The sequence below is a fragment of the Rhinolophus sinicus genome, chromosome 2 (assembly GCF_057876585.1).
Source record: "Rhinolophus sinicus isolate RSI-liver-muscle chromosome 2, RSI-T2T, whole genome shotgun sequence".
NCBI lineage: Eukaryota > Metazoa > Chordata > Mammalia > Chiroptera > Rhinolophidae > Rhinolophus > Rhinolophus sinicus.
The window spans coordinates 12,389,582-12,461,670 of NC_142502.1; the positions used below are offsets into that span (position 1 = coordinate 12,389,582).

General features: G+C 35.7%; 2 protein-coding genes across 3 annotated transcripts in view; both read right to left on the reverse strand.

Annotated features, from left to right (window-relative positions):
- The window catches only part of LOC109456786 (VIP peptides-like), a 5,914-nt gene extending 4,600 nt beyond the window's left edge, over positions 1–1,314 (reverse strand). The window contains exon 1 of one of the 2 annotated variants that reach the window (XM_088794051.1): positions 1,203–1,314. The gene's annotated coding sequence lies outside the window, so the exon portion shown is untranslated. The remainder of the gene's footprint in view (positions 1–1,202) is intronic. The other variant, XM_088794053.1, reaches the window with a different exon arrangement.
- A 17,882-nt stretch (positions 1,315–19,196) lies between these two features.
- LOC148758741 (VIP peptides-like) lies at positions 19,197–25,997 on the reverse strand. The gene is made up of 5 exons (XM_088794800.1): positions 25,894–25,997; positions 24,993–25,082; positions 23,914–24,018; positions 23,078–23,176; positions 19,197–19,335 (listed from the first exon to the last, which is right to left on the reverse strand). The coding sequence occupies exons 1-5, from the start codon at positions 25,995–25,997 to the stop codon at positions 19,197–19,199; spliced, it is 537 nt and encodes a 178-aa protein (XP_088650926.1).
- Positions 25,998–72,089: the final 46,092 nt, after the last annotated feature.

Sequence of the window (72,089 nt, forward strand, 5' to 3'; positions counted from 1 at the left end):
GAGCATGATACTCTCAGGATCCGTGTATGTTGTCCAAAATGGCGCTATTTCAACATTTTTTATGACAGAGTAGTATTTCACTGTGCCTATGTACCAATAGTTTTTTATCCAGTCAAGTCTCCGAGGACACTTAAGTCATTTGCATGTGCTGGCCACCATTAATAATGCTGCAATGAACTTACGGGTAAATATATCTTTACAAATAATGTTTTCAATTTATTTTTTGGTAGATACACAGTAATCTTGAGTGTCTAGTAGAAGTTTCTAAAGCTTCTTGCATAGTTTGGAAAACAATTTTCGTCTTATAGAAAGAGTTAAAGGCACTATGATTCCTTTTTAAATCAAGAGGATTTCCTTTGCTGACAAGTGCTTGAATAAAAATTGAGATCCCTTTCAACTGCTGCCGTTCTCTCACCAGGCACGTAGTTGGCCCACATATATTGAATGCCATATTCATATGGTTCTAGAAGTAATCCTGGGTACAATATTCTTATTACAGAGTTGAGACATTCAAGTTTACTATCTTTGCTAAGAGTTTCAAAAAACTGATTGTTCTTCTACTAAGTGTTGCATCTGGTAATGTAAAACTCGGTATGTCTATTAGCACAAAAATTCTATTTTATATACATTTTTTCATGTTTTTTTATAGATATTACTGGAAACTTGTTTACTTACATATGGGCTTGAACAATTTAACTCAATTAATAATGAAAATTAATACGAAAAAAATCAGTGAAAAACATATTACCATAGAAATAAATTTTGTCACAAATAGAGAACTATATCTAAAATAGAACGTGTTTTTACACCTAATCCACATACACATTATATTTCCAAGTAGTTTCTAGTTAGGTACTTAAAAGTTCAAGATCTCTTTTTCTCTGTCTATAAAAATCATAGCATTTCAACTTAAAATAAAGTAAAAAAAAAATATTCCCTAGGTTCACATAATCAACTATTTACATGGAAAGAACAGCACTTAAAAATGAATTGAAAACTTCAAAAATATGTGTACCCAAGGATCCCTTCAGTCAAAAATTTGTATTCAAGCGAAAAAGAAAAAAAAACAAAAACCTACATGTAATCATTAATTTAAAAAAAAGTTAGTATTGAGTAAAAGAGCAAGCAGGGAAAGCGTCTGTCAACAAAAATAATTTTAAAAAGCCCTTCACGTTTCAGGGTTGAAACATTTCTGTACTTACTCTCTGACCTGGGAAGCTTGTCTTTGGCTCCACCAGTTCTCTGCCCTCAGAGCTGAACCAGAACCTCGTCCTGGCTAAGGGTTGGTATTATTGCCAGCAGCTGCTTTGCACTCTACCCAGACCAGCATTTCAAGGCCCTTCATTTTATAGGGTTGTGCTTAGGGCTGAGCAATCACAAAGCTCTCTGAACTACGTCACAGCTGTGCTTCCACGGGATGAATAGGACTGGAGGTTCTTGTTCAATTGTCCTTATATCTGATTTATATATTTATGGTGAGTGACTTAAGATGTAACAGATAAAGCAGAGAGTTTCTCTTCTTTAAATAACAAAAGGTACTAAGTTTCATGTGAAATGTTTTCATCTTTAATCAGCAATAATGATACAGGAGAATGAATAGTGTTATAGCCACACACTGGGCTTCCTTCAGAAAATAAGAACGTTATGTAAAGGAATAGATTTACAAAGCAACAAACACCTATGTCCATGATGCTTACAAGTATAGAATTCTTCTTTATTATGAAACATGAAATATCCTTATGCCTTTTTTATTTTTATGCCGTTCGTTTAGATCCTGATTCATGTCATGGTTCTTGAGATCTATCCTAATTTGAGAATCCTCTAGAAGGATTTTTCCATCTTTCTGTCCTTAATTCCTCTATGTGGAAACTAACCCAGTATGAGTTTCAAAGAGTCTGGGAGCTCGTGCAACATGACGCGGATGTCAAAAGCAGGAGGAGCACGAGTTAGAATATCACCTTTCCCGATACACAGTCACACGCACAATCTCCATGACTCAAAAGGAAATTGCCAGACTTCTACCTCAAGGGGATTGGAAGCATATTCCTATTTAGAGTTTATACCCATCATTGTTGTAAGTCCTTGTACTGCGCAGTGATTTAGTTTCTCCCCCACTGCAGAACACACGCCCACACCCACAACTACAGCAACTTTGAACGTTTCCAGCTCAGTCAGCTGACACGTGGTCACAAAGAATAGTTGGAAAGCATTTATGGACTACTGAACTTTGATAAAAACTTAATTTCTATTGGTGGGCTTTTTGTTTTTTTTCACTTTGGCATGTTTCATTTTTCTTTCTTTAGTTTTTTATTCGTTTCCAAAGAATGTCAAAACAATGTCATAGTTAGACATTTACATGCCTCTCAAAGTGATAACCACCCTTGTTAAATTGACTACTCTTCCTATATCGTACATTTCTGTTACACTGCCATTGATTCTATGTCCTATGCTGTGCTCTACATCTTGTGACTATATAACTGGGGGGCCAAAAAAATGTATACTGATAACTTGTATTCATCTTTTGTTTGTGGTATATTTTGAGTATTACAATTTAATTAGTCTTTTTTTCTTTGGCACCGTGTGTGTATATATGTGGGTCAGTGTGTCTGTGTGTGTATTTTTAAAATATGTATATATATATTTTAAAAATACACACACAGACACATATAAATATATATATATATATATATATATATATATATATATATATATATATTTGATGTTTCATGTTATTCACCTTCAGCCTCAGGTGTACAGTGCAGTGGTCAGGCATCTACACCGTCCATGAAGTCTTGTCTCTAATAAGACAAGTGCCCATGTGACTCCCTATAAAATCTTTACAACATTATTGATTATATTCCCCAAACTGTCTTTCATATCCCCGTGGCTATATTGTGATTAAAATTTGTACTTTCTAAATCCATACCTTCTTCCCCATACCCACCCCCCTCCCACCTAGCAACCCTCAGTTTGTTTTTTCCTATATCTCTGAGTTTATTTCTGTTTTCTTTGTTAATTTACTCTTTCTGTAGATTCCACATATAAGTGACATCATATGGTATTTGTCTTTCTCCATCTGACTTATTCAACTTAGCATGATATACTCTAGGTCCATCCATGTCATTGCAAATGGTAATATTTCATTCTTCTTTATGACTGAGTCATACTCCATTGTATAAAGATACCAGAGTTTCTTTATCCAATTGTCTATTGATGGGCATTTTGGTTGTTTCTATATCTTGGCTATTTTGAATATTGCTGCAATAAACATAGGGGTGCATAAATTTTTTGAGTTAGTGTTTTGGATTTTTTTGGATATATAACCAGGAGTGGAATTGCTGGGTTATAAGGTAGTTCCATTTACAATTTTTTGAGAGACCTCCAGACAGTTTTCCATAATGGCTGCACCAATGTGCAATTCCACCAACAGTGCACAAGAGTTCCTTTTCTCCACAACCTCGCCAGCACTTGTTTATAGATTATTGATGATAGCCATTTTGACTGGGGTTAGGTGGTATCTCATTGTGGTTTTATTTGAATTTCTCTAATGATTAGTGAGGTTGAGCATTTCTTCATATGTCCATTGGCCATCTGTATGTCCTCTTTAGAGAAATGTCTCTTCATGTCTTCATGTCTCTTTGAGTCCCCTGCCTATATTTAATTGGGTTGTTGGTTTTTGTGGTATTAAGTTGCATTAGGTCTTTATAGATATTGGATATGAACCCCTTATCTGATGTATGGTTGGCAAATATCTTCTCCCATTTCGTATGATACCTTTTTATTTTATTGATGGTTTCCTTTGCTGTGAAAAACTTGTTTAGTTTGATGTAATCCCCCACGTTTATTTTTTCTTTTGCTTCCCTTGCCCAAGGGGACATATCAGTAGAAATATTACTACCGGTAATGTCTGCAAATTTACTTGCTATATTTTATTCTAAGAGTTTTCTGTTTTCAAGTCTTACATTTAAGACTTTGATACCAATTTGAATTTATTTTTGTATATGATGGTGTAAGAAGATAGTCCAGTTTCCATTTTTTTTCATGTGTGTCCAATTTTTACAGCACCATTTATTAAATAGAATGTCTTTACCCCAGCGTAATTTCTTGCTTCCATTATCGTAGATTAAATGACCATATAGGCATGGATTTATTTCTGGGCTCTCTATTCTGATCTATTGATCTATGTGTCTGTTTTTATGCCAATACCATGCTGTTTTGATTACTATAGTCTTGTAGTATGATTTGATGTCCCGTAGTGTGACACATCCCACTTTGTTCTTATTTCTCAAGATTGCCATGGCTATTTGGGGTCTTTTATGGTTCTGTATAAATTTTAAGATTATAATTCCTAGTTCTTTGAAAACTGTCATTGGTCATTTAATAGGGATTGCATTGAATATATACATTGCCTTGGGTAGTACGACTATTTTAACTATATTAATTCTTCCTATGCATGAGCATGGTATATGTTTACATTTATTTGTATCGTCTTTAATTTCTCTCTTTATACACCACAACTGAGTGGGATTCATTTCTGATATGCAACGTTAGTTCAATATCCACAAACCACATTAACATAAAAAAAATAAATATCTCATGGTCATATCAATAGACACAGAAAAAATATTTGACAAAATCCAGCATCCATTTATGATAAAAACTCTGAGCAAAGTGGGAATAGAGGGATCATATCTCAACATAATACATGCCATATATGATAAACTCACATCATGCTCAATGGGGAATAGATAAAAGCATTCCCCTTAAGATCAGGAACAAGGCAAGGTTACCCACTTTCACCACTTTTATTCAACGTAGTTCTGGAAGTTATAACCACAGGAATCAGACAAGAAAAAGAAATAAAAGGCATCCATATTGGAAAGGAGGAAGTAAAATTCTCTTTGTATGCAGATGACATGATGCTATATATATATAGAATCCCAGACTCCACCAAAAAGCTATTAGAACTGATAAGTGAATTTGGTACAGTAGCAGGATACAAAATTAATATTCAGATATAGTTGCATTTGTATACGTCTCTTGGTGGACTTTTAACTCAAAGCAGTTTACTTAGCATACATTTATCCAGAGTTTAACCTGCAAACGCAGCCGCATGGAAAACTCTATGGACAACAAAGTGAAATGCCAGGTTTCCATTTATTTATTTATTGTTTAATTTCTAATGCATGTATTCTAATTTTGTTTTTAAGTTCCTTAAGGGACAACACATCTAAAGCTCCTTTTTTTCTTCTTGCACTTTTATCATCTATGTGGTTCATTCAAAGTCAGACTGATCCAGTAAAAGTATATGCTACTAGGTTTAGTCATACTTTCTAATCCCGTTACAAAAAAATAAAAAATTAAATGAATTAAATTTCAAAATGTCTGGAAATGTGTTATCCAATTGAAAGCTCTGATTGTCAGACTTCCTGTGGCTTAATTCCTGGAACTTTTTTTTTTTTTTTTTTTAACCTAAATATTACAAACTTGAATTTGAAATGGTTTTCATATGGAATTTCTTTTTATCCTTAGCTCTTTGTCACCCAGTTGTCAGTGAAACAATTTTCTTTAAGAAAGCAACGCAGAGTGAGGTTGTCGATAGTAGCAGAAATTTGTAAATTTGTATTTGTAAATGATAAGCAGAAATACCCCAAAGAAAAAAACATAAAGCTGATGATTATTTGGTGTAAACAAGCACTTAGTATTCCCCAAAACTAACTACAGTAGATTTTTCCAATGATAAAGACAGTTTCTCCCGTAATAACAGTAAAACACAAAAGTAAAGAAAAATAATTCATTTTTTGTGAATTAATTAAAAAAAATAAAGAACTATAATTTTCCTATGAACTTAAACTAGAGAGCAAAACTGCATTATAAAATGGGATTATAGCACCATGTGAAATCAAAATCTTAATTCACAGAATTAAAAAAAATGTGTTTCCTTTTTTTCTTTCAAGGAAATTGATGTAAATCAGAAGTTCTTTAATCAAATAAAGTCAGGATGATTCAAGAAAATCAAACCAGGGAAAACTGAATACTTTAGTGTATAACTCATTAAATATAAAAACGTGAATTTCCTCTTTAAACAGGCTTTTTTCCTACTTTGACATGTCTTTCAATAATTTCCCCTATTATTAGCAAAACATATTTTCTACCTAAGGCTCTCAGTCAAGTGATGTTTATACAAACTATCATACATTCATAAAGTAAGACTAGGGTTTCCGGGCGGGAATTTCGGCCTGTCCTCAGGATTTTTTTTTCCGCTTTCTCAGATATAAACTGTTTTCTGTTCTCCATGATAAATCATTTCCACAAAGTGACGGCCGATGCTACCAACGATCTGGGTTCAGGGAGCCTATTTTCCTGATTTCCCGATCACTTTTCTCGGGATTCATGAGTGGGAAACCGAAAAAAATTTCTGAGAATGGGCGGGAATTCCCGCCTGGAAAACCTAGGAACAACTATCCAAGAGCCTTCTTATAGGTAAGTTAGTAGATGTTCAGAGAACTGATGTAATATTTGTAATGTCAGGCTAGTGGTTAATTACAAATATAGTACTGAAAGATACGTATTCTCATATTAGGTTAGCTTTCTTTCTATTAAGAACTAGTGATATTCTGTGACTGTTGCTATCACCACTGTTGACCTCACAGGTCAGATAAGGAAAACAAAAGTGCATAAAATTCTAGCACCTTTCTGTTCCCTTTCTTACCATCAGGGCCAACGGCAGAGAAAGAAAACTGGAATTCTAGACTAAAACATACTGAATATAGGGAAATCAGATGTAAGGCATTTTGAGCTCAGGATATAAACAGAAACCCAGATTCACCCTGTTCTCCTCAGTGCAAAGTGCAAAGAGAGAGAGACCCTGTTGCTATTATAGATTTAATGATGCAGAGGTGCTCTCCTGACTCCTTGTGTGGCAGCGTTGTCACCTTACTCAGCCTAACTCACACTCAGCCTATCCTTGATGCCAGGCTCAACCTGAGGGGCCAGGTGTAGATCAAAGGTCTGCAAACTGCTGGCTTGAGCCACATCCGGCTCAACTCTCTGGTTTTTACATGTCTCAAAGCTAAGAAGGGAGTCTACATTTTTTTAAAGACTGAAAAACATTAGAAGAGAACTAATATTTTATGACATGTGAAAATGATATGAAAGTTAAATGTCAGTGTCCATAGATAAAGTTTTATTGAAACATGGAAATGCTTACCAGATACATATCGTCTATGGCTGCTTTTGTGCTTCAGTGGCCAAGTTGAGTAGTTGCGCAGGGATTACAGCTCACAAAGCCTAAAATACTTCCTTTATTAGTTGGTCCCTCAGAGAAATGCTTTGTCAGTGTCTGGTCTAAGGCCTCCCATTTGGGAAGGTACTTAAGAAGTCATGTTTACCCTAAGATTCTTAAGTTCTATAGCTTTGAGAAACTCATATTAGGAATAATATCCATGTTTATATACATTTTAAACATACTCCATTTATAAATGATACAGTGTAAGTTTATATTTGTAATATACCCAATGTACGTATCCTATTAATATGGAAAGTATATGTATACCTCTGATTGCATCTCTGTCATATTTGCATTATATATAAAGAGAAATTAGAAGCATATATATTGCAATGATATATTTTTAATCCCTTTAGCTTAGAAAATTTAGATTTCTATCCAGGATTCTTGTATTCTTTTAGCAGAGATTAGATGAAGATAATATAACTAACGTCAATTTTCCATTTGAAGTTACCTACTAAATTCATTCTACACTCTGAAAATATGGCAGTGAATATAAACAATTGGACACATAATTATTTAAATGAATTGACAGAAAGCAATTTATCCTTTATTTCCAGAACCACATTGTCTATCTCAATTAATGATGCCGAAATTCAATAGAAAATTATTACTTTACTTTGTTTCAGAATTTTCTGTTTTAAACCAACATACATATACAAAGAATAAAGTATTAAATGGTGTGAATCATTAATACCTTATCTTAGGGTGGGATTTGTCAGATAATTTTATAAAAATCGATTTTGGAAGGAAGGCTGAAGAGAAGTCACAAGAGCATTTATTGCTGAGATACAAGAATTTGAAAATAATCTGTGAAACAGTACTACAAGGCTGCAGTGATCAAAGCAGCATGTTAATGGCATAAAAACAGACAGATAGATCAATGGAACAGAATAGAGAGCCCAGAAATAATCCCACACTACCTGGTTATTTCATCTATGACAAAGGAGGCAAAAACATACAATTGGGTAGACAAACTATTCAATAAACGGTGTTGGGAAAACTGGGCAGAAACATGCAAAAAAAAAAAAAGAAAGAAAAAAAAAGTAAAAAGAAACTAGACCACCTTCGTACACCATGAACAAGAATAAACTAAAACTGGATTAAAGACTTAAATGTAAGCTCTAAAACAATAAAACCCCTAGAAGAAAACATAGGTAAAAAGATGTCAGTATACTCCCTGACATCTCTTAGTGATATTGTTTCTTACATGTCTCCTTGGGAAGAGAAACAAAAGAAAAAATAAACAAATGGGATGATATCAAACTAAAAGTTTTTTGCACAACAAAGGAAACCGTTAACATAATGAAAATAAACCCTACTGAATGGGAGAAGTTATTTGCCAATGATACATCTGGTAAGGATTTAATATCCAAGATTTATAAATAACCCATACAACTCAACACTGAGAGAAAAAAAATAATTCAATTAAACAATGTGCAGAAGACCTGAATAGACATTTCTTCAAAGAGGACATATGCCTGGCCAATAGACATATGAGAAGATGCTCAATGTCACTGGTCATCAGGGGAATACAAATAAAACAACAATGAGATATCACTTCACACCTATCAGAATGGCCACCATCAATAAATCAACAAACAAATGTTAGGGAAGATATGGATAAAAGGGAACTCTCATACCCTGTTGGTGGGATTGTTAATTGGTGCAGCTACTATGGAAAACGGTTTGGAGGTTCCTCATAAAATAAAAACTAGAACTATCATATGGCCCAGCAATCCCACTTCTGGATAATTATCTGAAGAAATCCAAAACACTAATTTGAAAAGATATATGCACCCCTACATTCATTGCAGGACTATTTACAATAGTCAAGATGTATAAGAACCCAAGTGCCTGTCAACAGATGATTGGATAAAGAAGAGGTGATATATATACACAATGGAATATTATGTAGCTATGAAAAGGAAAGAAATCTTACCATTTGCGACACCATGGTTGGACATAGAGGATACTATGCTAAGTGAAATAAGTCAGACTGAGAAAGAGAAATACCCTATGATCTCACTTATATGTGGAATCTAAAGAGTACTTTCATTCTTTTGCACGTGGCTTTGCAATTTTCCCAGCTCCATTTATTGAAGAGGTTGTCTTTTCTACATTGTATGTTTTTGGCTTTTTTGTCAAAAATTACCTGTCCATATTTAAGTGGGTTCATTTCTGGGTTCTCAATACTATTCCATTGGTCTGTGTGTCTGTTTTTCTGCCAATACCATGCTGTTTTGATTATTGTTGCCCTGTAGTACAAGCTGAAGTCAGGGAGTGTACTGGATCCATCCACTGCTACCACATGGCAGAAAGAAAGGTCAACGTGCTGCTAGCAGCCAAACATCAAATCCTGACAGAGGTCTTTGCAGGGAGTAGCAGAACAGACCTGGGGAAGGAGAGCTGGGCAACCATGGCCTCCACATCTCCAGGTCTCCTGGTGCCGCATTCTCAGAAAAGAAAACCTCCTTTTCTAGGAAATAAGAGCTGTGGCTATTTGATGAGATCTGTTTTTTTCTTAGTCATCATTCTAATATCTTGCATCTGTATTCACTTCACTGTCCTTCCTAATATGAGAGACTAATGTCTTATCTGATTCATAAAAACCATGATTTTAGCTGGAAATAACATAAGATAATTTAGTCCTACTTCTTCGTTTGGAGACATTATACCAACTCATTGTCCTACAAGACAAGTGACTTCTTATGAGTAGCAGAGCTGAGTTTGGGACCCTTCTTTCCTCTCTCCAAATTCACTGACATTTTGCTGGATTGTAAAGCTAGCGAATCCATGATGCACAGAATGGAGAGTGTGTTGTAAATGACAAGAAGCAGAGAGGATGAGGGTGTGAACACCTGGCTGCTGTGATCTTGTGGGGTTCCCACAGACACTTGAGTATGTGTATTGATGGTATTAACAGACGGTGACGTCCAGTGATTTCCATTTGTTTGGAAGTAGTCCTTATGCCAAATAACAATGAAATGAAACTGCATGGAGTCACATGAGAATTGCTTTCTATGCCTCCATTGGTTTCTTTATGGCACTAGGGCCTCTAGATTGCCACAAGGAAACAACAGGCTGAGAGAGAGAGAGCAATCCAATCCCTGCCAGTTCTTTTATAATAATAGTTCTGAACTAAAGTGTTAGAAACGGCACACAGTCCTTTTCTGCATCCGTAAGAAGAGCTGTTCTTAGCATTTTTCTTGAGAAGGGAAACACAATTATACAGTTTGGATTTATCTGTGTTTCTAGGCACAGATAGCAATACTCTCTGACATTTATGGGTATATACATAGAAGTTCTAATCATTTAAGGATGAAAAAAAAGCCAGATGTGAGATTTGAGGTTCTCAGATAACAAACTGAGGAGTCACTGAAGAAGGCAAGGTCTCCATTTTCCTTCTCTTGTACTGTTTTTTTTTGCAATCCTAGTCCATACTGCACTCACCCCATCCAACCATAATCATTCTCAAGCCATGCTGAAAAACTGTCAGTTCCTCAGAAGTACAGTATTCTCTGTTACCTGTGGTTTCTCACTCACACCGTTTCCTCCTCTCAGGAGAACCCATTCCAATCACTCTTTTTCTTCAAGTCTCAGCTAAGAGGATACTTTTCTGGTAAGATCGCAAACAAATCTCCTCTTAAAACCAGGCCTAGTGGCCAGTCTGGGGCTCCCATTTGACTCTGCATTTCCCCAACATAACATGGAGCGCACTCTGTGATTAGAGCATGTTACATTGGACACGTCCTCAGTGACAACATGTGCATGTACAGTGCCTGACACATCCCAGGGGCTCAGGAGCTGTGTCAGGTAAGTGGGTGCATGAGACTGGGGTGGTGCTCATTTCAACTCTATTTGCTTTGGACCTCAAATCTTTCTACATTTAAAAAATTTCTTTTTGTCCAATGTCCAATACTTCTTTCCCATCTTCAAATCTAACTTAGTTTTGGTATAGGATGCTTTTCCCAAGTTTTACCAATTTTATCTTTAAAAAATTTTCTTAGCTATGTCCATTTTTCTTTTTCTAGAGTTATGTCTCAATAAACAATAAATAAGCTGCCTTTTACTCCCTAAAAGAAATAGTAGGTATACATTAGCCCTCTGGTTAGTGTTTGATTAAGGAGTGGCGTCTATTTTAACCTGGTTAAACATTGATCCAAGCCAGTAAAATTCTTATAAAAATATGTTTTCACAAAGAAATAAGGAATGTTTTCTAAAAAGTAAATGATTCATTACTCTTTTAGAATGTCTTCTCTCATCCTTCTAGCCTGGTGTTTGTAGCACTCTTTCTGTATTTTTCTCTCGCAGTATTTACCATACTGCAATCAAATGATCAGTTGATTTAACTGTGTCTGTTACTGGAACTGACTCTTATGCATCATTATATCCCAACACCAGGTACATTATAAGTTCCTCTTCATGCTCGCTGATCAGAATGAAATGAATAATTTATATGGGAAAAGGGAAAGATTTTTATTTTTCTTTCATTTGATTTTATTTAAGCTTATTGTTGAAACCTGTGTTTCTGAGGCTGAAGCAAAAAAAAAAAAAAGAAAAATATCTGGAATAGTCTTACATAAAAGAGTCCCAATTATTGCTTTCAATTTATAAAGACTCTAGAGTTGTATTTATTGAATTCACAGGATAAGGTGTTTCCAGACTTTGAAGAGAGCTATCTCTTCAATTTTGTGGTTAAATTTCAACTCTGCATCAAGGTTTGGCAAACTACAGCCTGTGAACCAAATCCAGTCTATCACCTGTCTCATATGTTCTGAAAGATAAGAATGGTTTTTATAGTTTAACTGGTTGTAGAAAAACAAAAGAAAAATATTTTTTTCACACAAAAATGGTACCGTGCTTCCCGAAAATAAGACCTAGCCAAACAATCAGCTCTAATGCGTCCTTTGGAGCAAAAATTAATATGACCTGGTCTATAATATAATGTAATATAATTAATATGATTAATATAACATAATATAATATAACATAATACTGGGAATAACATAATATAATACTGGGTATAATATAATACAGTATAATATAAGGCTGGGTCTTATATAATATAAGACTGGGTATAACATAATATAGTATAATATAATATAGTATAATATAGCATAATATAGTATAATATAGTATAATATACTATAATATACTATAATATACTATAATATACTATAATATACTGTAATATACTGTAATATACTAGAATATACTATACTATAATATAATATAGCATAATACTGGGTCTACATAATATAAGACCAGGTCTTATATTAATTTTTGCTCTAAAAGATGCATTACAGCTGATTGTCTGGCTAGGTCTTGTTTTGGGGGAAACAGGGAATTAAATTTAAATTTTAGAATCTGTAAATAAAGTTCCGTTTAAGCTCAGCCATGCCTAATCATTTAAACATTGCCTATGGTTGCTCTTGTGCTGCATAGCAGAGTAGAATCACTGTGACAGAGACGCAATGATCCTCAAAGCCGCAAATATGTACTATCTGGGCCTTTACAAGAAAAGCTTGCCAAAGCTGCTCTATTTCGACCAAAAGGTTTTTAACATCTATTACTGTTTCTGAGGAGAAATCCTGAAGTTAGTTATGCAGTGTACTGCATTTACTGAAATTGTCTCTTGGACAGTAACTGTGAAATACTTTTCAGTCCTCTCGCTTTAAATTTTTTCCATGCACTCCATCTTTGAAGCATTCAAAGAGAGGCCAGATTGATCAGACTATACTTGAATTTTTAATACCATCTAACTGTGTTTCATTAATGGTTTACATTTCAAAATATCTTTTTCTAAAGAATAAGTGAATAAATAAAATGAAAATCACATGTATTTGGTACGTAAATTCTTTATAAAACTATTACCTGTTGCTTCAGACTTACAAGAAATATAATTCTTTCATTTCATTTTTTACTTCATTACAAATACAGATTTGAAAGGCCAAACACTGTCTCAGTACTAAAAACAATGAAAACTGCAGGCTTTGAATAAGTGATTATAAAGTGGGATGACTTAGGAAATGCTACAATGTATCATGAAAGCTGGAGGAGGTATTTCTGAGGAAGGTATATCAAAGCTGATTTCATTGAACAGGTGAACTTTGGCTTAAAAACTGTAAAGGAGGAAAGAGGGAAGAACATCCAATTACAACAATAACAACAAAAATTGTTTCAGAGAACCTGGAGGTGTGGCATAAAGGAGAAATTGACAGGGGTCCTTACCCTAAGGGAATGGAAGCCAGGAAGCAGGGACATGAGGTGAGCTGGTATCTGTTTTTAAAATATCATTCTGGCTGCTATACGGAGTACAGGTGAAGTACTGTGTGCAGAAAGACAGTATATTAATGTGATAAAGACTAGCATTCTATTCCAGAGGACACGAAAGCAGATTTTCTCCATCAGGATGAGGACTTTGACAAATTAGGTAGGACAATTAAGTTTGCAAACTCATCCTAGTAATAGGGCCACATAACTCATTGCTGAGTGTCACTATGGTCACCTTCCAAGTACTCCCCCTGGGAAGCCATGCACCATTGCCAGCTCCTAGTCCACCCTTCAAAGAAATTTTGGAGCTCTTTTTCTGGAATGGCCATCAGAGCTGTCTTCTTATTACCCTTCATGTCCTGAATGTTGTCAAAATGTCTTTCTTTCAATATTTTCATTATCTTTCAGTAAAGAAAGAAGTAATTGGGAGCCAGAGCAGGTGAGTAGGGAGGGTGTTCCAACATAGTGATTTGTTTACTGCTAAAAACTCCCTCACTAACAGTGCCGTGTGAGCTGGTGCATTGTTGTGATGCAAGAGTCATGAATTGTTGGCGCAAAGTGCAGGTTGATTTCGTATTTTTCACGCAGCCTTTCCAGCACTTCCAAGTAGCAAACTTGGTTAACTGTTTGTCCAGTTGGAACAAATTCATAATGAATAATCCCTCTGATATTAACAAAGCTTAGTAACATTGTTTTGACTCTTGATATGCATGGATGTAACTTTTTTGGTCATGGAGAATTGACTGACTTCCATTGTGCACTTTGACATTTTGTTTGAGGGTTGTATTGGTACACCCATGTTTCATCAGCAGTGATAACACGGCCCCAAACCTCATCTTACCTCTCCAAAAGGTCTCGGCAATCTTGAACTCTCCTTTGCTCTTGTTCATCTGTGAGCTCTTTCAGGACCATTTTTGCACACATCGTTCTCACGCCAAAATTTTCAGTTAAAATTTCCCTGTCTCTCTATCGATGTTTACTTGGTCTGCTGTGCTTCTCACAGTCAGCTGACGGTTTTGAAGCACAATCCGATGAAGTTTTGCAATGTTTTCGTCAGGTTGGCTCATTACTGGCCGCCCTGACCTCTCTTCATCGGTGACCCGTTCTCTCCCCTCAGAAAAACATTTAATCCATTTGTACACTGCCGTTTTCTTCATGGCATTATCCCCATTAACTTGGGCTAACAAGTGCTTGATTTCACCTCTACTCTTGCCAAAGTTAACAAGAAATTTAATCTTTGTCCTTTGCTCTAATTCAAGCTCAGACCTAATAGAAGAAAATTGAAGAGACAAAAAGAAATCTGAGGACACAGACACGTATAGGAATTTTCTGTCACTGGAACAAATGAGGTTAACATGTGGGTAAGAAAAGGGGCAGAGAGACATGCCCTGGCGCGTGAAGCCACAAGTCTATAGGCAACAGAAGAGCCGGAGAGAAAAAAGCAAAATTGTGACACAAAGCAAGTGTCCAAGAAAAACAAAAAGAAAGAGCACATTTGTGTGGGGTAAAAATGAGAAAAGTTGAAGTGTGAAAGGAGATGCATCTGGCTGGAGACTTACATTACATGAGGCAAAAGAGAAGGAATAAGGAAGTGTTTTCTCTCTGATAGTGGAGGAGAGAAATCTGTCAACAGAGGGTTGTGAAAAGGCAGATGCTTTTCATGTGTCTTTTCCCCTCTCTGGCTTTTCAAACAATTTCATCTGCTCTGTTAACCAGAAAGGGTACAGTATGAGATGGAGCCCTAAAGAAGAACAGGCAAATAAATAATTAGAGTGTATTTTTCTAAAGTCTAGATCTAACAAAATGTGTGGCTCCAAGGGTCTCAGGAATTCACAGATATTATTGTACAATTGTTATTTTCTATGTTTGTGATATCCTGTAAAATAGTTTCTGTATCTGAAAACTGGAAACAGTGTGGCGTGTGTTCGTTTAATATTAAGGCAACGTATGGTCATGTATAGTTTTTATTTACATAAACACAGAAGAAAATATGTAACTCTGCTTATTAGATTGCATAGATTCAATGTAATTCTTGCAGAGATGTTAGAAAACTAAGTGTTGGAATTTATCACCCCCAGAAGCTGTAAATATGAAAATGGTTAGAATGTCTAGAGACATTTTAAGAGTTAGTTTGCCACTTTTGCAACCAATTGTCACGGACCATTTTGTGCCTTTCACCAAAGAATGTTGTCTCAAACTGACAAATTCAACAAACTAATTAGATATTCTGGGACAGTTCATATACTGTAGAATGTGCATTTATTGGGGAGTGAAATAGGCATGTGGTCGGATGTCACGAGAAGTATAATGTAGGGAAGGTAAAAATGACTTTTCTGATATTTCTTTATGTTCTCCCATCAATGTTCTCCTTTCTTTTATTCTAAAACTTCCGTTTATGAGATAGAAGACTTCTGGTTTTGATTATCAGTGACTCATTTTTTTAATTTCTAATTAATCTCTAATATTATAGGCAATTTGCTTGACTTGACAGACAGCACTTCTGTTAAATATTATTTTAATATAGTCAATTTTACAGTGTAAGAGCATTTTCATCTCAGTTCCTGCATCAAGTCCTTGTTTTGTTTATACAATGTTTTCATATTACCTTCTAGACTTTGTTTTTTATTGTCTGACATTTCTTTTCAGTCATATTCATTCCTTTTTTTTTTTTTTTTTTCAAGTTGGCCCTTTCCTTCTTCAGGTTTTCCTCAAACACCTGGAGGTCCTTGGTTCTTCACTTATATTCAATATTTATAATTGACCTGCAACGATTAACTGGGGTGTTTGGAAAATTTATAAAAGGAAGGAAGGAAGGAAGGAAGGAAGGAAGGAAGGAAGGAAGGAAGGAAGGAAGGAAGGAAGGAAGGAAGGGAAGGAGGGAGGGAAGGAGGGAGGGAGGAAGGAAATGAAAACAAAGAAAAGAGAAGCTGGAAAATCTGAGGTAACTCTGTGGAGAAAGTTACCGGTGGCCGTTTCTTTTTAGGCTGTGCAGGGAGGCAGTCATTGTATCCATGGCTTCCCATCTCATTCGAAATGAAAAACAAAGTTTTGCTATAACCTGTGATTTAACATGCAGCCTGGTTCCTTAGAACTTCTCTGACTTTCTCTCTTACGATGTACCTTAATCATTCTCCCTTCAGTCAAATCGGCCTCCACTCTGTTCGTTATAATAGTAGGTAAGCCCCAAGCTCAGGGCTTTTGCATCTGGAATTCCTTCTGTCTAGCATGATCTTCCCATAGAGACCCAGAGCTCAATCTTTCTGGGCTTTTGTTTTAAAATTCACTTTATTGTGAGGCCTCCTCTGGGAACCTCATCCTAAATTTAATCTTTTGTTCTTTTCTTTTCTTTTTTACCCTTAATATCTTATTTCTATACATTAATTTTTCTCCTCAGAACTTGTCCCTTTCTAACAGAATATTTATTTTCCTTAACTATTTTTTTAGTGTTGTTATCCTTTTCCCTCAATAGAATATAAGCCCCATTTAGATAGAATTTTGTGTGTTTTGATCGCCATTGTATTGTCAGAATATAGAACAGTGCTGAGCACATAGTAGGTCCCTTATAAATACTTGTTTAAAAAACTAATACATGATTCTTATTTTTCAAGCAGCAGCATATAAATTTGTTAACGATGTCTTCTTCCTTGAAGAATTTCCTTGCTTGTGCTACAAAACTGAACACTTTCCTACATTTCTCCTATTTCATTGTCTTCTTCGCTCATCCCTTTTTACCCCATTTGTTCCACAACATCGCAGCCTATTAATGTTGGAGAGCCTCAGTGTGATGGGCTGAACTGTGTCCCCCCGCCCCCAATTCAATTGGTGAAGTCCTAAAACCAAGTACCTCAAAATGTGGCCTCATTTGGAGATAGGTTGTTTTTATAGTAACCAAGTCAAAACAGTTATTAGCACAGGCTCTAATCCAATATGGCATGTGTCCTTCTGAAAAGGGGAAATTGGAGACACACACACACACAAACAGGGACTACAACATGTGAAGATTAAGCCAGGGTGGGTGGTGATGCTTCCACAGGTCAAGAATTGCCAGAAAAGTACCAGAAGCCAGTGAGAGGCGTGGGTGAGATTGTCCTTCACAGTCCTCAGAAGGGCAGCGCCCTGATTTTGGACATCTGTTCCAAAACTGTGAAAAAAAGCTTCTGATGTTTAAGCCCCCATTCTGTGGTCCTTTGTTGAGGCAGTCCAAGTATACGAACATACACGGATCATGTGTTGAGATGCTTTTTCAGCCACATTAGGTCTCTTGGTGATCTCATGACTTGTGCCTTTAAATCTCATCAATATACTGAAGTCTCCCAAGTGCTTGTCTTCAGCACAGCATCACCTCAGGACTCCTCATGTGTGTCCCCAACTCTATTCAGCATCAGCTTTGAAATGTCCAAATCTGAAGTCCTCATCCTGTGCTGGAAGCTCCTTCCTCCCATCTTGTCCATTCTTCAAGTTACTCAGATGATTTACCTGGAAACATTCTGGACTTTGCTCTTTCATACCCTCAATCTATAAGCAAATAATGTGACTAACTCTCAAGACGTATTCAGACTCCACTGCTCCCCACCTGCGCTGTCTGTGCCCTGGTAGCCACCGTCGTGTTTCACCTGATTCATGGCAGTAGCCTCCTCGTTTGTCTCCGTGTTTCCATCACTAGCACCCCTCCAGGCCTTTTACCGTATTCCCAATGTAGCAGCCTGAATGACCCTGATAAAATGGAATTCAGATAATGTCACATCCTTGTCCCAAACTCTGTACCATCTCCTCATCTCAGTCCTCAAGTCCTTCCATAGCCTGTGAGGCCCCACGAGGTCTGGCCCTTGGTGACCTCTCTCACCTCATCTCTGCTCAGCCCTTTCCAGTGCACATGGCTCCGGCTACACTGCGCTCCTTGCTGTCCAGATGTGCCAGGACCCTTTCTCGTTGGAACTTGCTGTTCCCTCTGCCCACAAACCTACTCTCAGATATCTACATGGCACATCAGAGGCATTCAATATATAGTTCTTGAAAGTATAGGAAATAAGTTGAAAAGTATTTAAATTAATAAAATAAAATGAAATTCTTTAGATTTATTATCAAATTGTGCTACTACTATGGCCCAATTTGATCTTTATAAATTTCTTGTGTGTAAATAACATCTGGAATCTTTCTATTCTCACTGCAGTGGTTTGTGTAGAAAAGTCACTTAAATATTTAATAATATGTGAAATCAGATGTAAAAAAAAGATATAATTAGTCAACTTCACCTCAACTTGTGTAAACCACTTTGCAGTTACTTGTAGTTGTAGACTCTCACTATGTAGCCATGTTTTTTAATTGTCACAAAGGAAAGTGAGCAATGCTTCGCCTTGTGATAATATTGGTTCATCATTAATGCTTGGGATCTTTCTGATTCCCACTTGCTCTATCATTTCTTTAAGACTTCTTCATTAGAATTTAAGATCCATAGCCTGAATTTTAAAAAGAAAACGTCTTTACATAACATTTTGTTTGCTCTATATTAATAAAATTCCAGTTTTTGGTGGGGCACATAAAACAAAAACTAAACAAAACATTCCCAGCCTTTTTTGCAAAAGACTATCACCATAAAACTATGTTCTCCTCAAGGAGATGTTAACATAAGGTATCAGCCGAACCAGTATGTACTTTTGCTTTCTCTCTTCTTTTTTATTTCCCCTGCCTCTTCCTCCACTTGCTGCAAGAAAGCAGATATGATGGCTGGAACTCCAGCTGCAACTTTGGATTCTGAGGAGAAGTGTCCTGCCCTAGGAGATGAAAGGTGACCAGGAAGGGGTTTAGATTTCTGAGGGCTTCATGGAACTGAACCATCATACTATCCCTTGACATTTTATTTTTGGCCTAATGTGAATAAGGAAGTTCTCTCTTATTTAAGTCACTGTTATTTTAGGACTCACACATAATAAAACATTCAGATAGTCCTACCTTACATATCAAAAAGACCTATCTAGTGCATACAACTGTAGTGCTAAAACAAGGTAATGCCATTTCCTTTAAATTAATCAAAACAATAGAAATTATTTGCAATGACAATCAAATATCTTTATTTTCTATACGTAATTTCATGGAATCATTTTGGGAAAACAGTTGTGTCTCCAAGTGTACCTTCATTGATGGAGGTTGGTATGTAACATTTTTGAGTGATTATGTAAAAAAATATTACTGAAAAACAAATGCTCTACTCAGTTTACATTCTTCACATACTTAACACATCATCAAAGAAAGGTCCAATGTCAGAAGCAGAGGCCATTTTCCTTCATTGAAACACTACAGTATAAAAGAGTCTTTAGCAATTAGGGATTTAAATTTGAGTGACTGTTAATCCCATTCAAAATAAAGTTTGCCTGCTGATGTGGGAACGCATAACATTTTTTGAAAATACTTTTTGAAGAAAGAATTTTTATTTTGTTGGTGTTCTCTTAGACATTTTGAGATTTATTTAACATAGCATTCCATCTGCTTACCATTCAAATTTGGAGACACTGATTATCTGCTCCACTCTTCTGAATAGTTAAGTACGATACATAAATAAACACATCAGTTTTGCTCTATTACTACCCTTCCGTTACACCTCATATAATTTACTTATCATGAAATAGATATGGCTCCAAAATGGCCTCTGCTTCTGACATTGGACCTTTCTTTTATGATGTGTTAAATAGATATTTGTTACAAAAGATATACAGGTTCTGGAATTCCAGAATTTTCATGAGTTAAAGGTAAATTTAAGAACTCTGAAATAATATTTGCAATGTAAGCAATAGTTATTATGTTGGAATAAAATAAGTCACAGCATAAAGAACACAGTATTTTAGTTAGTTTTGATTTTGAAGTGCTTTTATTGAATTTTTTATGTAGAAATCAAAGCATAATTACTTCACCTAATCATTTTTCTTCAAGAATTCTGAAAAAGAAAGAATTGGTATACATGTGTAAAAACATTTTTATTTACAGCATATTACTTTCATTCATTTTCCACTCACTTGATACACTTCAGTTTCTCTTTGCCCTGTCAACAGCCTGTCAGAGGAGATAGTGTTGTGTAATATCAAGAGGGAATCTGCCAAAGGACTGTTTGTCACAAATGGAACTGCAATAAGAGGGGTTCGCTGGTCAATCATTAATAATTGCCCATTTGTATTTTCACAAATGATTGAGCTTCAAGATTTTCTGTCAAAATGATTTATTCAGTCCTATCCATTCAAAAAAGGAAAAAAAAAAAAAGCGGGGACGGGGGCATGGAATCACATAAATGATCAAACAACTAAAAAAACCTGGGTGATTTATCCTCCTTTGTGTTTTAGTGTGTATTGTATTTCTTAATTTAAAGGAGAGGACTTCTTATAAATATTCTTCCTAGAAGCTATGTGTGGTGATTACATAGCTTGTTTGAGCAACGGGGCTTGTTTCTCTGAAATATCCTTTTATAATAAAGAATGGGCAGATCCAGAGCAGATCCAGAGCCCCTGACTTTGTATCTCTGTTAGAGGTGAAGGGGTAATCAGTGGACAGAAGCAACCAATGGTGCACGTGTCCTCCCAGACACCCTGTCCACTCTTGAAGACTCTAATGAAAACCTTAGATATTTCCTCCAGGAACTGAAGAAAGACCATTAATTGTCTTAGGTCTTAGCTAATCTAGTTTACTCTCTTTGACATAGTTAGATATCTAGTCTACCTTCATGTTTTACAAATAATGTTTTATTTGTAAATAAATCTCTTCCATTTTACATATTATCTTTGGTAGCACTCATGCTATTACAGCAAAGCTGAAGAGCTGTAATGGAAAACATATAGGCCACAGAACCACAAATATTTACTGCATAGCCTTTGAAGAAAAATTATGCCAACCTCTGATACAGTGATGACTAAGCACTTGCAAAGTCTCATAAATATTTTTTATGGGCTAATGTCAACCTTAAAGTATCTCAGGTTAGAAATATGTCTTGTATCCATGTACAGATAAAAACAACTGTGATATCAAGTTTATCAGTTAACAAACAGAAAAAACCTATTTGCACTTTCTCTTTTCAAAATATATTTTACAATGACTGCTGTTGGAGTCATAGTACTTACATTCACTTTATAGGTAAAATAACCTAAATTGGACTTTTGCTGCAAGAAGTTTGCTGTATTTCAGTAATACAGTTAGACCCAGAGTGCCTTGGTATTTTCACAGTAACGAGTCATGCTGTAATTTGCTCGTATTTCCTGTACTTCAGTGAGGTGCTAGCAGTCAATTGTGGGACTCAACATTGAATTAACAAAAGCAGCATGGCTGGATTCTCCAAAGAAAGACAGTGTTTCTCATTAGTGTGAGTCAGTCTCCACTGTGTTATATGTTTACAGAAGGATGGGAATATGACTAAGCAAACTAGGAGATACCAAACTGTTTCCTCCTTCTTAGCTTTCTCTGTTAGGTGATCACCACTCTGCAGGAATCGTTTAAGCTGTCTACTGGCTTGGGGTTGTTCAGATCGAAGTATCCTTGTTAGATGAGGTTGCATTGTGAGAACTCTAAGATGTATCTTATTAAGTGACTCTTATCTACTTAAATAACTGAATGGTTGCGGTAAGAATAAAATAAAACACTCAGATAGTCCCACCATTAGAGAGGTGTCATCAGCGTTGTCCAAAGATCTTTCTCAGCATTTCTAAAGTGGTGTAATCATAGCTGCCAACCAGAAAGAGACATTGTGCATGTTAAGCCTCTTAGATGAGAAAGCATCTAAAGAAGAGATAATGTGTAACCTATACTATTATCTGTGTTCTGGGGGCTAAATAATTATCTTTGAGGTTAGTTATTATCTATGAATTGTTCTTCAACCCTTAAGTAGCTATAACTATTCTTACAAAATTATAATCTTGGGTCAAATAGAGTCATCTTGTCTGAACTCATCCAACTAGGATTGTGCTTAGTATTCACCATCTAAACAAAAATAATTGGAATATAAAGAGAGATCATCCCACTTCCTGTTATTGTCCAATATCTATCACCACAGAGAGAAACAGGTTTTATAGGATCTCACAGACAAAAGAACTCAAGGCTGAATTTAGTAAAATCAGGTTTTGAATATGCGCATAAAGGAGTTCAATGTGATTCCAGATTGCTAATTGAAAATGCTTTACATGTTTTAAATATCAGCACTATTGATAAAACCTGTTTCCAGATTCAGACTACATACCTCAACATTCACCATTTTTAACTCTAGAAGCACAGTAGAATCAGCTGGGGAGCCCTAGAAAATACCAATGTCTAGAGCCATACTTCTAGAGGTACTAATTTCCTGGCCATGAGTTTTGGGTAAGGCCCGGCATCGGTATTTTAACAATTCTCCAGGGGAGTCTAATGGCAGCCAACATTGAAAATTACTGCTTCAAAGAGTGTAGATAGATAGTGAGGCCGAGAGATAGATAAGTTCAATCACATAGTTTGTATTTTTAAAGTCGTTTATAATTTGTCATTTTACCAAGTTTTGTCCGTCTTTACCTAACACCGAGAGATTCAAATAAACGTTTCAGCGCTAATTCCTCACTGGTATTTGCATCCGACGGAGGTATGGTTGTCTCGTCCCCTGAGATGTCATCGCTATGATATGTGAGGAAACAGAAATCAGAGTTTTAACAAGAAATGGTAAATACAACAAAGTTCCAAATATCTTGGGTCAGACAAAAAAGAATTCCAACACCCAACTCACTTTCTTTCACAAAAATACTAAAAGAAAAATACACCAAAACCTAAAAATAGAGAAACTAGGAATAATCCAACACATTTTGGCATTTTCTGGGGTGGTGTTAAATCATATTCTGTAGTAAATTAGCAAATAATTTATAAAATAATATAAATGGGGAAATATTTGAAGTTGTGTTCTGCCATTAGGAGGAAATTTCTTTAAAAATAAGTGCTTTTAAAAAAGCTATTCAATCAAATATTCAGCTATTGTCCAGTTAAAGAAAGAATCTTCCAATGTTTGGTTTGAACAAGAAGTTAAAAAACAGATACTATGGTTAACCCTAAAATTTGTTTCTTTTTATACTATATCTTATTTTTACCATGCAAAGTTCAATTTGATTGCAGATTTACAAATGATTGCTATTTAGTAAAGTAGTGTCTCTGAACCAGTAAGTATTATATTACAAGAAAGCCTGATTTTCTAATGCATCGGACTGGTATATTTTACTGGAGAATATGAATTATTTTTAACTACATTGAATATTATCAAGAGTTATCTATTTGGAACAAAAGAAATAAATTGTGAACAGCAAAAATATGATTTGCAGATTAAATAATTATAATGTGTTGAAAAAAATAATAAATTATCTTACCTATCTCGTTTTCCAATAAAGGACTCAACATGTCTTTTGGCAGGAAGTTGGCCCAAGAGTCTTTTATACTCGCTGGTTAAAATTTCCTCAGCATGTCTGGCATTCCTAAAACAAGGAAGAAAGAATACTATTATTTTAGAAATGTCTTTCTAAAATATTATTTTGGCTCAATGAATAAGAAAGAAACTAATCAGCTTATTATGATTATTTCTTGAGCAAGCTTAAGTCCAGAAGGATATCTTAACCCAGTAAAAGATATTTTCTTGTGATTTATGTCAAAATATTTTATATATTTCCAGCCAAAATATTGAAAAATTAAACAAATTAGTTTTTTTAGAGGGATACCTCAGTATAAATGCTCACTGATGGAATCTTTCAAACTAAATCTTCTCTGAGACATATTGGTGGGAAAACATATTAAAATTGGTTCCTATTTTTTTACTGATTGATTCATGCATTCATTCGTAATGCTTTATTCATGTGCCATGAGTAAGGAAGGACATGTTAGAAAAAAACTATTCTGATTTTAATAGAAACACTATTATGCTTTTGGCTTTTTCTTCTCCAGAAATATTTGGAAACAAAATCTTTTAAATTAGAGAGTATCTTAGGACCTATCAACCAACTTTTCTGTCCTACGAAGGAAGCTTTTATTTTTTGTCTTCAGTATAGAGTTTCTCTGTCTCTAGTTAAATGCTGCTTTAGACAAACGCGTCTGTGAATGAGTAGCTTTTATTATTAGGCATATTTCCTTTACATAGATGTGAAACACTTGCCTTAGAACTTCCTCTATCATGGAATCCTAAATACTGAAGTTTTACTAGAATTAGTATTTCTAATGCTGACAATTTGCGCAACAGAATGTAAGTGAGTGATGGCTCATCCTGGCTTGCTGCTACCTCTGCACATGAACATCATGGACAGCTGCAAGAGCTGCAGTGAGTCAGGCTGGAGGAAGCCATGACACATGGAAACCTGCAGTGTTATGCTGCAGGAATAGCTTCATGGAGACACAAAAATAAAACCTTTATACTTCAGAGATACATTTTCTAAAATAAAACTCAATAAAATGAACTCACCTTTCATTTCCAGCAAATGCATTTGGCAAGATGTCAGTGTCTGGTGTTAGTAAAGCTGGATCAAGTTCATTTGCTCCTTCAAATGGTTTTCTGTCACCCAATATGTTAGGAAAAAGACAATAGAAGTAGAACACATTCCTTTCTCAGAAGGCAGCACTTTTGGTTTTACAAGCATTTGAATTAGAGACTCAAACTCTTGGGAAGTATGACCCATTTACAAAATATGGATAGCATAATTGACAATGGCTTCTGTGGTTATGACAGTATTAATAGTAAAATTTCGGTTTATCCCATAAATTAGATGCCATATAACTTTCACAAGATGTGTGTTCTAAGCATAAGAGCTAATCAGGTCAACTCTACCTGAGCATTAAGCAAAGTAAGCGCCCTCTGTAATGTCTTCGCTTTGCTAAGCTAAATTCCACAAGAAGAACGATTTCATACAAAATAGAACTTTGAAGCATTTTTAATATTCAATATGAAAACTGGAAGTAATTTGTATATTTGTTGATGTGTAGCATCATTTGGCCCAAACATTTCTCAAGATCTGTGTATTGATTTGTTTCCTTTCTCTATTTGTCAAAACATTACTTCGTAATTCACCTTGGTGTGACATCTTGCTTTGTATTGATCATCTCCAAAGAATCTTTCTATCTTTGAATAGCCACTCAGATTCAATGTATTTTGTGGGCCTTCAGGTTTCTAATCTTATGTGTTAATATAATTTTAGTAAGAGATATAAAAAAGAACAATCTTCTTGACATGGTAGGGGAAAATTTGCAAAATATATCAAACAAATAACACAGATTTTTAAAAAATGAGTTGTTCTATATAACAGAAAGGAAATTCTCAGTTAGATAAACATGAAATCTTCCACTGTGTGAATTGAAAGAGAACTTACTTCAGAAAAGGTGCTTCGAAAAGAGGCCAAGCCAGCATTTGTGAGAAGAGCACGCTGAAAAGTGTCAGGTGCACTAGGAGCTGGGGCTTCCTTCGGGTTTCCATCTCTGCACCACGAAAGGGAGAGAGTCACATCAGATTTTCCAACCACAATGTCTCCAGACAGGTAATTCTTTTGTTTTTAATTTATTGAGGTAACATTGGTTAATAGCATTATGTCATGCAGGGTGTCATGTGGAGTCTCAGCCCTCGCTCTCCACATAAGAATGCAGGATATGGTGAGACCACAAAGGAACACCCATGGAGCCATAGAAAGGGGAGTCATACCATTATATTCTCGCTGGTGGCTGGGTTGGACACACAGGAAGCAGGAGGCACATCATTCGCAACCTGCCATCCTCTTTTCTGCCTGCCCACCAGCCAACCAACCAATGCAGTCATGGCAGTTATATTAGTGGCCAATTGACCAACTGGTTACAGCTGACAGCCAACCAGTCACAGCCTACGACCATCCAATCACAGTTGATGGTCATTTACTACCTGAGACAGCACCTTTCCACGTGAGGCCAAGAGCCTGGAAACTGTATTCCTGGCTCTGTCCCCACAAGGTAACATTTATTAATAACATTATGTTAGTTTCAGGTGTCCCATTCTCTAATACATTATGTTTATGTTGTATTCTGTGTTCACCACCCAAAATCTAGTCTCAGTCTGTCACCATATATTTGACCCCTTGCTCCTCTTCATCCACCACCCCCCATGCCCTTTGGCCTCTGGTAACCACATACTGTTGCTTCCGTCTATGACTTTCCTTGTTTTGATTGTTCATTTGTTGCTTTCTGTTTTAATCTCACATAAGATTGAAATTTTACGGTTCTGGGTCTTTTCTCTCTGACTCTTTTCACTGAGCATGATACTCTCAGGATCCGTGTATGTTGTCCAAAATGGCGCTAGTTCATCATTTTTTATGACAGAGTAGTATTGCACTGTGCGTATGTACCAGTACTCCTTTACCCAGTCAAGTCTCAGAGGACACTTAGGTCATTTGTATGTGCTGGCCACCATTAATAATGCTGCAATGAACTTACGGGTGAATATATGTTTACAAGTAATGTTTTCAATTTATTTTTTGGTAGATACACAGTAATCTTGAGTGTCTAATAGAAGTTTGTAAAGCTTCTTGCATAGTTTGGAAAACAATTTTCGTCTTATAGAAAGAGTTAAAGGCACTATGATTCCTTTTTAAATCAAGAGGATTTCCTTTGCTGACAAGGGCTTGAATAAAAATTGAGATCCCTTTCAACTGCTGCCGATCTCTCACCTGGCACGTAGTTGGCCCACATATATTGAATGCCATATTCATATGGTTCTAGAAGAAATCCTGGGTACAATATTCTTATTACAGAGTTGAGACATTCAAGTTTACTATCTTTGCTAAGAGTTTCAAAAAACTGATTGTTCTTCTACTAAGTGTTGCATCTGGTAATGTAAACCTCGGTATGTGTATTAGACAAAAAATGTATCCTATATACATTTTTTCATATTTTTTTGTAGATATTACTGGAAACTTATTTCCTTACATATGGGCTTGAACAATTTAACTCAATTAATAATGAAAATTAATACGAAAAAAATCAGTGAAAAACATATTACCATAGAAATAAATTTTGTCACAAATAGAGAACTATATCTAAAATAGAATGTGTTTTTACACCTAATCCACATACACATTATATTTCCAAGTAGTTTCTAGTTAGGTACTTAAAAGTTCAAGATCTCTTTTTCTCTGTCTATAAAAATCATGCATTTCAACTTAAAATAAAGTGAAAAAAAATAATGCCTAGGTTCACATAATCAACTATTTACATGGAAAGAACAGCACTTAAAAATGAATTGAAAACTTCAAAAATATGTGTACCCAAGGATCCCTTCAGTCAAAAATTTATATTCAAGAGAAACAAAACAAAACAAAACAAAAAACCCTACATGTAATCATTAATTAAAAAAAAAGTTAGTACTGAGTAAAAGAGCAAGCAGGGAAAGCATCTGTCAACAAAAATAATTCAAAAAAGCCCTTCACGTTTCAGACTTGAAACATTTCTATACTTACTCTCTGACCTGGGAAACTTGTCTTTGGCTCCACCAGTTCTCTGCCCTCAGAGCTGAACCAGAACCTCGTCCTGGCTAAGGGTTGGTATTATTGCCAGCAGCTGCTTTGCACTCTACCCTGACCAGCATTTCAAGGCCCCTCATTTTATAGGGTTGTGCTTAGGGCTGAGCAATCACAAAGCTCTCTGAACTACGTCACAGCTGTGCTCCCACGGGATGAATAGGACTGGAGGTTCTTGTTCAATTGTCCTTATATCTGATTTATATATTTATGGTGAGTGACTTAAGATGTAACAGATAAAGCAGAGAGTTTCTCTTCTTTAAATAACAAAAGGTACTAAGTTTCATGTGAAATGTTTTAATCTTTAATCAGCAATAATGATACAGGAGAATGAATAGTGTTATAGCCAGGACACTGGGCTTCCTTCAGAAAATAAGAACGTTATGTAAAGGAATAGATTTAGAAAGCAACAAACACTTATGTCCATGATGCTTACAAGTATAGAATTCTTCTTTATTATAAAACATGAAATATCCTTATGCCTTTTTTATGTTTATGCCGTTCGTTTAGATCCTGATTCATGTCATGGTTCTTGAGATCTATCCTAATTTGAGAATCCTCTAGAAGGATTTTTCCATCTTTCTGTCCTTAATTCCTCTATGTGGAAACTAACCCAGTATGAGTTTCAAAGAAGCTCGGAGCTCGTGCAACATGCACGCGGATGTCAAAAGCAGGAGGAGCACGAGTTAGAATATCACCTTTCCCGATACACAGTGACACGCACAATCTCCGTGATGCAAAAGGAAATTGCCAGACTTCTACCTCAAGGGGATTCGAAGCGTATTCCTATTTAGAGTTTATATCCATCATTGTTGTAAGTCCTTGTACTACGCAGTGATTTAGTTTCTCCCCCACTGCAGAACACACGCCCACACCCACAACCACAGCAACTTTGAACGTTTCCAGCTCAGTCAGCTGACAGGTGATCACAAGGAATAGTTGGAAAGCATTTATGGACTACTGAACTTTGATAAATACTTAATTTCTATTGGTGGGCTTTTTGTTGTTTTTTCACTTTGGCATGTTTCATTTTTCTTTCTTTAGTTTTGTGTTCGTTCAGGTGTACAAAACAATGTCATTGTTAGACATTTACACGCCTCTCAAAGTGATAACCACCCTCCCTAAATTGACTCCTCCTCCTATATCGTACATTTCTGTTACACTGCCATTGATTCTAGGTCCTGTGCTGTGCTCTACATCTGGTGACTATATAACTGGGGGGCCAAAAAATGTATACACATAACTTGTATTCATCTTTTGTTTGTGGTATAGTTTGAGTATTACAATGTAATTGGAGTTTTTTTCTTTCTTAATGTGTGCATACATATTTTGGCACCGTGTGTGTAATATGTGGGTGAGTGTATATGTGTGTGTGTGTGTGTGTGTGTGTGTGTGTGTATTTTTAAAAAATATATATATTTGATGTTTCACATTATTCACCTTCAGCCTCAGGTGTACAGTGCAGTGGTCAGGCATCTACACCGTCCATGAAGTCTTGTCTGTAATAAGACAAGTGCCCATGTGACTCCCTATAAAATCTTTACAACATTATTGATTATATTCCCCAAACTGTCTTTCATAGCCCTGTGGCTATATTGTGATTAAAATTTGTACTTTCTAAATCCATACCTTCTTCCCCATACCCACCCCCCTCCCACCTAGCAACCCTCAGTTTGTTTTTTCCTATATCTCTGAGTTTATTTCTGTTTTCTTTGTTAATTTATTCTTTCTGTAGATTCCACATATAAGTGACATCATATGGTATTTGTCTTTCTCCATCTGACTTACTCAACTTAGCATGATATACTCTAGGTCCATCCATGTCATTGCAAATGGTAATATTTCATTCTTCTTTATGACCGAGTAATACTCCATTGTATAAAGGTACCAGAGTTTCTTTATCCAATTGTCTATTGATGGGCATTTTGGTTGTTTCTATATCTTGGCTATTTTGAATATTGCTGCAATAAACATAGGGGTGCATAAATTTTTTGAGTTAGTGTTTTGGATTTTTTTGGATATATAACCAGGAGTGGAATTGCTGGGTTATAAGGTAGTTCCATTTACAATTTTTTGAGAGACCTCCAGACAGTTTTCCATAGTGGCTGCACCAATCTGCAATCCCACCAACAGTGCACAAGAGTTCCTTTTCTCCACAACCTCGCCAGCACTTGTTTATAGATTATTGATGATAGTCATTTTGACTGGGGTTAGGTGGTATCTCATTGTGGTTTTATTTGAATTTCTCTAATGATTAGTGAGGTTGAGCATTTTTTCATATGTCCGTTGACCATCTGTATGTCCTCTTTAGAGAAATGTCTCTTCATGTCTTCATGTATCTATGTGTCCTCTGCCTATATTTAATTGGGTTGTTGGTTTTTGTGGTATTAAGTTGCATTAGGTCTTTATAGATATTGGATATGAACCCCTTATCTGATGTATGGTTGGCAAATATCTTCTCCCATTTCGTATGATACCTTTTTATTTTATTGATGGTTTCCTTTGCTGTGAAAAACTTGTTTAGTTTGATGTAATCCCCCACGTTTATTTTTTTCTTTTGCTTCCCTTGCCCAAGGGGACATATCAGTAGAAATATTACTACTGGTAATGTCTGCAAATTTACTTGCTATATTTTATTCTAGGAGTTTTGTGTTTTCGAGTCTTACATTTAAGACTTTGATACCAATTTGAATTTATTTTTGTATGTGATGGTGTAAGAAGATAGTCCAGTTTCAATTTTTTTTCATGTGTGAGTCCAATTTTTACAGCACCATTTATTAAATAGAATGTCTTTACCCCAGTGTAATTTCTTGCTTCCATTATTAGATTAAATGACCATATAGGCATGGATTTATTTCTGGGCTCTCTATTCTGATCTATTGATCTATGTGTCTGTTTTTATGCCAATACCATGCTGTTTTGATTACTATAGTCTTGTAGTATGATTTGATGTCCCGTAGTGTGACACGTCCCACTTTGTTCTTATTTCTCAAGATTGCCATGGCTATTTGGGGTCTTTTATGGTTCCGTATAATTTTTAAGATTGTAATTCCTAGTTTTTTGAAAACTGTCATTTGTCATTTAATAGGGATTGCATTGAATATATACATTGCCTTGGGTAATACAAATATTTTAACTATATTAATTCTTCCTATGCATGAGCATGGTATATGTTTACATTTATTTGTATCGTCTTTAATTTCTCTCTTCATACACCACAACTGAGTGGGATTCATTTCTGATATGCAACGTTAGTTCAATATCCACAAACCACATTAACAAAATGAAAAATAAATATCTTATGGTCATATCAATAGACACAGAAAAAATATTTGACAAAATCCAGCATCCATTTATGATAAAAACTCTGAGCAAAGTGGGAATAGAGAGATCGTATCTCAACATAATACATGCCATATATGATAAACCCACATCATGCTCAATGGGGAATAGATAAAAGCATTCCCCTTAAGATCAGGAACAAGACAAGGTTACCCACTTTCACCACTTTTATTCAACATAGTTCTGGACGTTATAACCACAGGAATCAGACAAGAAAAAGAAATAAAAGGCATCCATATTGGAAAGGAGGAAGTAAAATTGTCTTTATATGCAGATGACATGATACTATATATATATAGAATCCCAGACTCCACCAAAAAACTATTTGAACTGACAAGTGAATTTGGTAAAGTAGCAGGATACAAAATTAATATTCAGAAATAGTTGCATTTGCATACATCTCTTGGTGGGCTTTTAACTCAAAGCAGTTTACTTAGCATACATTTATCCAGAGTTTAACCTGCAAACGCATCCGCATGGAAAACTCTATGGACAACAAAGTGAAATGCCAGGTTTCCATTTATTTATTTATTTTTAAATTTCTAATGCATGTATTTTAATTTTGTTTTTAAGTTCCTTAAGGGACAAACTTCTAAAGCCCCTTTTTTTCTTCTTGCAATTTTATTATCTATTTGGTTCATTCAAAGTCAGACTGATCCAGTAAAAGTATATGCTACTAGGTTTAATCATACTTTCTAATCCCGTTACAAAAAAAAAAAAAAAAAAAAGTTAAATGAATTAAATTTCAAAATGTCTGGAAATGCATTTTTCAATTGAAAGCTTGGACTGTCAGAGTTCCTGTGGCTTAATTCCGGGAACTTTTTTTTTTTTTTAACCTAAATGTTAAAAACTTGAATTTGAAATGGTTCTCATATGGAATTTTCTTCTTTCCTTAGCGCTTTGTCACCCAGTTGTCAGTGAAACAATTTTCTTTAAGAAAGCAACAGCAGAGTGAGGTAGTCGATAGTAGCAGAAATTTGTACATTTGTGTTTGTAAATAATAAGCAGAAATACCCCAAAGAAAAAAACATAAAACTGATGATTATTTGGTGTAAAGAAGCACTTAGTATTCCCCAAAACTAACTACAGTAGATTTTTCCAATGATAAAGACAGTTTCTCCCTTAATAACAGTAAAACACAAAAGTAAAGAAAAATAATTCATTTTTTGTGAATTAATTTAAAAAAATAAAGAACTATAATTTTCCTATGAACTTAAACTAGAGAGCAAAACTGCATTATAAAATGGGATTATAGCACCATCTGAAATTCAAAATCTTAATTCACAGAATTAAATAAATGTGTTTCTTTTTTTTCTTTCAAGGAAATTGATGTAAATCAGAAGTTCTTTAATCAAATAAAGTCAGGATGATTCAAGAAAAACAAACCAGGGAAAACTGAATACTTTAGTGTATAACTCATTAAATATACAAATGTGAATTTCCTGTTTAAACAGGCTTTTTTCCTACTTTGACATGTCTTTCAATAATTTCCCCTATTATTAGCAAAACATATTTTCTACCTAAGGCTCTAAGTCAAGTGATGTTTATACAAACTATCATACATTCATAAAGTAAGACTAGGGTTTCCGGGCGGGAATTCCCGCCTGTCCTCAGGAATTTTTTTTTGCTTTCTCAGATATAAACTGTTTTCTGTTCTCCATGATAAATCATGTCCACAAAGTGACGGCCGATACTACCAACGATCTGGGTTCAGGGAGCCCATTTTCCTGATTTCCTGACCAACTTTTCTCGGGATTCAGGAATGGGAAACCGAAAAAAATTGCAGAGATTGGGCGGGAATTCCCGCCTGGAAAACCTAGGAACAACTATCCAGCAGTCTTCTTGTACAGATAAGTTAGTAGATGTTTAGAGAACTGATGCAATATTTGTAATGTCAGGCTGGTGGTTAATTACAAATATAGTACTGAAAGCTATGTCTTCTGATCTTAGGTTAGCTTTCTTTCTATTAAGAACTAGTGGTATTCTGTGACTGTTGCTATCACCACTGTTGATGCTCACAGGTCAGATAAGGAAAACAAAAGTGCATAAAATTCTAGCACCTTTCTGTTCCCTTTTTTACCATCAGGGCCAATGGCAGAGAAAGAAAACTGGAATTCTAGACTAAAACATACTGAATATAGGGAAATCAGATGTAAGGGATTTTGAGCTCAGGATATAAACAGAAACCCAGATTCACCCTGTTCTCCTCAGTGCAAAGTGCTAAGAGCGAGAGACCCTGTTGCTATTATAGATTTAATGCTGCAGAGGTGCTCTCCTGCCTCCTTGTGTGACAGCATTGTCACCTTACTCAGCCTAACTCACACTCAGCCTATCCTCTCTGCCAGGCTCATCCTGAGGGGGCAGGTGTAGATCAAAGGTCTGCAAACTGCTGGCTTGAGCCACATCCGGCTCAACTCTCTGGTTTTTACATGTCTCAAACTAAGAAGGGAGTCTACATTTTTTTAAAGACTGAAAAACATTAGAAGAGAACTAATCTTTTGTGACATGTGAAAATGATATGAAAGTTAAATGTCAGTGTCCATAGGTAAAGTTTTATTGAAACATGGAAATGCTTATCAGATACATATCGTCTATGGCTGCTTTTGTGCTTCAATGGCCAAGTTGAGTAGTTGCGCAGGGATTACAGCTCACAAAGCCTAAAATGCTTCCTTTATTAGTTGGTCCCTCAGAGAAATGCTTTGTCAGTGTCTGATCTACGGCCTCCCATTTGGGAAGGTACTTAAGAAGTCATGTTTACCCTAATATTCTTAAGTTCTATAGCTTTGAGAAACTCATATTAGGAATAATATCCATGTTTATATACATTTTAAACATACTCCATTTAGAAATGATACAGTGTAAGTATATATTTGTAATATACCCAATGTATGTATCCTATTAATATGGAAAGTATATGTATACCTCTGATTGCATCTCTCTCATATTTGTATTATATATAAAGAGAAATTAGAAGCATATATATTGCAATGATATATTTTTAATCCCTTTAGCTTAGAAAATTTAGATTTCTATCCAGGATTCTTGTATTCTTTTAGCAGAGATTAGATGAAGATAATATAACTAACGTCAATTTTCCCTTTGAAGTTACCTATTAAATTCATTCTACACTCTGAAAATATGGCAATGAATATTAAACAATTGGACACATAATTATTTAAATGAATTGACAGAAAGCAATTTATCCTTTATTTCCAGAACCGCATTGTCTATCTCAATTAATGATGCTGAAATTCAATAGAAAATTATCACTTTACTTTGTTCAGAATTTTCTGTTTTAAACCAACATACATATACAAAGAATAATGTATTAAATGGTGTGAATCATTAATACCTTATCTTAGGGTTGTATTTGTCAGATAATTTTATAAACATTGATTTTGGAAGGAAGGCTGAAGAGAAGTCACAAGAGCATATATTGCTGAGATATAAGAGTTTGAAAATAATCTGTGAAACTGTACTACAAGGCTACAGTGATCAAAGCAGCATGTTAATGGCATAAAAACAGACAGATAGATCAGTGGAACAGAATAGAGAGCCCAGAAATAATCCCACACGACCTGGTTATTTAATCTATGACAAAGGAGTCAAAAACATACAATTGGGTAGACAAATTGTTTAATAAATGGTGTTGGGAAAACTGGGCAGATACATGGAAAAAAAAAAGAAAAGAAAAGAAAAGAAAAGAAAAGAAAAGAAAAGAAAGAAAGAAAGAAAGAAAGAAAGAAAGAAAGAAAGAAAGAAAGAAAGAAAGAAAGAAAAAAAAAGTAAAAAGAAACTAGACCACCTTCGTACACCATGAACAAGAATAAACTAAAACTGGATTAAAGACTTAAATGTAAGCTCTAAAACAATAAACCCCCTAGAAGAAAACATAGGTAAAAAGATGTCAGTAAACTCCCTGACATCTCTTAGTGATATTGTTTCTTACATGTCTCCTTGGGAAGAGAAACAAAAGAAAAAATAAACAAATGGGATGATATCAAACTAAAAAGTTCTTTGCGCAACAAAGGAAACCATTAACATAATGAAAATAAATCCTACTGAATGGGAGAAGTTATTTGCCAATGATACATCTGGTAAGGATTTAATATCCAAGATTTATAAATAACCCATGCAACTCAACTCGAAGAAAAAAAAATTCAATTAAACAATGTGCAGAAGACCTGAATAGACATTTCTTCAAAGAGGACATATGCCTGGCCAATAGACATATGAGGAGATGCTCAATGTCACTGATCATCAGGGGAATACAAATAAAACAACAATGAGATATCACTTCACACCTATCAGAATGGCCACCATCAATAAATCAACAAACAAATGTTAGGGAAGATTTGGATAAAAGGGAACTCTCATACCCTGTTGGTGGGATTGTTAATTGGTGCAGCTACTATGGAAAATGGTTTGGAGGTTCCTCATAAAATTAAAACTAGAACTATCATATGGCCCAGCAATCCCACTTCTGGATAATTATCTGAAGAAATCCAAAACACTAATTTGAAAAGATATATGCACCCCTACATTCATTGCAGGACTATTTACAATAGTCAAGATGTATAAGAACCCAAGTGTCAACAGATGATTGGATAAAGAAGAGGTGATATATATACACAATGGAATATTATGTGGCTATGAAAAGGAAAGAAATCTTACCATTTGCGACACCATGGTTGGACGTAGAGGGTACTATGCTAAGTGAAATAAGTCAGACTGAGAAAGAGAAATACCCTATGATCTCACTTATATGTGGAATCTAAAGAGTAGTTTCATTCTTTTGCACGTGGCTTTGCAATTTTCCCAGCTCCATTTATTGAAGAGGTTGTCTTTTCTACATTGTATGTTTTTGGCTTTTTGTCAAAAATTACCTGTCCATATTTAAGTGGGTTCATTTCTGGGTTCTCAATTCTATTCCATTGGTCTGTGTGTCTGTTTTTCTGCCAATACCATGCTGTTTTGATTATTGTTGCCCTGTAGTACAAGCTGAAGTCAGGGAGTGTACTGGATCCATCCACTGCTAACACATGGCAGGAAGAAAGGTCAATGTGCTGCTAGCAGCCAAACATCACATCCTGACAGAGGTCTTTGCAGGGAGTAGCAGAACGGACCTGGGGAAGGAGAGCTGGGCAACCATGGCCTCCACATCTCCAGGTCTCCTGGTGCCGCATTCTCAGAAAAGAAAACCTCCTTTTCTAGGAAATAAGAGCTGTGGCTATTTGATGAGATCTGTTTTTTTCTTAGTCATCATTCTAATATCTTGCATCTGTATTCACTTCACTGTCCTTCCTAATATGAGAGACTAATGTCTTATCTGATTCATAAAAACCATGATTTTAGCTGGAAATAACATAAGATAATTTAGTCCTACTTCTTCGTTTGGAGACATTATACCAACTCATTGTCCTACAAGACAAGTGACTTCTTATGAGTAGCAGAGCTGAGTTTGGGACCCTTCTTTCCTCTCTCCAAATTCACTGACATTTTGCTGGATTGTAAAGCTAGCGAATCCATGATGCACAGAATGGAGAGTGTGTTGTAAATGACAAGAAGCAGAGAGGATGAAGGTGTGAACACCTGGCTGCTGTGATCTTGTGGGGTTCCCACAGACACTTGAGTATGTGTATTGATGGTATTAACAGACGGTGACGTCCAGTGATTTCCATTTGTTTGGAAGTAGTCCTTATGCCAAATAACAACGAAATGAAACTGCATGGAGTCACATGAGAATTGCTTTCTATGCCTCCATTGGTTTCTTTATGGCACTAGGGCCTCTAGATTGCCACAAGGAAACAACAGGCCAAGAGAGAGAGAGAGCAATCCAATCCCTGCCAGTTCTTTTATAATAACATTTCTGAACTAAAGTGTTAGAAACGGCACACAGTCCTTCTCTGCATGCGTAAGAAGAGCTGTTCTTAGCATTTTTCTTGAGAAGGGAAACAGAATTATACAGTTTGGATTTATCTGTGTTTCTAGGCACAGATATCAATACTCTCTGACATTTATGGGTATATACATAGCAGTTCTTATCATTTAAGGATGAAAACAAAGCCAGATGTGAGATTTGAGGTTCTCAGATAACAAACTGAGGAGTCACTGAAGAAGGCAAGGTCTCCATTTTCCTTCTCTTGTACTTTTTTTTTTTGCAATCCTAGTCCATACTGCACTCACCCCATCCAACCATAATCATTCTCAAGCCATGCTGAAAAACTGTCAGTTCCTCAGAAGTACAGTATTCTCTGTTACCTGTGGTTTCTCACTCACACCGTTTCCTCCTCTCAGGAGAACCCATTCCAATCACTCTTTTTCTTCAAGTCTCAGCTAAGAGGATACTTTTCTGGTAAGATCGCAAACAAATCTCCTCTTAAAACCAGGCCTAGTGGCCAGTCTGGGGCTCCCATTTGACTCTGCATTTCCCCAACATAACATGGAGCGCACTCTGTGATTAGAGCATGTTACATTGGACACGTCCTCAGTGACAACATGTGCATGTACAGTGCCTGACACATCCCAGGGGCTCAGGAGCTGTGTCAGGTAAGTGGGTGCATGAGGTTGGGATGGTGCTCATTTCAACTGTATTTGCTTTGGACCTCAAATCTTTCTACATTTAAAAATATTTCTTTTGGCCCAATGTCCAATACTTCTTTCCCATCTTCAAATCTAACTTAGTTTTGGTATAGGATGCTTTTCCCCAAGTTTTACCAATTTTATCTTTAAAAAATTTTCTCAGCTATGTCCATTTTTCTTTTTCTAGAGTTATGTCTCAATAAACAATAAATAAGCTGCCTTTTACTCCCTAAAAGAAATAGTAGGTATACATTAGCCCTCTGGTTAGTGTTTGATTAAGGAGTGGCGTCTATTTTAACCTGGTTAAATATTGATCCAAGCCAGTAAAATTCTTATAAAAATATGTTTTCACAAAGAAATAAGGAATGTTTTCTAAAAAGTAAATGATTCATTACTCTTTTAGAATGTCTTCTCTCATCCTTCTAGACTTGTGTTTGTAGCACTCTTTCTGTATTTTTCTCTCGCAGTATTTACCATACTGCAATCAAATGATCAGTTGATTTAACTGTGTCTGTTACTGGAACTGACTCTTATGCATCATTATATCCCAACACCAGGTACATTATAAGTTCCTCTTCATGCTCGCTGATCAGAATGAAATGAATAATTTATATGGGAAAAGGGAAAGATTTTTATTTTTCTTTCATTTGATTTTATTTAAGCTTATTGTTGAAACCTGTGTTTCTGAGGCTGAAGCAAAAAAAAAAAAAAGAAAAATATCTGGAATAGTCTTACATAAAAGAGTCCCAATTATTGCTTTCAATTTATAAAGACTCTAGAGTTGTATTTATTGAATTCACAGGATAAGGTGTTTCCAGACTTTGAAAAGAGCTAGCTCTTCAAAATTGTGGTTAAATTTCAACTCTGCATCAAGGTTTGGCAACTACAGCCTGTGAGCCAAATCCAGTCTATCACCTGTCTCATATGTTGTGAAAGATAAGAATGGTTTTTATAGTTTAACTGGTTGTAGAAAAACAAAAGAAAAATATTTTTTTGCACACAAAAATGATACCATGCTTCCCGAAAATAAGACCTAGCCAAACAATCAGCTCTAATGCGTCCTTTGGAGCATAAACTAAAATGACCGTTCTATAATATAACATAATATAATATAACATAATACTGGGAATAACATAATATAATATTGGGTATAATATAATACAGTGAAATATAAAGCTGGGTCTTATATAAGACTGGGTATAATATAATATAGTATAATATAATATAGTATAATATAATATAGTATAATATAATATAGTATAATATAATATAATATAGCATAATACTGGGTCTTATATAATATTACATAATATAATACTGGGTATAATATAATATAAAATAATACTGGGTCTTATATAATATAAGACCAGGTCTTACATTAATTTTTGCTCTAAAAGATGCATTACAGCTGATTGTCTGGCTAGGTCTTGTTTTTGGGGAAACAGGGAATTAAATTTAAATTTTAGAATCTGTAAATAAAGTTCCGTTTAAGCTCAGCCATGCCTAATCATTTAAACATTGCCTATGGTTGCTCTTGTGCTGCACAGCAGAGTAGAATCACTGTGACAGAGACGCAATGATCCTCAAAGCCGCAAATATAGACCATCTGGGCCTTTACAAGAAAAGCTTGCCAAAGCTGCTCTATTTCGACCAAAAGGTTTTTAACATCTATTACTGTTTCTGAGTAGAAATCCTGAAGTTAGTTATGCAGTGTACTGCATTTACTGAAATTGTCTCTTGGACAGTAACTGTGAAATACTTTTCCTGTCCTCTCGTTTTAAATTTTTTCCATGTGCTCCATCTTTGAGGCATTCAAAGAGAGGCCAGATTGATCAGAGTATACTTGAATTTTTAATACCATCCAACTTTGTTTCATTTACGGTTTACATTTCAAAATGTCTTTTTCTAAAGAATAAGTGAATAAATAAAATGAAAATCACATGTATTTGGTACGTAAATTCTTTATAAAACTATTACCTGTTGCTTCAGACTTACAAGAAATATAATTCTTTCATTTCATTTTTTACTTCATTACAAATACAGATTTGAAAGGACAAACACTGTCCCAGTACTAAAAACAATGAAAACTGTAGGCTTTGAATAAGTGATTATAAAGTGGGATGACTTAGGAAATACTACAATGTATTATGAAAGCTGGAGGAGGTATTTCTGAGGAAGGTATATCAAAGCTGAGATTCATTGAACAGGTGAACTTTGGCTTAAAAACTATAAAGGAGGAAAGAGGGAAGAACATCCAATTACAACAATAACAACAAAAATTGTTTCAGAGAACCTGGAGGTGTGGCATAAATGAGAAATTGACAGGGGTCCTTACCCTAAGGGAATGGAAGCCAGGAAGCAGGGACATGAGGTGAGCTGGTATCTGTTTTTAAAATATCATTCTGGCTGCTATACGGAGTACAGGTGAAGTACTGTGTGCAGAAAGACAGTATATTAATGTGATAAAGACTAGCATTCTATTCCAGAGGACACGAAAGCAGATTTTCTCCATCAGGATGAGGACTTTGACAAATCAGGTAGGACAATTAAGTTTGCAAACTCATCCTAGTAATAGGGCCACATAACTCATTGCTGAGTGTCCCTATGGTCACCTTCCAAGTACTCCCCTTGGGAAGCCATGCACCATTGCCAGCTCCTAGTCCACCCTTCAAAGAAATTTTGGAGCTCTTTTTCTGGAATGGCCATCAGAGCTGTCTTCTTATTACCCTTCATGTCCTAAATGTTGTCAAAATGTCTTTCTTTCAATATTTTTATTTTCTTTGGGTAAAGAAAGAAGTAATTGGGAGCCAGAGCAGGTGAGTAGGGAGGGTGTTCCAACATAGTGATTTGTTTACTGCTAAAAACTCCCTCACTAACAGTGCCGTGTGAGCTGGTGCATTGTCGTGATGCAAGAGTCATGAATTGTTGGCGCAAAGTGCAGGTTGATTTTGTCGTTTTCACGCAGCCTTTCCAGCACTTCCAAATAGCAAACTTGGTTAACTGTTTGTCCAGTTGGAAAAGATTCATAATGAATAATCCCTCTGATATTAACAAAGCTTAGTAACATTGTTTTGACTCTTGATATGCATGGATGTAACTTTTTTGGTCATGGAGAATTGACTGACTTCCATTGTGCACTTTGACATTTTGTTTGAGGGTTGTATTGGTACACCCATGTTTCATCAGCAGTGATAACACGGCCCCAAACCTCATCTTACCTCTCCAAAAGGTCTCAGCAATCTTGAACTCTCCTTTGCTCTTGTTCATCTGTGAGCTCTTTCAGGACCATTTTTGCACACATCGTTCTCACGCCAAAATTTTCAGTTAAAATTTTCCTGTCTCTCTATCGATGTTTACTTGGTCTACTGTGCTTCTCACAGTCAGCTGACGGTTTTGAAGCACAATCCGATGAAGTTTTGCAATGTTTTCGTCAGGTTGGCTCATTACTGGCCGCCCTGACCTCTCTTCATCGGTGACCCGTTCTCTCCCCTCAGAAAAACATTTAATCCATTTGTACACTGCCGTTTTCTTCATGGCATTATCCCCATTAACTTGGGCTAACAAGTGCTTGATTTCACCTCTACTCTTGCCAAAGTTAACAAGAAATTTAATCTTTGTCCTTTGCTCTAATTCAAGCTCAGACCTAATAGAAGAAAATTGAAGAGACAAAAAGAAATCTGAGGACACAGACACGTATAGGAATTTTCTGTCACTGGAACAAATGAGGTTAACATGTGGGTAAGAAAAGGGGCAGAGAGACATGCCCTGGCGCGTGAAGCCACAAGTCTATAGGCAACAGAAGAGCCAGAGAGAAAAAAGCAAAATTGTGACACAAAGCAAGTGTCCAAGAAAAACAAAAAGAAAGAGCACATTTGTGTGGGGTAAAAATGAGAAAAGTTGAAGTCTGAAAGGAGATGCATCTCGCTGGAGACTTACATTACATGAGGCAAAAGAGAAGGAATAAGGAAGTGTTTTCTCTCTGATAGTGGAGGAGAGAAATCTGTCAACAGAGGGTTGTGAAAAGGCAGATGCTTTTCATGTGTCTTTTCCCCTCTCTGGCTTTTCAAACAATTTAATCTGCTCTGTTAACCAGAAAGGGTACAGTATGAGATGGAGCCCTAAACAAAAACAGGCAAGTAAATAATTAGAGTGTATTTTTCTAAAGTCTAGTTCTAACAAAATGTGTGGCTCCAAGGGTCTCAGGAATTCACAGATATTATTGTACAATTGTTATTTTCTATGTTTGTGATATCCTGTAAAATAGTTTCTGTATCTGAAAACTGGAAACAGTGTGGTGTGTGTTCGTTTAATATTAAGGCAACGTATGGTCATGTATAGTTTTTATTTACATAAACACAGAAGAAAATATGTAACTCTGCTTATTAGATTGCATAGATTCAATGTAATTCTTGCAGAGATGTTAGAAAACTAAGTGTTGGAATTTATCACCCCCAGAAGCTGTAAATATGAAAATGGTTAGGATGTCTAGAGACATTTTAAAAGTTAGTTTGCCACTTTTGCAACCAATTGTCACGGAACATTTTGTGCCTTTCACAAAAGAATGTTGTCTCAAACTGACAAATTCAACAAACTAATTAGATATTCTGGGACAGTTCATATACTGTAGAATGTGCATTTATTGGGGAGTGAAATAGGCATGTAGTCGGATGTCACGAGAAGTATAATGTAGGGAAGGTAAAAATGACTTTTCTGATATTTCTTTATGTTCTCCCATCAAGGTTTTCCTTTCTTTTATTCTAAAACTTCTGTTTATGAGATAGAAGACTTCTGGTTTTGATTATCAGTGACTCATTTTTTTATTTCTAATTAATCTATTATAGATTAATCTATTCTAATTAATCTATTAATATTATAGGCAATTTGCTTGATTTGACAGACAACACTTCTGTTAAATTTTATTTTAATTTAGGCAATTTTACAGTCTAAGAGAATTTTCATCTCAGTTCCTGCATCAAGTCCTTGTTTTATTTATATAATATTTTCATATTACCTCTAGACTTTGTTTTTTTATTGTCTGACATTTCTTTTCAGCCATATTCATTTCTTTTTTTTTTTTTTTCAAGTTGGCCCTTTCCTTCTTCAGGTTTTCCTCAAACACCTGGAGGTCCTTGGTTCTTCACTTATATTCAATATTTATAATTGACCTGCAACCATTAACTGGGGTCTGTTTGGAAAATTTATAAAAGGAAGGAAGGAAGGAAGGAAGGAAGGAAGGAAGGAAGGAAGGAAGGAAGGAAGGAAGGAAGGAAGGAAGGAAGGAAGGAAGGAAGGAAGGAAGGAAGAGAAGGAGGGAGGGAAGGAGGGAGGGAGGAAGGAAATGAAAACAAAGAAAAGAGGAGCTGGAAAATCTGAGGTAACTCTGTGGAGAAAGTTACCGGTGGCCGTTTCTTTTTAGGCTGTGCAGGGGGCAGCCATTGTATCCATGGCTTCCCATCTCATTCGAAATGAAAAACAAAGTTTTGCTATAACCTGTGAATTAACATGCAGCCTGGTTCCTTAGAACTTCTCTGACTTTCTCTCTTACGATGTACCTTAATCATTCTCCCTTCAGTCAAATCGGCCTCCACTCTGTTCGTTATAATAGTAGGTAAGCCCCAAGCTCAGGGCTTTTGCATCTGGAATTCCTTCTGTCTAGCATGATCTTCCCATAGAGACCCAGAGCTCAATCTTTCTGGGCTTTTGTTTTAAAATTCACTTTATTGTGAGGCCTCCTCTGGGAACCTCATCCTAAATTTAATCTTTTGTTCTTTTCTTTTCTTTTTTACCCTTAATATCTTATTTCTATACATTAATTTTTCTCCTCAGAACTTGTCCCTTTCTAACAGAATATTTATTTTCCTTAACTATTTTTTTAGTGTTGTTATCCTTTTCCCTCAATAGAATATAAGCCCCATTTAGATAGAATTTTGTGTGTTTTGATCGCCATTGTATTGTCAGAATATAGAACAGTGCTGAGCACATAGTAGGTCCCTTATAAATACTTGTTTAAAAAACTAATACATGATTCTTATTTTTCAAGCAGCAGCATATAAATTTGTTAACGATGTCTTCTTCCTTGAAGAATTTCCTTGCTTGTGCTACAAAACTGAACACTTTCCTACATTTCTCCTATTTCATTGTCTTCTTCGCTCATCCCTTTTTACCCCATTTGTTCCACAACATCGCAGCCTATTAATGTTGGAGAGCCTCAGTGTGATGGGCTGAACTGTGTCCCCCCGCCCCCAATTCAATTGGTGAAGTCCTAAAACCAAGTACCTCAAAATGTGGCCTCATTTGGAGATAGGTTGTTTTTATAGTAACCAAGTCAAAACAGTTATTAGCACAGGCTCTAATCCAATATGGCATGTGTCCTTCTGAAAAGGGGAAATTGGAGACACACACACACACAAACAGGGACTACAACATGTGAAGATTAAGCCAGGGTGGGTGGTGATGCTTCCACAGGTCAAGAATTGCCAGAAAAGTACCAGAAGCCAGTGAGAGGCGTGGGTGAGATTGTCCTTCACAGTCCTCAGAAGGGCAGCGCCCTGATTTTGGACATCTGTTCCAAAACTGTGAAAAAAAGCTTCTGATGTTTAAGCCCCCATTCTGTGGTCCTTTGTTGAGGCAGTCCAAGTATACGAACACACACGGATCATGTGTTGAGATGCTTTTTCAGCCACATTAGGTCCCTTGGTGATCTCATGACTTGTGCCTTTTAATCTCATCTATATACTGAAGTCTCCCAAGTGCTTGTCTTCAGCACAGCATCTCCTCAGGACTCCTCAGGTGTGTCTCCAACTCTATTCACCATCAGCTTTGAAATGTCCAAATCTGAAGTCCTCATCCTGTGCTGGAAGCTCCTTCCTCCCATCTTGTCCATTCTTCAAGTTACTCAGGTGATTTACCTGGGAAACATTCTGGACTTTGCTCTTTCATACCCTCAATCTATAAGCAAATAATGTGACTAATTCTCAAGACGTATTCAGACTCCACTGCTCCCCTCCTGCACTGTCTGTGCCCTGGTAGCCACCGTGGTGTTTCACCTGATTCATGGCAGTAGCCTCCTCGTTTGTCTCCGTGTTTCCATTACTAGCACCCCTCCAGACCTTCACCCTATTCCCAATGTAGCAGCCTGAATGACCCTGATAAAATTGAATTCAGATAATGTCACATCCTTGTCCCAAACTCTGTACCATCTCCTCATCTCAGTCTCGAGTCTTCCATAGGCTGTGAGGCCCCACCAGTTCTGGCCCTTGGTGACCTCTCTCACCTCATCTCCTGCTCAGCCCTTTCCAGTGCACACGGCTCCGGCCGCACTGCGCTCCTTGCTGTCCAGATGTGCCAGGACCCTTTCTCGTTGGAACTTGCTGTTCCCTCTGCCCACAAACCTACTCTCAGATATCTACATGGCACATCAGAGGCATTCAATATACAGTTCTTGAAAGTATAGGAAAGAAGTTGAAAAGTATTTAAATTAATAAAATAAAATGAAATTCTTTAGATTTATTATCAAATTGTGCTACTACTATGGCCCAATTTGATCTTTATAAATTTCTTGTGTGTAAATAACATCTGGAATCTTTCTATTCTCACTGCAGTGCTTTGTGTAGAAAAGTCACTTAAATATTTAATAATATGTGAAATCAGATGTAAAAAAAAGATATAATTAGTCAACTTCACCTCAACTTGTGTAAACCACTTTGCAGTTACTTGTAGTTGTAGACTCTCACTATGTAGCCATGTTTTTTAATTGTCACAAAGGAAAGTGAGCAATGCTTCGCCTTGTGATAATATTGGTTCATCATTAATGCTTGGGATCTTTCTGATTCCCACTTGCTCTATCATTTCTTTAAGACTTCTTCATTAGAATTTAAGATCCATAGCCTGAATTTTAAAAAGAAAACGTCTCCACATAACATTTTGTTTGTTCTATATTAATAAAATTCCAGTTTTTGGTGGGGCACATAAAACAAAAACTAAACAAAACATTCCCAGCCGTTTTTGCAAAAGACTATCACCATAAAGCTATGTTCTCCTCAAGGAGATGTTAACATAAGGTATCAGCCGAACCAGTATGTACTTTTGCTTTCTCTCTTCTTTTTTATTTCCCTGCCTCTTCCTCCACTTGCTGCAAGAAAGCAGATATGATGGCTGGAACTCCAGCTGCAACTTTGGATTCTGAGGAGAAGTGTCGTGCCCTAGGAGATGAAAGGTGACCAGGAAAGGGTTTAGATTTCTGAGGGCTTCATGGAACTGAACCATCATACTATCCCTTGACATTTTATTTTTGGCCTAATGTGAATAAGGAAGTTCTCTCTTATTTAAGTCACTGTTATTTTGGGACTACACATAATAAAACATTCAGATAGTCCTACCTTACATATCAAAAAGACCTATCTAGTGCATACAACTTTAGTGCTAAAACAAGGTAATGCCATTTCCTTTAAATTAATCAAAACAATAGAAATTATTTGCAATGACAATCAAATATCTTTATTTTCTATACGTAATTTCATGGAATCATTTTGGGAAAACAGTTGTGTCTCCAAGTGTACCTTCATTGATGGAGGTTGGTATGTAACATTTTTGAGTGATTATGTAAAAAAATATTACTGAAAAACAAATGCTCTACTCAGTTTACATTCTTCACATAGTTAACACATCATCAAAGAAAGGTCCAATGTCAGAAGCAGAGGCCATTTTCCTTCATTGAAACACTACAGTATAAAAGAGTCTTTAGCAATTAGGGATTTAAATTTGAGTGACTGTTAATGCCATTCAAAATAAAGTTTGCCTGCTGATGTGGGAACGCATAACAGTTTTTGAAAATACTTTTTGAAGAAAGAATTTTTATTTTGTTGGTGTTCTCTTAGACATTTTGAGATTTATTTAACATAGCATTCCATCTGCTTAACATTCAAATTTGGAGACACTGATTATCTGCCCCACTCTTCTGAATAGTTAAGTACGATACATAAATAAACACATCAGTTTTGCTCTATTACTACCCTTCCGTTACACTTCATATAATTTACTTATCATGAAATAGATATGGCCTCCAAAATGGCCTCTGCTTCTGACATTGGACCTTTCTTTTATGATGTGTTAAATAGATATTTGTTAGAAAAGATATACAGGCTCTGGAATTCCAGAACTTTCATGAGTTAAAGGTAAATTTAAGAACTCTGAAATAATATTTGCAATGTAAGCAATAGTTATTATGTTGGAATAAAATAAGTCACAGCATAAAGAACACAGTATTTTAGTTAGTTTTGATTTTGAAGTGCTTTTATTGAATTTTTTATGTAGAAATCAAAGCATAATTACTTCACCTAATCATTTTTCTTCAAGAATTCTGAAAAAAAAAGAATTGGTATACATGTGTAAAAACCTTTTTATTTTCAGCATATTACTTTCATTCATTTTCCACTCACTTGATACACTTCAGTTTCTCTTTGCCCTGTCAACAGCCTGTCAGAGGAGATAGTGTTGTGTAATATCAAGAGGGAATCTCCCAAAGGACTGTTTGTCACAAATGGAACTGCCATAAGAGGGGCTCACTGGTCAGTCATTAATAATTACCCATTTGTGTTTTCACAAATGATCGAGCTTCAAGGTTTTCAGTCAAAATGATTTATTCAGTCCTATCCATTCAAAAAAGGAAAAAAAAAGCGGGGGGCGGGGGGATGGAATCACATAAATGATCAAACAACTAAAAAAACCTGGGTGATTTATCCTCCTTTGTGTTTTAGTGTATATTGTATTCCTTAATTTAATGGAGAGGACTTCTTATAAATATTCTTCCTAGAAGCTATGTCTGGTGATAACATAGCTTGTTTGAGCAACAGGGCTTGTTTCTCTGAAATATCCTTCTATAATAAAGAATGGGCAGATCCAGAGCAGATCCAGAGCCCCTGACTTTGTATCTCTGTTAGAGGTGAAGGGGTAATCAGTGGACAGAAGCAACCAATGGTGCACGTGTCCTCCCAGACACCCTGTCCACTCTTGAAGACTCTAATGAAAACCTTAGATATTTCCTCCAGGAACTGAAGAAAGACCATTAATTGTCTTAGGTCTTAGCTAATCTAGTTTACTCTCTTTGACATAGCTAGATGTCTAGCCTACCTTCATGTTTTACAAATAAAGTTTTATTTGTAAATAAATCCTTTCCATTTTCAATATTATCTTTGGTAGCACTCATGCTATTACAGCAAAGCTGAAGAGCTATAATGGAAAACATATAGGCCACAGAACCACAAATATTTACTGCATAGCCTTTGAAGAAAAATTATGCCAACCTCTGATACAGTGATGACTAAGCACTTGCAAAGTCTCATAAATATTTTTTATGGGCTAATGTCAACCTTAAAGTATCTCAGGTTAGAAATATGTCTTGTATCCATGTACAGATAAAAACAACAGTGATATCAAGTTTATCAGTTAACAAACAGAAAAAACCTATTTGCACTTTCTCTTTTCAAAATATATTTTACAATGACTGCTATTGGAGTCATAGTACTTACATTCACTTTATAGGGAAAATAACCTAAATTGGACTTTTGCTGCAAGAAGTTTGCTGTATTTCAGTAATACAATTAGACCCAGAGTGCCTTGCTATTTTCACAATAACGAGTCATGCTGTAATTTGCTCGTATTTCCTGTATTTCAGTGAGATGCTAGCAGTCAATTGTGGGACTAAGCATTGAATTAGCAAAAGCAGCATGGCTGGATTCTCCAAAGAAAGCCAGTGTTTCTCATTAGTGTGAATCAGTCTCCACTGTTATATGTTTATAGAAGGATGGGAATATGACTGAGCAAACTAGGAGATACCAAACTGTTTCTTACTTCTTAGCTTTCTCTGTTAGGTGATCACCACCCTGCAGGAATCGTTTAAGCTGTCTACTGGCTTGGAGTTGTTCAGATCAAAGTATCCTTGTTAGATGAGGTCACATTGTGAGAACTCTAAGATGTATCTTATTAGGTGACTCTTATCTACTTAAATAACTGAATGGTCGCGGTAAGAATAAAATGAAACACTCAGATAGACCCACCTTGGGGAGCTGTCATCAGCATTGTCCAAAGATCTTTTTCAACATATCTGAAGGGGTGTCATCATCACTGCCAACCAGAAAGAGACATTGTGCATGTTAAGCCTCTTAGATGAGAAAGCATCTAAAGAAGAGATAATGTGTAACCTATGCTATTATCTGTGTTCGGGGGGCTAAATAATTATCTTTGAGGTTAGTTATTATCTATGAATTGTTCTTCAACCCTTAAGTAGCTATAACTATTCTTACAAAATTATAATCTTGGGTCAAATAGAGTCATCTTGTCTGAACTCATCCAACTAGGATTGTGCTTAGTATTCACCATCTAAACAAAAATAATTGGAATATAAAGAGAGATCATCCCACTTCCTGTTATTGTCCAATATCTATCACCACAGAGAGAAACAGGTTTTATAGGATCTCACACACAAAAGAACTCCAGGATGAATTTAGTAAAATCAGGTTTTGAATATGCGCATAAAGGAGTTCAATGTGATTCCAGATTGCTAATTGAAAATGCTTTACATGTTTTAAATATCAGCACTTTTGATAAAACCTGTTTCCAGATTCAGACTACATACCTCAACATTCACCATTTTTAACTCTAGAAGCACAGTAGAATCAGCTGGGGAGCCCTAGAAAATACCAATGTCTAGAGCCATACTTCTAGAGGTACTAATTTCCTGGCCATGAGTTTTGGGTAAGGCCAGACATCGGTATTTTAACAATTCTCCAGGGGAGTCTAATGGCAGCCAACGTTGAGAATTACTGCTTCAAAGAGTGTAGATAGACAGTGAGGCAGAGAGATAGATAAGTTTCAGTCACGTAGTTTGTATTTTTAAAGTCATTTATAATTTGTCATTTTAACAAGTTTTGTCCGTCTTTACCTAATACCGAAAGAATCAAATAAACGTTTCAGCGCTAATTCCTCACTGGAATTTTCATCCGACGGAGGTATGATCTCGTTGTCCTCTGAGTTGTCATCGCTATGAAATATCAGGAAACAGAAATCAGAGTTTTAACAAGAAATGGTAAATACAACAAAGTTCCAAATATCTTGGGTCAGACAAAAAAGAATTCCAACACCCAACTCACTTTCTTTCACAAAAATACTAAAAGAAAAATACACCAAAACCTAAAAATAGAGAAACTAGGAATAATCCAACACATTTTGGCATTTTCTGGGGTGGTGTTAAATCACATTCTGTAGTAAATTAGCAAATAATTTATAAAATAATATAAATGGGGAAATATTTGAAGTTGTGTTCTGCCATTAGGAGGAAATTTCTTTAAAAATAAGTGCTTTTAAAAAAGCTATTCAATCGAAATAGTACTTAGTAAATATTCAGCTATTGTCCAGTTAAAGAAAGAATTCCAATGTTTAGTTTGAACAAGAAGTTAAAAAACAGATACTATGGTTAACCCTAAAATTTGTTTCTTTGTATACTATATCTTATTTTTACCATGTAAAGTTCAATTTGATTGCAGATTTACAAATGATTGCTATTTAATAAAGTAGTGTCTCTGAACCAGTGAGTATTATATTACAAGAAAGCCTGATTTTCTAATGCATTGGACTGGTATATTTTACTGGAGAGTATGAATTATTTTTAACTACATTAAATATTATCAAGAGTTATCTATTTGGAGCAAAAGAAATAAATTGTGAACAGCAAAAATATGATTTGCAGATTAAATAATTATAATGTGTTGAAAAAAATAATAAATTATCTTACCTATCTCGTTTTCCAATAAAGGACTCAACATGTCTTTTGGCAGGAAGTTGGCCCAAGAGTCTTTTATACTCGCTGGTTAACATTTCCTCAGCATGTCTGGCATTCCTAAAACAAGGAAGAAAGAATACTATTATTTTAGAAATGTCTTTCTAAAATATTATTTTGGCTCAATGAATAAGAAAGAAACTAATCAGCTTATTATGAATATTTCTTCTGCAAGCTTAAGTCCAGAAAGATATCTTAACCTAGTAAAAGATATTTTCTTGTGATTTATGTCAAGATATTTCATATATTTCCAGCAAAAATATTGAAAAATTAAACAAATTAGCTTTTTTAGAGGGATACCTCTGTATAAATGCTCACTGATGGAATCTTTCAAACTAAATCTTCTGTGAGACATATTGGTGGGAAAATATATTAAAATTGGTTCCTATTTTTTTATTGATTGATTGATTCATTCATTCGTAATGCTTTATTCATGTGCCATGAGTAAGGACATGTTAGAAAAAAACTATTCTGATTTTAATAGAAACACTATTATGCTTTTGGCTTTTTCTTCTCCAGAAATATTTGGAAACAAAATCTTTTAAATTAGAGAGTATCTTAGGACCTATCAACCAACTTTTCTGTCCTAAGAAGGAAGCTTTTATTTTTTGTCTTCAGTATAGAGTTTCTCTGTCTCTAGTTAAATGCTGCTTTTGGCAAATGAGTCTGTGAATGAGTAGCTTTTATTATTAGGCATATTTTCTTTACATAGATATGAAACACTTGCCTTAGAACTTCCTCTATCATGGAATCCTAAATACTGAAGTTTTACTAGATTTAGTATTTCTAATGTTGACAATTTGCACAACAGAATGTAAGTGAGTGATGGCTCATCCTGGCTTGCTGCTACCTCTGCACATGAACATCATGGACAGCTGCAAGAGCTGCAGTGAGTCAGGCTGGAGGAAGCCATGACACTTTGGAACCTGCAGTGCTATGCTGTAGGAATAGCTTCATGGAGACACAAAAATAAAACAATTATACTTCAGAGATATATTTTCTAAAATAAAACTCAATAAAATGAACTCACCTGTCATTTCCAGCAAATGCATTTGGCAAGATGTCAGTGTCTGGTGTTAGTAAAGCTGGATCAAGTTCATTTGCTCCTTCAAATGGTTTTCTGTCACCAAATATGTTAGGATAAAGACAGTAGAAGTAGAACACATTCCTTTCTCAGAAGGCAGCACTTTTGGTTTTACAAGCATTTGAAATAGATACTCAAACTCTTGGGAAGTATGACCCATTTACAAAATGTGGATAGCATAATTGACAATGGCTTCTGTGGTTATGACAGTATTAATAGTAAAATTTCGGTTTATCCCATAAATTAGATGCCATATAACTTTCACAAGATGTGTGTTCTAAGCATAAGAGCTAATCAGGTCAACTCTATCTGAGCATTAAGCAAAGTAAGCGTCCTCTGTAATGTCTTCGCTTTGCTAAGCTAAATTCCACAAGAAGAACGATTTCATACAAAATAGAACTTTGAAGCATTTTTAATATTTAATATGAAAACTGGAAGTAATTTGTATATTTGTTGATGTGTAGCATCATTTGGCCCAAACATTTCTCAAGATCTGTGTATTGACTTGTTTCCTTTCTCTATTTGTCAAAACATTACTTTGTAGTTCACCTTGGTGTGACATATTGCTTTGTATTGATCGTCTCCAAAGAATCTTTCTATCTCTGAATAGCCACTCAGATTCAATGTCAGGTTTCTAATCTTATGTGTTAATATAATTTTAGTAAGATATATAAAAAAGAACAATCTTCTTGACATGGTAGGGAAAAATTTGCAAAATATATCAAACAAATAAATAACACAAATTTTTAAAAAATGAGTTGTTCTATATAACAGAAAGGAAATTCTCAGTTAGATAAACATGAAATCTTACACTGTGTGAATTGAAAGAGAACTTACTTCAGAAAAGGTGTTTCCAAAAGAGGCCAAGCCAGCATTTGTGAGAAGAGCACGCTGAAAAGTGTCAGGTGCACTAGGAGCTGGGGCTTCCTTCGGGTTTCCATCTCTGCACCACGAAAGGGAGAGAGTCACATCAGATTTTCCAACCACAATGTCTCCAGACAGGTAATTCTTTTGTTTTTAATTTATTGAGGTAACATTGGTTAATAGCATTATGTCATGCAGGGTGTCATGTGGAGTCTCGCCCTCGCTCCCCACATAAGAACGCAGGATATAGTGAGACCTAAAAGGAACACCCATGGGGCCATAGAAAGGGGAGTCATACCACTATATTCTCGCTGGTGGCTGGGTTGGACACACAGGAAGCAGGAGGCACATCATTCGCAACCTGCCATCCTCTTTTCTGCCTGCCCACCAGCCAACCAACCAATGCAGTCATGGCAGTTATATTAGTGGCCAACTGACCAACTGGTTACAGCTGACAGCCAACCAGTCACAGCCTACGACCATCCAATCACAGTTGATGGTCATTTACTACCTGAGACAGCACCTTTCCACGTGAGGCCAAGAGCCTGTCCTGGCTCTGTCCCCACAAGGTAACATTTGTTAATAACATTATATTAGTTTCAGGTGTCCCATTCTCTAATACATTATGTTTATGTTGTATTCTGTGTTCACCACCCAAAATCTAGTCTCAGTCTGTCACCACATATTTGACCCCTTGCTCTTCTTCATCCACCCCCCCCCCCATGCCCTTTAGCCTCTGGAAACCACATACTGTTGCTTCCGTCTATGAGTTTCCTTGTTTTGATTGTTCATTTGTTGCTTTCTGTTTTAATCTCACATAAGATTGAAATCTTACGGTTCTGGTCCTTTTCTCTCTGACTATTTTCACTGAGCATGATACTCTCAGGATCCATCTATGTTGTCCAAAATGACGCTATTTCAACATTTTTTATGACAGAGTAGTATTCCACTGTGCCAATGTACCAGTACTTTTTTATCCAGTCAAGTCTCAGAGGACACTTAGGTCATTTGCATGTGCTGGCCACCATTAATAATGCTGCAATGAACTTACGGGTAAATATATCTTTACGAATAATATTTTCAATTTATTTTTTGGTAGATACACAGTAATCTTGAGTGTCTAGTAGAAGTTTCTAAAGCTTCTTGCATAGTTTGGAAAACAATTTTCGTCTTATAGAAAGAGTTAAAGGCATTATGATTCCTTTTTAAATCAAGAGGATTTCCTTTGCTGACAAGTGCTTGAATAAAAATTGAGATCCCTTTCAACTGCTGCCGATCTCTCACCAGGCACGCAGTTGGCCCACATATATTGAATGCCATATTCATATGGTTCTAGAAGTAGCCCTGGGTACAATATTCTTATTACAGAGTTGAGACATTCAAGTTTACTATCTTTGCTAAGAGTTTCAAAAAACTGATTGTTCTTCTACTAAGTGTTGCATCTGGTAATGTAAACCTCGGTATGTCTATTAGCACAAAAATTCTATTTTATATACATTTTTTCATGTTTTTTTTATAGATATTACTGGAAACTTGTTTCCTTACATATGGGCTTGAACAATTTAACTCAATTAATAATGAAAATTAATATGAAAAAAATCAGTGAAAAACATATTACCATAGAAATAAATTTTGTCACAAATAGAGAACTATATCTAAAATAGAACGTGTTTTTACACCTAATCCACATGCACATTATATTTCCAAGTAATTTCTAGTTAGGTACTTAAAAGTTCAAGATCTCTTTTTCTCTGTCTATAAAAATCATGGCATTTCAACTTAAAATAAAGTGAAAAAGAATATTCCCTAGGTTCACATAATCAACTATTTACATAGAAAGAACAGCACTTAAAAATGAATTGAAAACTTCAAAAATATGTGTACCCAAGGATCCCTTCAGTCAAAAATTTATATTCAAGCAAAAAAGAAAAAGAAAAAAAAACCCTACATGTAATCATTAATTTAAAAAAAAAGTTAGTATTGAGTAAAAGAGCAAGTAGGGAAAGCATCTTTCAACAAAAATAATTTTAAAAAGCCCTTCACGTTTGGGGCATGAAACATTTCTGTACTTACTCTCTGACCTGGGAAACTTGTCTTTGGTTCCACCAGTTCTCTGCCCTCAGAGCCGAACCAGAACCTCGTCCTGGCTAAGGGTTGGTATTATTGCCAGCAGCTGCTTTGCACTCTACCCTGACCAGCATTTCAAGGCCCCTCATTTTATAGGGTTGTGCTTAGGGCTGAGCAATCACAAAGTTCTCTGAAATACGTCACAGCTGTGCTCCCACGGGATGAATAGGACTAGAGGTTCTTGTTCAATTGTCCTTATATCTGATTTATATATTTATGGTGAGTGACTTAAGATGTAACAGATAAAGCAGAGAGTTTCTCTTCTTTAAATAACAAAAGGTACTAAGTTTCATGTGAAATGTTTTAATCTTTAATCAGCAATAATGATACAGGAGAATGAATAGTGTTATAGCCAGGACACTGGGCTTCCTTCTGAAAATAAGAACGTTATGTAAAGGAATAGATTTAGAAAGCAACAAACACCTATGTCCATGATGCTTAGTAATATAGAATTCTTCTTTATTATGAAACATGAAATATCCTTATGCCTTTTTTATTTTTATGCCGTTCGTTTAGATCCTGATTCATGTCATGGTTCTTGAGATCTATCCTAATTTGAGAATCCTCTAGAAGGATTTTTCCATCTTTCTGTCCTTAATTCCTCTATGTGGAAACTAACCCAGTATGAGTTTCAAAGAGGCTCGGAGCTCGTGCAACATGCACGCGGATGTCAAAAGCAGGAGGAGCACGAGTTAGAATATCACCTTTCCCGATACACAGTCACACGCACAATCTCCGTGACTCAAAAGGAAATTGCCAGACTTCTACCTCAAGGGGATTCGAAGCGTATTCCTATTTAGAGTTTATACCCATCATTGTTGTAAGTCCTTGTACTGCGCAGTGATTTAGTTTCTCCCCCACTGCAGAACACACGCCCACACCCACAACCACAGCAACTTTGAACGTTTCCAGCTCAATCAGCTGACACGTTGTCACAAAGAATAGTTGGAAAGCATTAATGGACTACTGAACTTTGATAAATACTTAATTTCTATTGGTGGGCTTTTTTTTTTTTTTTCACTTTGGCATGTTTCATTTTTCTTTCTTTAGTTTTTCATTCATTTCAGGTGTACAAAACAATGTCATGGTTAGACACTTACATGCCTCTCAAAGTGATAACCACCCTTGTTAAATTGACTACTCTTATATCGTACATTTCTGTTACACTGCCATTGATTCTATGTCCTATGCTGTGCTCTACATCTGGTGACTATATAACTGGGGGGCCAAAAAATGTGTACACATAACTTGTATTCATCTTTTGTTATTGGTATATTTTGAGTATTACAATTTAATTGGAGTTTTTTTTCTTTCTTAATGTGTGCATACATATTTTGGCACCGTGTGTGTATGTATGTGGGTGAGTGTGTTTGTGTGTGTGTGTGTGTGTGTGTGTGTGTGTCTTTAAAAAAATATATATTTGACGTTTCATATTATTCACCTTCAGCCTCAGGTGTACAGTGCAGTGGTCAGGCATCTACACCGTCCATGAAGTCTTGTCTCTAATAAGACAAGTGCCCATGTGACTCCCTATAAAATCTTTACAACATTATTGATTATATTCCCCAAACTGTCTTTCATATCTCCGTGGCTATATTGTGATTAAAATTTGTACTTTCTAAATCCATACCTTCTTCCCCATACCCATCCCCCTCCCACCTAGCAACCCTCCGTTTGTTTTTTTCCTATATCTCTGAGTTTATTTCTGTTTTCTTTGTTAATTTACTCTTTCTGTAGATTCCACATATAAGTGACATCATATGGTATTTGTCTTTCTCCATCTGACTTACTCAACTTAGCATGATATACTCTAGGTCCATCCATGTCATTGCAAATGGTAATATTTCATTCTTCTTTATGACCGAGTAATACTCCATTGTATAAAGGTACCAGAGTTTCTTTATCCAATTGTCTATTGATGGGCATTTTGGTTGTTTCTATATCTTGGCTATTTTGAATATTGCTGCAATAAACATAGGGGTGCATAAATTTTTTGAGTTAGTGTTTTGGATTTTTTTGGATATATAACCAGGAGTGGAATTGCTGGGTTATAAGGTAGTTCCATTTACAATTTTTTGAGAGACCTCCAGACAGTTTTCCATAGTGGCTGCACCAATCTGCAATCCCACCAACAGTGCACAAGAGTTCCTTTTCTCCACAACCTCGCCAGCAGTTGTTTATAGATTATTGATAGTCATTTTGACTGGGGTTAGGTGGTATCTCATTGTGGTTTTATTTGAATTTCTCTAATGATTAGTGAGGTTGAGCATTTTTTCATATGTCCGTTGACCATCTGTATGTGCTCTTTAGAGAAATGTCTCTTCATGTCTTCATGTCTCTTTGTGTCCTCTCCCTATATTTAATTGGATTGTTGGTTTCTGTGGTATTAAGTTGCATTAGTTCTTTATATATATTGGATATTAACCCCTTATCTGATGTATGGTTGGCAAATATCTTCTCCCATTTCGTACGATACCTTTTTATTTTATTGATGGTTTCCTTTGCTGTGAAAAACTTGTTGAGTTTGATGTAATCCCCCATGTTTATTTTTTCTTTTGCTTCCCTTGCCCAAGGGGACATATCAGTAGAAATATTACTACCGGTAATGTCTGCAAATTTACTTGCTATATTTTATTCTAGGAGTTTTGTGTTTTCGAGTCTTACATTTAAGACTTTGATACCAATTTGAGTTTATTTTTGTATATGATGGTGTAAGAAGATAGTCGAGTTTCAATTTTTTTTCATGTGTGAGTCCAATTTTTACAGCACCATTTATTAAATAGAATGTCTTTACCCCAGCGTAAATTCTTGCTTCCATTATCATAGATTAAATGACCATATAGGCATGGATTTATTTCTGGGCTCTCTATTCTGATCTATTGATCTATGTGTCTGTTTTTATGCCAATACCATGCTGTTTTGATTACTATAGGCTTGTAGTATGATTTGATGTCCCGTAGTGTGACACATCCCACTTTGTTCTTATTTCTCAAGATTGCCATGGATACTTGGGGTCTTTTATGGTTCCGTATAATTTTTAAGATTGTAATTCCTAGTTCTTTGAAAAATGTCATTGGTCATTTAATAGGGATTGCATTGAATATATACATTACCTTGGGTAGTACGACTATTTTAACTATATTAATTCTTCCTATGCATGAGCATGGTATATGTTTACATTTATTTGTATCGTCTTTAATTTCTCTCTTCATACACCACAACTGAGTGGGATTCATTTCTGATATGCAACGTTAGTTCAATATCCACAAACCACATTAACAAAATGAAAAATAAATATCTTATGGTCATATCAATAGACACAGAAAAAATATTTGACAAAATCCAGCATCCGTTTATGATAAAAACTCTGAGCAAAGTGGGAATAGAGGGATCATATCTCAACATAATACATGCCATATATGATAAACCCACATCATGCTCAATGGGGAATAGATAAAAGCATTCCCCTTAAGATCAGGAACAAGACAAGGTTACCCACTTTCACCACTTTTATTCAGCATAGTTCTGGAGGTTATAACCACAGGAATCAGACAAGAAAAAGAAATAAAAGGCATCCATATTGGAAAGGAGGAAGTAAAATTGTCTTTATATGCAGATGACATGATACTATATATATATATATATATATAGAATCCCAGACTCCACCAAAAAACTATTAGAACTGACAAGTGAATTTGGTAAAGTAGCAGGATACAAAATTAATATTCAGAAATAGTTGTATTTGTATACGTCTCTTGGTGGGCTTTTAACTCAAAGCAGTTTACTTAGCATACATTTATCCAGAGTTTAACCTGCAAATGCAGCCGCATGGAAAACTCTATGGACAACAAAGTGAAATGCCACCTTTCCATCTATTTTTTTTTTTTTTTTAATTTCTAATGCATGTATTCTAATTTTGTTTTTAAGTTCCTTAAGGGACAACACTTCTATAGCCCCTTTTTTTCTTCTTGCAATTTTATTGTCTACATGGTTCATTCAAAGTCAAACTGATCCAGTAAAAGTATATGCTACTAGGTTTAATCATACTTTCTAATCCCGTTAAAAAAAGAAAATTAAATGAATTAAATTTCAAAATGTCTGGAAATGTGTTTTCCAATTGAAAGCTCGGACTGTCAGAATTTCTGTGGCTTAACTCCGGGAGCTTTTTTTTTTTTTTTTAACCTAAGCATTACAAACTTGAATTTGAAATGGTTCTCATATGGAATTTTTTTTTATCCTTAGCTCTTTGTCACCCAGTTGTCAGTGAAGCAATTTTCTTTAAGAAAGCAACAGCAGAGTGAGGTGGTCGATAGTAGCAGAAATTTGTACATTTGTATTTGTAAATAATAAGCAGAAATACCCCAAAGAAAAAACATAAAGCTGATGATTATTTGGTGTAAAGAAGCACTTAGTATTCCCAAAAACTAACTACAGTAGATTTTTCCAATGATAAAGACAGTTTCTGCCGTAATAACAGTAACACACAAAAGTAAAGAAAAATAATTCATTTTTTGTGAATTAATTAAAAAAATAAAGAACTATAATTTTCCTATGAACTTAAACTAGAGAGCAAAACTGCATTATGAAATGGGATTGTAGCACCACCTGAAATTTCAAAATCTTAGTTTACAGAATTAAAAAAAAAAAATGTTTCCTTTTTTCTTTCAAGGAAATTGATGTAAATCAGAAGTTCTTTAATCAAATAAAGTCAGGATGATTCAAGAAAAACAAACCAGGGAAAACTGAATACTTTAGTATATAACTCATTAAATATACAAACGTGAATTTCCTGTTTAAATAGGCTTTTTTCCTACTTTGACATGTCTTTCAATAATTTCCTCTATCATTAGCAAAACATATTTTCTACCTAAGGCTCTAAGTCAAGTGATGTTTATACAAACTATCATACATTCATAAAGTAAGACTAGGGTTTCCGGGCGGGAATTCCCGCCTGTCCTCAGGAATTTTTTTTTGCTTTCTCAGATATAAACTGTTTTCTGTTCTCCATGATAAATCATGTCCACAAAGTGACGGCCGATACTACCAACGATCTGGGTTCAGGGAGCCCATTTTCCTGATTTCCTGACCAACTTTTCTCAGGATTCAGGAATGGGAAACCGAAAAAAATTGCAGAGATTGGGCGGGAATTCCCGCCTGGAAAACCTAGGAACAACTATCCAACAGTCTTCTTGTACAGATAAGTTAGTAGATGTTTAGAGAACTGATGCAATATTTGTAATGTCAGGCTGGTGGTTAATTACAAATATAGTACTGAAAGCTATGTCTTCTGATCTTAGGTTAGCTTTCTTTCTATTAAGAACTAGTGGTATTCTGTGACTGTTGCTATCACCACTGTTGATGCTCACAGGTCAGATAAGGAAAACAAAAGTGCATAAAATTCTAGCACCTTTCTGTTCCCTTTTTTACCATCAGGGCCAATGGCAGAGAAAGAAAACTGGAATTCTAGACTAAAACATACTGAATATAGGGAAATCAGATGTAAGGGATTTTGAGCTCAGGATATAAACAGAAACCCAGATTCACCCTGTTCTCCTCAGTGCAAAGTGCTAAGAGAGAGAGACCCTGTTGCTATTATAGATTTAATGCTGCAGAGGTGCTCTCCTGCCTCCTTGTGTGACAGCATTGTCACCTTACTCAGCCTAACTCACACTCAGCCTATCCTCTCTGCCAGGCTCATCCTGAGGGGGCAGGTGTAGATCAAAGGTCTGCAAACTGCTAGCTTGAGCCATACTGACTCAACTCTCTGGTTTTTACATGTCTCAAACTAAGAAGGGAGTCTACATTTTTTTAAAGACTGAAAAACATTAGAAGAGAACTAATCTTTTGTGACATGTGAAAATGATATGAAAGTTAAATGTCAGTGTCCATAGGTAAAGTTTTATTGAAACATGGAGATGCTTATCAGATACATATCGTCTATGGCTGCTTTTGACAATGGCCAAGTTGAGTAGTTGCGCAGGGATTACAGCTCACAAAGCCTAAAATGCTTCCTTTATTAGTTGGCCCCTCAGAGAAATGCTTTATCAGTGTCTGGTCTACGGCCTCTCATTTGGGAAGGTACTTAAGAAGTCATGTTTACCCTAATATTCTTAAGTTCTATAGCTTTGAGAAACTTATATTACGAATAATATCCATGTTTATATACATTTTAAACATACACCATTTATAAATTATACAGTTTAAGTATATATTTGTAATATACCCAATGTATGTATCCTTTTAATATGGAAAGCATATGTATACCTCTGATTGCATCTCTCTCATATTTGTATTATATATAAAGAGAAATTAGAAGACTATATATTGCAATGATATATATTTAATCCCTTTAGCTTAGAAAATTTAGATTTCTATCCAGGATTCTTGTATTCTTTTAGCAGCGATTAGATGAAGATAATATAACTAACGTAATTTTCCCTTTGAAGTTACCTACTAAATTCATTCTACACTCTGAAAATATGGCAGTGAATATAAAGAATTGGACACATAATTATTTAAATGAATTGACAGAAAGCAATTTATCCTTTATTTCCAGAACCACATTGTCTATCTCAATTAATGATGCCGAAATTCAATAGAAAATTATTACTTTACTTTGTTTCAGAATTTTCTGTTTTAAACCAACATACATATACAAAGAATAATGTATTAAATGGTGTGAATCATTAATACCTTATCTTACGGTTGGATTTGTCAGATAATTTTATAAAAATCGATTTTGGAAGGAAGGCTTAAGAGAAGTCACAAGAGCATATATTGCTGAGATATAAGAGTTTGAAAATAATCTGTGAAACTGTACTGCAAGGCCACAGTGATCAAAGCAGCATGTTAATGGCATAAAAACAGACAGATAGATCAATGGAACAGAATAGAGAGCCCAGAAATAATCCCACACGACCTGGTTATTTAATCTATGACAAAGGAGTCAAAAACATACAATTGGGTAGACAAACTGTTTAATAAATGGTGTTGGGAAAACTGGGCAGATATATGCAAAAGAAAAAAAAGAAAAGAAAAGAAAAGAAAAAAAAAAAGAAAAGAAAAGAAAGAAAAAGTAAAAGGAAACTAGACCACCTTCGTACACAATGAACAAGAATAAACTAAAACTGGATTAAAGACTTATATGTAAGCTCTAAAACAATAAAACCCCTAGAAGAAAACATAGGTAAAAAGATGTCAGTAAACTCCCTGACATCTCTTAGTGATATTGTTTCTTACATGTCTCCTTGGGAAGAGAAACAAAAGAAAAAATAAACAAATGGGATAATATCAAACTAAAAAGTTCTTTGCGCAACAAAGGAAACCATTAACATAATGAAAATAAATCCTACTGAATGGGAGAAGTTATTTGCCAATGATACATCTGGTAAGGATTTAATATCCAAGATTTATAAATAACCCATACAACTCAACACTAAGAAAAAAAATTCAATTAAACAATGTGCAGAAGACCTGAATAGACATTTCTTCAAAGAGGACATATGCCTGGTCAATAGACATATGAGAAGATGCTCAATGTCACTGATCATCAGGGGAATACAAATAAAACAACAATGAGATATCACTTCACACCTATCAGAATGGCCACCATCAATAAATCAACAAACAAATGTTAGGGAAGATATGGATAAAGGGGAACTCTCATACCCTGTTGGTGGGATTGTTAATTGGTGCATCTACTATGGAAAATGGTTTGGAGGTTCCTCATAAAATTAAAACTAGAACTATCATATGGCCCAGCAATCCCACTTCTGGATAATTATCTGAAGAAATCCAAAACACTAATTTGAAAAGATATATGCACCCCTACATTCATTGCAGGACTATTTACAATAGTCAAGATGTATAAGAACCCAAGTGCCTGTCAACAGATGATTGGATAAAGAAGAGGTGATATATATATATATATATATATATATATATATATACACACACAATGGAATATTATGTGGCTATAAAAAGGAAAGAAATCTTACCATTTGCCATGGTCCACCATGGATGGACGTAGGGGGTATTATGCTAAGTGAAATAAGTCAGACTGAGAAAGAGAAATACCCTATGATCTTACTTATATGTAGAATCTAAAGAACAAAATAAAAGAACCAACAAAATAGATTCATACATACAGAGAACATACTGATGTTTGCTGCATGGGAGGAGGGTTGGGTGAAAATGGTGAATGGAGTAAAAAATTCAAATGGGTAGTTACAAAATAGTCACAGCAATGTAAAGTACAGCATATCAAATATAGTCAAAATGTGATAACAACTATGTGTAGTACCAAGTAGGTCAAACTAATTGGGGGAAAACTGCATAAATTATATGTGTCTAACCATTATACATGCACCTGAAACTAATATAAAATAGTATCGAATATCAACTGTAACTGAAAAAGTATCTGAATAATTAAAAGTAAAATAAAATGGAAATAACGTGTTAAGGATTTAAGAACAAATTTCACGTGCTTCAAAATGTCATCTGTCATACACGTGCCCCTACACACGCGGAAACCACACACACAACATACACAAATCAGTGTAACCAGGTTTGAACTGGATGACGCCCTCTAGTTTGGGATCAGAATGCATCACCTTAACAAGGAGAGACAGAGGTCATCAATAGAGAAAATGGAAAACAACAATATCTAATTAATTGTTTTTACCTTGAAGAATGCAGAAGTGTAGATGTGAGAATGAAATATTTGGCAAGAATGTTTACTGAGTGAATTCTCACGTCTGCTGCCCCACTGAGTCCATTCTCCCTGGACCAGGAAAGAACCACTGAAATGGGGAAGAGAAGTTTTTAGATGGGGAGGCAACCGTCTGCCCCTAAGTTAGTGGGAGTTTTTGGTAGGGCTGAAGGGATGATGGCAGAGCCTTACCCTATTAATCTTGGGGACTAAACAGTAAAGGCTACCTTGTCATATTTCTCATCTGATTTCCAACAGCCAACAATAAACAAACAGTCTTAGCCCTGGTAAAGGAGGAAGTAGATAAACCTGAAGGACAACATATCCCCCATACCTTCCTTGGGAAGCCCCTAAGTGCCCTCCAGGGAGTAAAGAATAGAAAGAGCGTTCCTATCTTTAACCAAGGGCCAGACCTTGCCCTGGACCAGAGGAAACTGCACATCTCAGTGGATGACAGCATGCCCCAGAGCATCTCCTGAGGACCCACAGGCAGCCTCCCAGGTATCATGTTGTTATATACACTTTAAGAAGCTTAGATGCTGCTCTGAGGAAGAGGGGGGCAGCAAATCCTGAACTGACAGAATTGAAGCATTATTGTGTTTACCCAGGAATGACTAGGAATATATTTTCTGTGGAACGGAGGATCCAGATAGAAGTTGAGTTAAAGTTTTAAAACTAAAATTATTGTATATCATGCTATGTGGCTTGTGAAAATTCGTTCTTGCTATTGCTCTACAAATGACCTTGAGTTTCCTGTGCTCATACTTTGCCTAGGAGGAGCCTTTGCAGGACCGTGTATTCTACTTAGTATCAGATTCAGTATATAAGTGACTATGAGATAGAGGCCTGGTAACTTGGAGACCCATCTGAGAAAAAGACCTTATGTCTTTCTCCAACTACTCTGTCCTTCATCATTCTAGCTGGTCCCCAGATTTAGCATCGTGTTTCCTCCTTAGACTTTCTCAGCCCATTGCTTGGCCTTCAGGCTCTCAGCCTTTTTGTTTTGTTTGGACTCAGTCCTCTATGACCTCCCAGTAAAACTTTTGACTTGATGATCAGTGATGTTGAACATTTTTTCGTATGTCTATTGGGCATTTGTATGTCTTTTCTGGAGAAATGTCTATTCAGGTCCTCTGAGCATTTTTTAATTGGATTGTTTGTTTTGTTGTTGTTGTTGAGTTGTATGAGTTCCTTATGTATTTTGGATATTAGCCCCTTATCGGAGGCATTGATTGCAAAAATCTTCTCCCATTTGTTGGTTGTTTCTTTATTTTGTCGATGGTTTCATTTGCTGTGCATAAGCTTTTGAGTTTAATATAGTCTTGTTGATTAATGTTAGCTTTTACTTCCCTTGCCTTTGAGGTCAAATTCCTAAAATGCTCTTTGAACCTAAGGTTCATAAGTTTAGTACCTATGTTTTCTTCTATGAAGTTTACTGTTTCAGTTCTTACGTTTAGGTCATTGATCCATTTTGAGTTAATTTTGGTACATGGCGACAGATAGCAGAGTAGTTTCATTCTTTTGCACGTGGCTTTGCAAATCTCCCAGCTCCATTTATTGAAGAGGTTGTCTTTTCTACATTGTATGTTTTTGGCTTTTTTGTCAAAAATTACCTGTCCATATTTAAGTGGGTTCATTTCTGGGTTCTCAATTCTATTCCATTGGTCTATGTGTCTGTTTTTCTGCCAATACCATACTGTTTTGATTATTGTTGCCCTGTAGTACAAGCTGAAGTCAGGGAGTGTACTGGATCCATCCACTGCTAACACATGGCAGGAAGAAAGGTCAACGTGCTGCTAGCAGCCAAACATCAAATCCTGACAGAGGTCTTTGCAGGGAGTAGCAGAACGGACCTGGGGAAGGAGAGCTGGGCAACCATGGCCTCCACATCTCCTGGTCTCCTGGTGCCTCCTTCTCAGAAAAGAAAACGTCACTGTCTCGGAAGCAGGAGCTGTGGCTATTTGATAAGCTCTGTTTTTTTCTTAGTCATCATTCTAATATCCTGCATCTGTATTCACTTCACTGTCCTTCCTAATATGAGAGACTAATGTCTTATCTGATTCATAAAAACCATGATTTTAGCTGGAAATAACATAAGATAATTTAGTCCTACTTCTTCGTTTGGGGACATTATACCAACTCATTGTCCTACAAGACAAGTGACTTCTTATGAGTAGCAGAGCTAAGTTTGGGACCCTTCTTTCCTCTCTCCAAATTCACTGACATTTTGCTGGATTGTAAAGCTAGTGAATCCATGATGCACAGAATGGAGAGTGTGTTGTAAACGACAAGAAGCAGAGAGGATGCGGGTGTGAACACCTGGTTGCTGTGATCTTGTGGGGTTCCCACAGACACTTGAGTATGTGTATTGATGGTATTAACAGACGGTGATGTCCAGTGATTTCCATTTGTTTGGAAGTAGTCCTTATGCCAAATAACAACGAAATGAAACTGCATGGAGTCACATGAGAATTGCTTTCTATGCCTCCATTGGTTTCTTTATGGCACTAGGGCCTCTAGATTGCCACAAGGAAACAACAGGCCAAGAGAGAGAGAGAGCAATCCAATCACTGCCAGTTCTTTTATAATAACGGTTCTGAACTAAAGTGTTAGAAACGGAACACAGTCCTTCTCTGCATCCGTAAGAAGGGCCGTTCTTAGCATTTTTCTTGAGAAGGGAAACAGAATTATACAGTTTGGATTTATCTGTGTTTCTAGGCACAGATATCAATACTCTCTGACATTTATGGGTATATACATAGCAGTTCTTATCATTTAAGGATGAAAAAAAAGCCAGATGTGAGATTTGAGGTTCTCAGATAACAAACTGAGGAGTCACTGAAGAAGGCAAGGTCTCCATTTTCCTTCTCTTGTACTGTTTTTTTTTGCAATCCTAGTCCATACTGCACTCACCCCATCCAACCATAATCATTCTCAAGCCATGCTAAAAAACTGTCAGGTCCTCAGAAGTACAGTATTCTCTGTTACCTGTGGTTTCTCACTCACACCATTTCCTCCTCTCAGGAGAACCCATTCCAATCACTCTTTTTCTTCAAGTCTCAGCTAAAACGATACTTTTCTGGTAAGATCCCAAACAAATCTCCTCTTAAAACCAGGCTAAGTGCCCAGTCTGGGGCTCCCATTTGACTCTGCATTTCCCCAACATAACATGGAGCGCACTCTGTGATTAGAGCATGTTACATTGGACACGTCCTCAGTGACAACATGTGCATGTACAGTGTCTGACACATCCCAGGGGCTAAGGATCTGTGTCAGGTAAGTGGGTGCATGAGGTTGGGATGGTGCTCATTTCAACTGTATTTGCTTTGGACCTCAAATCTTTCTACATTTAAAAAAAATTATTTTGGTCCAATGTCCAATACTTCTTTCTCATCTTCAAATCTAACTTAGTTTTGGTATAGGATGCTTTTCCCCAAGTTTTACCAGTTTTATCTTTAAAAAATTTTCTTAGCTATATCCATTTTTCTTTTTCTAGAGTTGTGTCTCAATAAACAATAAATAAGCTGCCTTTTACTCCCTAAAAGTAATAGTAGGTATACATTAGCTCTCTGGTTAGTGTTTGATTAAGGAGTGGCGTCTATTTTAACCTGGTTAAACATTGATCCAAACCAGTGAAATTCTTATAAAAATATGTTTTCACAAAGAAATAAGGAATGTTTTCTAAAAAGTAAATGATTCATTACTCTTTTAGAATGTCTTCTCTCATCCTTCTAGCCTGGTGTTTGTAGCACTCTTTCTGTATTTTTCTCTCGCAGTATTTACCATACTGCAATCAAATGATCAGTTGATTTAACTGTGTCTGTTACTGGAACTGACTCTTATGCATCATTATATCCCAACACCAGGTACATTATAAGTTCCTCTCCATGCTCACTGATCAGAATGAAATGAATAATTTATATGGAAAAATGGAAAGGTTTTTCTTTTTCTTTCATTTGATATTATTTAAGCTTATTGTTGAAACCTGTGTTTCTGAGGCTGAAGAAAAATAAAAAGAAAAATATCTGGAATAGTCTTACATAAAAGAGTCCCAATTATTGCTTTCAATTTATAAAGACTCTAGAGTTGTATTTATTGAATTCACAGGATGAGGTGTTTCCAGACTTTGAAGAGAGCTAGCTCTTTAATTTTGTGGTTAAACTTCAACTCTGCATGAAGGTTTGGCAAACTACAGCCTGTGAACCAAATCCTGTCTATCACCTGTCTCATATGTTGTGAAAGATAAGAATGGTTTTTATAGTTTAACTGGTTGTAGAAAAACAAAAGAAAAATATTTTTTTGCACACAAAAATGATACCATGCTTCCCCGAAAATAAGACCTAGCCAAACAATCAGCTCTAATGTGTCCTTTGGAGCAAAATTAATATGACCCGGTCTATAATACAATATAATATAATATAATATAATATAATATAATTAATATGATTAATATAATATAATATAACATAATATAATATAACATAATAATGGGAATAACATAATATAATACTGGGTATAATATAATACAGTATAATATAAGGCTGGGTCTTATATGAGACTGGGTATAATATAATATAGTATAATATTATATAGTATAATATAGTATAATATAATATAATATAGCATAATACTGGGTCTTATATAATATTACATAATATAATACTGGGTATAATATAATATAAAATAATACTGGGTCTTATATAATATAAGACCAGGTCTTATATTAATTTTTGCTCTAAAAGATGCATTACTAGGTCTTGTTTTTGGAAAACAGGGTATTAAATTTAAATTTTAGATCTGTAAATAAAGTTCTGTTTAAGCTCAGCCATGCCTAATCATTTAAACATTGCCTATGGTTGCTCTTGTGCTGCATAGCAGAGTAGAGTCACTGTGACAGAGACGGAATGAACCTCAAAGCCGCAAATATGTACTATCTGGGCCTTTACAAGAAAAGCTTGCCAAAGCTGCTCTAGTTCGACCAAAAGGTTTTTAACATCTATTACTGTTTCTGAGTAGAAATCCTGAAGTTAGTTATTCAGTGTAGTGCATTTACTGAAATTGTCTCTTGGACAGTAACTGTGAAATACTTTCCCCGCCCTCTCGCTTTAAATTTTTTCCATGCACTCAATTTTTGAAGCATTCAAAGAGAGGCCAGATTGATCAGACTATACTTGAATTTTCAATACCATCTAACTTTGTTTCATATATGGTTTACATTTCAAAATGTCTTTTTCTAAAGAATAAGTGAATAAATAAAATGAAAATCACATGTATTTGGTATGCAAATTCTTTATAAAACTATTACCTGTTGCTTCTAAACTTACAAGAAATGTAATTCTTTCATTTCATTTCTTATTCATTACAAATACAGATTTGAAAGGCCAAACACTGTCTCAGTACTAAAAACAATGAAAACTGTAGGCTTTGAATAAGTGATTATAAAGTGGGATGACTTAGGAAATACTACAATGTATTATGAAAGCTGGAGGAGGTATTTCTGAGGAAGGTATATCAAAGCTGAGATTCATTGAACAGGTGAACTTTGGCTTAAAAACTATAAAGGAGGAAAGAGGGAAGACCATCCAATTACAACAATAACAACAAAAATTGTTTCAGAGAACCTGGAGGTGTGGCATAAATGAGAAATTGACAGGGGTCCCTACCCTAAGGGAAAGGATGCCAGTAAGCAGGGACATGAGGTGAGCTGGTATCTGTTTTTAAAATATCATTCTGGCTGCTATACGGAGTACAGGTTAAGTACTGTGTGCAGAAAGACAGTATATTAATGTGATAAAGACTAGCATTTCACTTCCAGAGGACACGAAAGCAGATTTTCTCCTTCAGGATGAGGACTTTGACAAATTAGGTAGGACAATTAAGTTTGCAAACTCATCCTAGAAATAGGGCCACATAACTCATTGCTGACTGTCACTATGGTCACCTTCCAAGTACTCTCCTTGGGAAGCCATGCACCATTGCCAGCTCCTAGTCCACCCTTCAAAGAAATTTTGGAACTCTTTTTCTGGAATGGCCATCAGAGCTGTCTTCTTATTACCCTTCATGTCCTGAATGTTGTCAAAATGTCTTTCTTTCAATATTTTTATTTTCTTTGGGTAAAGAAAGAAGTAATTGGGAGCCAGAGCAGGTGAGTAGGGAGGGTGTTCCAACATAGTGATTTGTTTACTGCTAAAAACTCCCTCACTAACAGTGCCGTGTGAGCTGGTGCATTGTTGTGATGCAAGAATCATGAATTGTTGGCGCAAAGTGCAGGTTGATTTCGTCTTTTTCACGCTGCCTTTCCAGCACTTCCAAGTAGCAAACTTGGTTAACTGTTTGTCCAGTTGGAACAAATTCATAATGAATAATCCCTCTGATATTAACAAAGCTTAGTAACATTGTTTTGACTCTTGATTTGCACGGATGGAACTTTTTTGGTCATGGAGAATTGACTGACTTCCATTGTGCACTTTGACATTTTGTTTCAGGGTTGTATTGGTACACCCATGTTTCATCACCAGTGATAAACGGCCCCAAACCTCATCTTACTGCTCCAAAAAGTCTTGGCAAACTTGAACTCTCCTTTGTTCTTGTTCATCTGTGAGCTCTTTCAGGACCATTTTTGCACACATCGTTCTCACGCCAAAATTTTCAGTTAAAATTTTCCTGTCTCTCTATCGATGTTTACTTGGTCTACTGTGCTTCTCACAGTCAGCTGACGGTTTTGAAGCACAATCCGATGAAGTTTTGCAATGTTTTCGTCAGGTTGGCTCATTACTGGCCGCCCTGACCTCTCTTCATCGGTGACCCGTTCTCTCCCCTCAGAAAAACATTTAATCCATTTGTACACTGCCGTTTTCTTCATGGCATTATCCCCATTAACTTGGGCTAACAAGTGCTTGATTTCACCTCTACTCTTGCCAAAGTTAACAAGAAATTTAATCTTTGTCCTTTGCTCTAATTCAAGCTCAGACCTAATAGAAGAAAATTGAAGAGACAAAAAGAAATCTGAGGACACAGATGCGTATATGAATTTTCTGTCCCTGGAACAAATGAGGTTAACATGTGGGTAAGAAAAGGAGCAGAGAGACATGCCCTGGTGCGTGAAGCCACAAGTCTATAGAAAACAGAAGAGCCAGAGAGAAAGAAGCAAAATTGTGACACCAAAGCGAGTGTCCAAGAAAAACAAAAAGAAAGAGCACATTTGTGTGGGGTAAAAATGAGAAAAGTTGAAGTCTGAAAGGAGATGCATCTGGCTGGAGACTTACATTACATGAGGCAAAAGAGAAGGAATAAGGAAGTGTTTTCTCTCTGATAGTGGAGGAGAGAAATCTGTCAACAGAGGGTTGTGAAAAGGCAGATGCTTTTCATGTGTCTTTTCCCCTCTCTGTCTTTTCAAACAATTTAATCTGCTCTGTTAACCAGAAAGGGTACAGTATGAGATGGAGCCCTAAACAAGAACAGGCAAATAAATAATTAGAGTGTATTTTTCTAAAGTCTAGATCTAACAAAATGTGTGGCTCCAAGGGTCTCAGGAATTCACAGATATTATTGTACAATTGTTATTTTCTATGTTTGTGATATCCTGTAAAATAGTTCCTGTATCTGAAAACTGGAAACAGTGTGGCGTGTGTTCGTTTAATATTAATGCAACACATGGTCATGTATAGTTTTTATTTACATAAACACAGAAGAAAATATGTAACTCTGCTTATTAGATTGCATAGATTCAATGTAATTCTTGCAGAGATGTTAGAAAACTAAGTGTTGGAATTTATCACCCCCAGAAGCTGTAAATATGAAAATGGTTAGGATGTCTAGAGACATTTTAAGAGTTAGTTTGCCACTTTTGCAACCAATTGTCACGGAACATTTTGTGCCTTTCACAAAAGAATGTTGTCTCAAACTGACAAATTCAACAAACTAATTAGATATTCTGGGACAGTTCATATACTGTAGAATGTGCATTTATTGGGGAGTGAAATAGGCATGTGGTCGGATGTCACGAGAAGTATAATGTAGGGAAGGTAAAAATGACTTTTCTGATACTTCTTTATGTTCTCCCATCAAGGTTCTCCTTTCTCTTATTCTAAAACTTCCGTTTACAAGAGAGAAGACTTCTGGTTTTGATTATCTGTGACTCATTTTTTTTCTAATTAATCTCTAATATTATAGGCAATTTGCTTGATTTGATATACAACACTTCTGTTAAATTTTATTTTAATTTAGGCAATTTTACAGTCTCAGAGAATTTTCATCTCAGTTCCTGCATCAAGTCTTGTTTTATTTATACAATATTTTTATATTACCTCCTAGACTTTGTTTTTTATTGTCTGACATTTCTTTTCAGCCATATTCATTTCTTTTTTTTTCAAGTTGGCCCTTTCCTTCTTCAGGTTTTCCTCAAACACCTGGAGATCCTTGGTTCTTCACTTATATTCAATATTTATAATTGGCCTGCAACCATTAACTGGGGTCTGTTTGGAAAA

Bases quoted from the DNA above. Each gene is read 5' to 3' on its own strand.
- LOC148758741 (XM_088794800.1), bottom strand. From the start codon at position 25,997: ATGGAAACCCGAAGGAAGCCCCAGCTCCTAGTGCACCTGACACTTTTC. The intron at 23,177-23,913 runs GTAAGATAATTT...CACATATCATAG, and splicing joins TTTATTGGAAAACGAGATAG to CGATGACATCTCAGGGGACG. The intron at 19,336-23,077 runs GTAAAGACGGAC...TTCATCTCCTAG, and splicing joins TTTGAATCTCTCGGTGTTAG to GGCAGGACACTTCTCCTCAG.